Here is a 71,614-nt window from a genome sequence, read left to right on the forward strand (position 1 = left end):
CCATTCTCTCTGCCTTTTTTCGGCAGTATGAAGGTGTGCACCAAGGTAGTGTTCTGAGTACTACTCTTTTTCTGGTTGCCCTTAATGGTCTTCTTTCCTCCCTTCCTTCTGGCATCTTCTTCACTCTTTATGTTGACGATCTTATTCTTTGCTATCGAGGAGATGATTAACCTCTCCTTCAACGGCGGTATCAACTTGCGATTGATGCCTGTCATCTTTGGCCACCAATCATGGCTTCAAGTTCTCTACTACTAAGGCTTGTGCCATGACTTTTACTTGAAAGCGGGTCGTTCTTCGTCCCTCTGTCACTTTATGGTCATCCCCTTGAATATAAAGATTCTGCAAAGCTTTTGGGGTTATTCTTTGACACTCATTTGTCTTGGGCGCCCATATTTCTTGGGCGCCCATATTTCTTGGGGAGCGGATAGGCGCACGCTCATCTATTTGCATTCCTCCCTCGTCCAGTCTAAACTCGATTATGGTTGCCCTGCATTCTCTTCTGCTTCTCCTCCTCCTCGTCCCACTCTTCGCCGTCTTGTTTCTTTGTACCATACTGAGTTGCGCCTCAGTTCTGGTGCTTTTCGTTCAAATCCTACCCTCAGCTTGTACGCTTACACTGGCTTCCTGTCTCTCCAGGACCGCCGTGATCGCTACAGTCTTCGTTATCTTTCGCGATCCTTACAGCATCCTCATTCTCCCCTCTATCGTGCTTTGGCTTTTTCCCCTCCTGTAGTTCCTGTTCCTCTTCACCACCTCCCTCTTTGTCTGTTTGTCTCGCTTACAAGATTCTCTTTCGGTTCATATTACCAATGTTTCTCCTCGTATTGTTCCATCCCTGCCCCCCGTGGAGGGTCCCCCTTCCCAAATTTTGTACTTCTCTGACCCGCATCACTAAAGCTTTTAACCTACGGTTCTGAAACGCCTCTTCCTTGAGCACTCTTCTTCTCGCTTCCCTTCCGTTCCCATCTTCACCGATGGGTCTAAGTCTGCTGACGGTATGGGCTACTCTGTTGTTTTTCCTGACCACTCTTATATGCGTCGCCTTCCTCCGGAGGCTAGCATCTTCACAGCAGAACTTTATGCTATTCTCTATGCTCTTCGTCTCCTGCTTTCCCAATGTCAATCCTCCTTTGTGGTGGTAGTTGACTCTCGTAATGCCCTCATGGCTTTAAGGTCTTTTAATCCGGTCCACCCGGTGAATATCGAGATTCAACATTGGCTGTTTCTTATCCCCAGTAAATTTAAGTCGGTTGAGTTTTGCTGGGTTCCCAGCCATGTTGGTGTCTCTTTAAATGAGCGTGCAAATGCCACCACTAAGGAAGCTATCAGCACTTGTCCCATCTTCTGTAAATGTATTCCTTATTCCGACGTTTACCCAGTTATTCATGCCTCCATCCTTGCCTGCTGGCAGAGTTGTTGGTCTTCTGTTATTGGTAACAAACTGCGTACTCTTAAGAGTCGTGTGTCCCAGTGGCCTTCCTCCTGCCATTGTAACTGGCGGTGGGAGACGGCTCTGGCTAGGTTACGTATTGGCCATACCCGTTTTACTCAGTCACTTAATGGAGCGTCACCCTGCTCCTTATTGTCCAAATTGCATTGTCCCTCTTACGGTCGTGCATATTGTTATAGTGTCCTCTCCTATTTCTTCCGTTTGCCTGCTTTAAGAGTCATATCAGCTTTCTCTACTGATTCTCTGAGATACAGGGAGTCTGTTGGTATATGTGGCAACCAGAGCGTCGCCAGATAAGGGAGAAATTTACATTATAAGTTTGTAGGTAAGGGAAAAGTGGCGCCTGATACAAATGAAATGGTACCCCCTACCTGCAAATCCGCCATTTTGTAGAGGACGCAAGCCGAGTGCGGATTGGGTGACTTAGGTCACGGGCGACCAATCAGAGCCCACCGTGACGTCACCGAGTTCCCCGGGAAGTGCCAACGTCAGAGCTGGTTTGACTGCGAGAGGGAGAAGACGTTTCTCGGTCATCTCTTGAGGATTTGAGGCTCTGCAAGCCTTACTCAGTGGATTAAACTAGCCTTCGCAGCCCACCATTGTTATTGAAGACCCTGTGCTTCCGGGAAGCAAGAAGAAACCAAGTTCATTGAGCAGAGAAGTGCCAAAACCTGAAGAATCGGTCGGCGACGACGCTGGAGGGGTCTGGAAGGTGTGGCGGGCAGGTCTAGCTGTTACCGGGTCACACGTTCACTGAGGATTTTGGAGGGATGACACCGTTCCTAGGGCAAGGAGCAACGCCTTGTGGAAGGACGAGTGTGTGCATATCGTGCCCACTGGTGAACCAAGATTGGGATATCTGAATCTTTGGGATTGGTTCGGCGACGACACGAAGGCTTCACGACACCTGAGGACTTGAGGAACGTGCCTGGATCGTCGAGGACTGACTCAGGAATCGTGGGAACCTCACATCATCGAAAAACATGCGTCGTGAGCCAGGAATGTAAAAGTAGATCAATTTCCCTCCCATTACCCCTTGTTTGAGTAGGCTAGATATGTCATGATATTTACCTATGTATGTTGCAGCAACATTGATACATTAGTAGTAGGATAGGCTGCAGGCCAGCTTGTGTCCAGGACTGTTGAAGAGGACAGCGAGTGTGTACGACGGGGCAGTTTAAGAGGAGGAAGCCGACGTTGATGAAGAGTCCCCCTCTGTGAGGGAGTGTGTGGCCCTCTTTTAATCTGCCCAGTTGGAGGAGTTGTTGGAGGTCGTAAAAGAAGAGTTGCTGACGATCTCCAGATTATTATTCTCATTTTCCCAGTCCTGTATTGCTTGTAAATGTATGTGTGATCATGTAGTTTGTCAGTAAATTCACACATTTTAGCATTGTGTTTAAGTGTGCCTCCATAATAATCTCTGAACATACACGAGGGTTATTATAGTACCACCTAGCGAACGTTACATTTTCTACAGAAGGTCTTATTGCCTGGAGAGTGGTAAAGCAGCATAGACTTCTATATAAGTGTGCCCTGGGCCATCCGACCAGTATCACAGCCGAGATGGTGGCAATACTATGGCAACAAGCAATGTCGTTGCTGGACAGAGGTAAACCCACACAGACTTTTATGGAAGTATATCTTGGGCTGACAAACCAGTGTCAACTCTATTGAACTAGCAACACTCTGGCAACAAGCAGTATAGAATACACCCACTGAACTGCATTGCTGGGGTGCAGATATACCAACCCAGCTGGTGACCTTGTTAAAAGAAGGTAGGGAAGGCAGGCGGGAAAGGAATTCCTGCAACTTTTTTGTCTAGCAGGCAAGACTCAGGGAAAGTTATTGTTAAAAGGTAAGCCTGGGTCTTCCTTCACTTCTCCACGTGTCTAGGACGAAATTGCTAACAGCAGTTTCCCCGTGGTTAACTGAAGGGCTCCCAGGGTGAATCAGTGGCACCCCATAGTGGTGGGAGCATAGACCTGCGGTGGTGGGCATTACTGGTCATCTCCTGTGACCTGATTCACCGGAGCCAGGAGACTCTGGTGAATCCCGAGAGTTGGAGGGACTGAGTATTCTGCCTTCTGAGCCCCTAGCAGCAGATTGCTAGCGGAGCCCCAGCCCGGAGCCCCAGAAGATTGTCAAAGTGACAAGAGTTCTCTTTGTGAGAAGTTGTTATATTGTTATTGCTGTATTTCCATCATTGTTGATTGCCACTGCAAGGGTTGAGTGCAAGTATTCACTATTATTCAGTTAGTTTACTTTGTTCCTTTTGCCTATGTAAGAGGGCTGGAGACTAGGTCTCGTGATTACCAGTCAGAGTGGTGGGACCCGTGTCCTGATGTACCTGGTACTGTTTAGCTGTTGGAGTGACACTCTGGAAGTAAAGTAACGTAACATTGTTATTGCCGTGTATTACTAAGTTTTGTTGAATAAATTGTTGTTACAAAAGTATCTTTTCGTCAACAACCTTTGAGTACTGCTCCATTATTTTGCTTTGCTAGAGCAACTTCCATTTTTTTTAATTTAACAGGATTAAGCTCTTTGATCAAGCCCAGAGTTTCAAACATTAAATACTAAGTTTGGTGTTCGAACCCATTTGTTACCCCTCTAGATTGATTATTCAATTGAGGAGCTAACGACCTAGGGACTGGAGAACGAAGTTGTTGGACCTCGGCGTTTGCTCTCGCCTCCTAAATTAACATTATCACATCTGGCACCCAATCTGGGGTAAAGACTTGTGTAGGGAAAATTAAGTAGTATCATATGGAGGCAACTTCACTTGGACGACAGTTACAGGGAATTGGAGAAAGAGAGAGAGAGAGAAAGAGAAAGAGAGAGAGAAAGAGAAAGAGAAAGAGAGAGAGAGAGAGAGAGAGAGAGAGAGAGAGAGAGAGAGAGAGAGAGAGAGAGAGAGAGAGAGAGAGAGAGAGAGAGAGGGGAAGTGAATTATCAGGAGAAAGCGCCAAGCCATTACAACTATATAGCACTGGGAAGGGATCAGGATAAGGATTTGAGATGGGACGGGGGAAGGAATGGTGCCCAACCAGAGTGAGAGAATGTCACTGAGGGATGTCCCACCCTTACTGTAGTCTCCGTGTCTGTAGATTGTCATATTCTTTAGCATATTTCTAAGCAACTAAACCGACAAAAAACATACTAAACAACAGGAGGCCTGAAAGTAATAGGAAAAGCAGCCATGGTGGTACGAGGAGCGAGAGACAGAATGCTAATACTTGGGGATTTCAATCACAGAGAAATAGATTGGATAAGTAAGAATCCCCATGGTGGTGAAGAGACATGGAGAGCAAAACTGGTAGATGCAGCAGATAAACACTTCCTGAAACCACATATTACAGAACCAACAGGAGTAAGGGGGAGATAACCCACCATCAACACAAGACCTGGTGTTTACCCAAAATGAGGCACATATGGAGAAGATAGAGTATGAGATGCCTGGGGAGCAAGTGACCACTGTATTATTTTGCTGCAGTACATATTGAAGCTAAAGTATCTGAATAAACCAAGAAATATGCTAAGGAATATGAGAATCTACAGACGTGCAGACTACGCTAAGGTATGGGACTTGCTGAGTGATGTCCAGTTGGGGAGGGAACTGGACGGTAAGACAACAAATGAATATATGGAAGTTATTGCTCAGAAATGTACATATAAAACGGAGCTGTACATCCCACTCTAAAAGGAGGTTGATGAAATAGGCAAAATAAACCCCAGGTTTAATAGGCAGTGCAGAGAAGCAAAAGAGAGGAACAGAAAAGCATGGAAAAGTACCGAGAGGTGGGATCAGAGGAAAATAGAGACTCGCTAAAGAGAGCCAAAAATGATAATAGAAGAGTCTGGAAGGAAGCTGAGAGTCAATTTTAAAATTACATAGCAGCAAAAGCTAATGGCCAACCAAGGCTCTTTTATAGCCATATAAGGAGAAACACAAATCAGAGACCACGTGCTAAGGCTAAAGGGGCGGGGGGGGGGGGGGGGGGGGGGGGGGGGGAAGGTAAGTCTTATGGAAAACGAAAAGGAGGTGTGTGAGGACTTAAACAAAAGATTCCAGGAAGTACACGCAGAAATCACAATAGCGTGATGCATCCTCATCACAGCCCTTGTGGATTTGTTAATTCCAGGTGATCTTTTTAATGGAACCAAGGTGGAGACCAGAGTTTTGTGATGAAAAGCCAGAGGAAACACTGGATGACATAATACTCACAGTGGAATAGATTAAAAAAAAAAAACTGAAAAAAAAACAGAAGTAACAAAATCAATTGGGCCAGATTTAATATCACCATGGCTACTGAAAGAGGCTGCAGATTTATTATGTCGCCCACTAACGAGGTTTTTATTAAAACACTCGAAACAGGAAATCATCCAGAATTATAGAAAAGGGCAAATTTTGTCCCAGTATTCAAGAAGGGGACAGACAGGAGGCACTAAATTACAGACCAGTGTCACTAACAAGTATTCCTTATAAAGTGCTAGAGAGAGTCATCAGGTTGAGAATAGTGTACCATCTAGAAGGAATAAATTGTGTAAGAGAACGGCAACATGGATTTTGAAAGGGAAAGTCATGCCTGACAAACTTGATCGAGTTCTATGACAAAATTACGCGTAGTTCACCTCTTCGAGTCTGTGGCCGAGGAGGTGAACTAGTACCTATGACTTCCTGTACCACATCCCAGGGAATGGCTCCGAACTATGAATTTCTGTACCACATTCATTTGTAAGGTGCCGACCTGTGACTGTCTGAACTACATCCCAGGGTAAGACGCCGAATATAATTAAGTATCCATGTTGATGGTAGTGGGTGTTGTCTATCAGTCTGGATAACACTGCTTAGTGTACTCTGTTGACGCTAGACAATTCTCTGTTTGATGCTCGTTTGTCTAACTTCAAAAACCTTCACTCGGCCACTTTAGCTATTGATGCTGATGCTGTTTAAGATGAGGAAACCTACACATATACACACTTGTATTCTCTATAAAGCATGTTAATGTTTACATTACCTTCCATAGTGCACATGTAAAGATTCATTAATTGTTAGGTCCGGTTTTGGTGAGATCGCTGCACGTTCCCTCGTTCTCACACGTAATGACCAGTGACCCGCACACTATAGATACCCAGCCCGTCCTCCAAACAAAGATTCAAAAGTGATTCCATGCACCCGCCAAACCCCCTGTTTATGAATGAAAAGCGGTTTACACACGACTCACAACTTCTGACGTTCGAACATATCCGGAACAAGTGCTTCACTGACGAATTTTGTTCGAACCACAACGCTATAAATGCTTCACCCACGTACTACAAATACAAATAATCGCCAACAGAACCTAAACACCTAACCTAACCTAACCTATGCCTATATATACACAATATGCTAATATATTATAATATTAATTTATACCTGAGAAAATTCCCGTTTTGAATAAACAGCATGTTAAAATTTATGAATGCGTCTGTGGGGTCGACCGCTGAATGTAATGGACTTGAGTCGAGGACGGGTTGAGATACCAGCCACTAAAATGCATCCTCCAATTACAGGTCATTGTCCTCTAGAGTTAAGGTTCTTCCTTAACATAACTTTTGTGCCTCATTTTTCTCTATGTCTACTTACAGCTGTTTTTTATTATCTTTAAAAAATAGACTAAGGTTAATTAGTACACTGACTTGGAATCACTAGATGGATGCGAGCACTTCATTAGCCGAGTTGGTAACACTGAGGTGTTGACTTGGATGGAGCCTCAGCCAATGGCAAGTTATATGTGTTGCTTGTGTTGGTGTGAGCAGTTGTGTTGCTGTTCCTCCACTCTCCTTCAGTGTTACCTTCAGTGTCAGAAGGTGAGCTGTAGTGTGTAGACGTATTTTAAGTTATTATTCCTCAGGGTAGACTATAGTTAGTGTGAAAATAATTTAGGGACCGTGTAACTGTTTTAATAACTTCGTATAGGTACAGTCCATTTGCCAAATGCAGTAGTTCTGTTGGAGTGAGCAGGGTTTATTTGCACTGTATTTATGAAAGAAGCTGTGATTGGTGTAACTGTGCAATATGAGTAGAGAAATGCACAAATGTCTATAGTTATTACCGACGCTGTGAGGAGGGAATATGTTGGAGGGACTGTAAGAGACAAGCAGCTCATACTGCACATCGCGAACTATCGTTCTTGCAAGCTGTAAATACTACCTTCCTTGCCATGTTATATTCCGCTCTTCGTAGGGCAACTTGGTGTTTAGTGTCTGGCAGAAATAGCATAACAGTACAGCGGATGGCACATTTAACCCGGAGATAATATAATTTTGATCCACCTTTATTATGGGTTAAGTTGTCCTGTGAGGACTTGCAATAATGGTGCGTTGAATTAGCATATTTTTCAGACATTGCTGGTAACGCTCCCCGCCAATGGCAGGGAGTTTGTACTACAGTATTTAAAAAAATCATTGAGGATATCTGGATTTATCGCAGCCATTAGGCCACTCCTTGACAACATGACGTGTTTAAAATATATACCACCTCGTTCTTGGTCCGTCGGCTTGTGATTGAAGGTGGACTTAGTGTTGTGAAGGTAATATAGCAACTGTGTAGTTGCAAGTAGGGGAAGTTTTTACCATCGGGTTTTGGCAGTCTTTATCAAGTTACATTTACACCTAATGTATCATGCATGTAGAGTACTGTAATATCTTGATTACATAATTACTCTTTAGAACATTAACATTTATTAAAAAGTGCTGATATTGTTTAAAGAGATCAGGTACTCGTGAAATATTTCGAATTAAAGTGTAAACTTGCACGGCATTGTTTCACATTACTGTGCTCTTATTGACTATTACACAGGCAGGTGTTGCATGGTTCAGTATGTGGTGTAATAGATCTGGTGACTTTAGTGTTCTTTCTTTCTGCCCAAACATCCCCACCCCACGAGTGGTGATTGGTGGCGCTGGTTACGCTCTATTCCCTAGCTAAAAAATAGCTTTGAAATGACTAATTTAGATTTTTGGTAGAGTAGTTCTATTAATATAATTTGAATGGGAAAGTGCAGTTACCGGTGAAGCTGACACCTTTTCCTCCCTCCTCCACGACCCACATAATCTTCCTTAATATTCCCCACCTAATACCCTTGCCAAGTAATATTGTTCATACCCCCCCCCCCCCCGCTTCCCGGGGTCACGTATAACACTCAGGTCATCGACCGACACGGCCGTGACTACCAGTCATGTCGTCTATGCTAAACCCTGTATCATCCTCGCCGTCGGTTTGTAAACATGTTTATTAAAGTATTGACATTTTACCTCACTGTTGTAATGCCTGACATAGACGAGGAATTGTCAAGAGGTGACTGCCATAACGACCCGTGTAGTTGTACCTAGGAAGATGACTACGAAGCTGGCTAGTGGTCACAAGGTGGAGGCCATGAGCGAGGAGTGGCTGGCCAGGATGGAGGAGGAACAGACGCTATACAACCATGGTATGGTCCGCCTCAGGCCCGGAGGCTGGCTCTACCCGACGCTCTTCACCAAATATGCCGACACCATCTACAACTTCAAGGTGTGTTGTCTTTGTTACTCTGATGACACTTGAATATGGGTAATGTACGTGGTCGTGGGGACGGTGCTTGGATTCCTCGCCCCTGGTATATATGTGGGTGTCAAATGTATACACTTGTGTGTTCTCTAATGTATACTACAATAAGGTTTCTCTCCAGTTCACTGAAGGTGACGTACTTGTGATGGGAATGCCCAGGTCTGGGACGACCTGGATGTTGGAGTTGGTGTGGACGATGCTTCACAACCCCGACCTCAACAACCAGAGGGCCGACCTGCCCATCTTCATCAGAGCACCGCATATAGAGTATGACATTCTTATTAGTTTATCAGTGTGATTGTCTTCGTAACGCCTGGGATCAGTGGTATAATTACTATTGTAGTCTGATTGCTCCTAATAAATAGGCAAGATATTTTTTTTATTACTGCTTAGCTGATTAAAGTTCTTGGCCCCGATTTAGATCGCTTTTCTATGGAAAAAGACTATCGTAATGATAGTTCAGAAAGTGGCAGTAAATTCGCAAATTTGTGAATGTATCTTTGAATAATCTGGTAATTTTGAAGACCAGATAATATTGGGGAAGATTTTACAAATGTTCCTAAATATTTCATAAATTTTAACTATCTTGTATCTCGGCAAAAAGTAAAGGACTAAATTGGCAGACTTTTTGTATATTTTTGGATGAAATTTCATAAAACGGTTACACTGCTGCTTATCATTGCACCGGATGTGGATAAAATGGTGAGTGTTGGCCGCTTAAGATATTTTAATCAGACTGGGTGCAACCGGTTCTCGCACTTTCGTACAGTAAATTTTGAATAAGAAAGTGCGAGAACGGGTTGCTGGGTGACGGTATTCCTTTTAGCATTTCCTGTGTTTGTACTTTACGTTCTTAAACTAGACCTAAGATGGTTTGTTCAATAGTTGTTCAGATTAGTGCGTCAACATTTTCTCCTTTTTTAGGGGGGGGGGATGGATTATCTGCATAGTTATTACTATATATAACTTGGGAGGGGTCAAGACACATTTTGCGAGCGTTTGTACTAGTCTGTAATTAATACGGCCTCACCCCAGCTTGACTGTAAAATAAGGTAATGCATTAGGCTCTAATACAGTTTACCTACAACTTTCTTGTTTCACTGCATAATTTCTTCCGCCTCTAGAGTTGTGTGAACATTGCAACTAACTTTCATTAGTTGGGAAATTGTAAATTCATTAAGATTAATATTGATTAAGGCGGTGCTGGGCGACGAGATACGTAACTGTTTTATAAAATGTTAGGTGGACTCGGAGGGCCTGGCTGACTAAATACTTGTGGTTGCAGGAAATAAATTATTTACCCTATAAATGTTATAAATTTCTTTACGTTACTGCTGGTTGGGATGCTTACCCTGGCTACACTGTTAAATGCACTTCTAAAGTCGCTAAAGCCTATTATCTTAAGCTATAGTGACTATCAAAAATTGTGCAAAATTTAGATATATATATATATATATATATATATATATATATATATATATATATATATATATATATATATATATATATATATATATATATATATATATATATATATATATATATATATATATATATATATATATATATATATATATATATATAACCAAATTAGTATTTGGACCAGTTATCTTAATGATTGGTCCAAATACTTTGGCTCTATACTGTAATTGCATAAATTCAGGTCTAGCGTGTGAAGTAATCGCTTCGGATATCTTGTGTAAATATTTCTCTCCTAACACTTGGGTCTTGTGTGTGGTGTAAAATTAGTGACTCGGGTGATTGGTTTTCTTAATCATGGTGGGATAGTTTAGTTTACCATTGATGCCAAACTGTCCTAAATTTTCTTTTCACTCGCACACTACATTGTTGTTTTTACGAAATAGTACTTTTGGCTAACCCCTGTATCACTCCCATCACTCCCTGTATTGGGAGTACTTACAGGAAGGGTGAGAACAATAGCACATGCAGACATACTAGATTAGAAAAGTAGGAATCGATACTATTGAATTTGGAAACAAATTTTCTACTTCAGTTGCTAACACGACTAGTCTTTTCCTAGGTCTATTACACGCAATCAATGTTAATAGTATATGTGCTATACTTGGCATTGGAATATTTTTAATTATATTCGGACTAAATGGTGAAAAATTCTACCAAATTGCTTAGAACGTCGATCTTTGTAATATGGTGCACATGGTTTTTGTAAGTATCTTAATAGGAGAATGGGTTGGACACAATAAGTAGTAAAAGGTCTGATATTCTGTAGCAGAATAAAGGGCGTGGGTATAGGTCATATTAGTTGTAAAGTGAAGCCTAATATTGTTTTAAGATGGTGATAGTTTTGTGACAATTAGCATTTGGTATAAATGTCTAGGTTACTTAGTTTGCGCACGTGATGTTAATGAGTACTTGAATGTAAAGTTGTTGCACTCAACAGTCAAGTTTAAACAAATCATGCGATTAGTTAAGAACGATTCGGGTATCAGTTGCAATGTATGAAGGATCCTATATTTGTGCTGCTGGATGGGTTTATATAAAGAAATGTATTACCAGAACTTATCGCATAACTGATGAATGGTTTAAGAAAAAACTGAAATTCATAGATTCTGAAGCAATGAAAGAAAGCATTTCAGCTCTGGGGAAGTTTAGTACTTGTAGTAATAACAAAACATTCCAGCTTTGACATGATGCTTGACAGCAAGACCATCAGAAGCACTGTTGAGAATCCTCGGCAGATGACAGAAATGTTTCGTCAAATGTGTCCAGGGAAGAAGGTAGAAGACGGAGTGTTTCTGCAGATTAGCGAGGCTTTACCTGCTCCTAGAGTGATGAAGACCCACCTGCCCTGCACCCTCCTGCCGCTTACCCTTCTTCACACCACAAAGGTCAGAGTTGGCTACTGTAATCTAATGGTTTTATGATAATAAAATGGTTTGATTTGCCATCACTACTTCATGGAGAATACAGCGAAATCTTGGATTGTTTGTAATCAAACGATTAAATTGTTAGTTAAAATAGACAGAAGATAAAATGTTCAGTAAAATGCTGGGTCATCTAATCCAGCAGTTCCTAATGCTTCACTTGAAATTTATTACGAATGTCTTAATCAAAATACTGGCAAGACTGTTTCCTTAATTGGATGAAATTTTAAACGTGGGTGATGTGTGTAGTGGACATGTATTGACCCCTTCCTCTCCCTCTTTGATCCCTAACCACCTTTGGGTTTACCCGTTCAGTTTTTTTCTCTCTCCTCAATAACACCCCCCCCCCCCCTCCCTCACTCCCTTTCTGGCCCATTGCTGCCATGAGGTGGGCGGCTGCTGGAGTGATGCTCCATGGGACAGTCCTGTCCTTTTGTGGCCTTGTGTTCCTACTGCTGTCCTCAAGAATTCTGCCGGGCGACTTTTCCTCTTTATGTATCGTTTTTTCTCGCTCTTCTCCTTTCCAGTTGTCATTTCCCACAGACCTTTTACCTGTTTCGACTATTCTTTTTGGCCTTCCTTTTGTTGCCTGGGTGTTTGAGAAGGCATACTCGTGCACCCGTTGAATTGTGGTATTCAACGTCGCGAGCGAGGGTACGCTTTCATTGTCAATACTTCTTTCGTCGCTGAACCGGATCTCGACGGACTGACGGTTCGTAAGGTGGCGTTTGTGGGGCGTATACTCGTGACGCACCCCTAGGGGGCATCGGCAACACGTCTCTTGTTGAGTGTCCTCCCTCTAATTGTGGCTCCGTGGTGGTTGTGGGGGCACCTTCGTGAATGAAGGTCTTTACTCTCGCTTTGTCACGTTGTTTCTCTTGTACCTTCTCAGGCTCGTGGGGTGGGCGACCAAGCCCCCGACTAAGACTGTAGGAAGACCGGGCTCTGTATCCCCCAGCTGCATTGGGCCCCGACCTTGCTCCTCCTTTGACCCTTTGACTCTCCTCCCTTTGTAGTTGGGTCGGGCCACAAGCCCACAATGGTGACCGCCCCATCCCTGGCACATCTTGCTCTCATTGACTACTGCACCTTTTAACCCCCTCCCCTTTCTCTCTCTCCTCTCTGGGGGTTCTCAACGCAATCCACGACATGGCCCCACTCACTCGATCCCTTCCTGTATTAGTGCCTACCAAGCCTTGTTTGGTCCTGCTTCGTGGGCCAAATGCTTTGATCTCCTCCCTCTGGATGCTACACCTGACGATTTCTCCCCCCATAGGCACCTTGTTGATTGAGTAGATGCCTCTGTTACTTTCAACCCCACCCATCTCGGTACACGTGTGGTTGCTGCTGCTTCTCGGGATGCAGCCACCCACTTGGCCGCTTTATCCCGCATTGGCTAGAACCCTGTTAGGGGTCTCGAAGAACACTCGGTTGAATGCCACTGTTGTCCCACCCAATGTTGCAACCGACGTTAGGAATCTTAAGGACTGCCACGCAGATATTTGGCATATCCTCGAAGCCCAGGGCATTCTGTCCGCCAGGTAGACACGTTTACTTGTCCCCTTCGTGGTCGTCGTCATCGCCGGCAGTCTCTTCGGGTTGTCAAGATTACCTCTGATGATAGGGCCCTTCAACCGTCATTCTTGCTGGTGCCAGGTGCTCCAAGAGTACATTCCTTCTCCTTGGCTCTGTAATAAGTGCTGGAGGTTTTGGCATGGTGCCCTCGGATGCTCCAGTACCGTCTCTCTTGTGTGGGGACGAAGGGCACTAAGTCGGAGTGCACTTCTCCCCAGGCTCACTGCCTCAATTACGGAGAGACCCACCCCACCATACCTTGTCCCGCGCGTGTACATTAGACTTAAGGCAGCCGTCCTCACCTTGAAGCATCGGGGACGTTTGTCTTTTCCTGAGGTGAGGGCGCAAAGTTTGCCGTCTCCCTCCTTTCGCTGGTGTCTCTTATGCTTGTGTTGCGCACTTCCTCTCCTCGTCCTTCCCACCTTCCTCAGTCTCTCAACCGTTTCCAGCCCTTAGACCCAGACACGTCTACCGCTGCCTCCTTTGTTCTGTCCCGCAGGGTCCACCTCATGGTTCTCTGTCCGGGGGTTCCCCTTCTTCCTACCCCAGTCAGTCTTGTCTCCTGTGTCTTCTTCCTCGTCTCCCTCCGAATCTTCCTTCCTATCCTTCGCCTCTGTCTCTTGGCTCATCATGCCGCCTGTCTGTGCAGGCTGATGTCCATCACATCAGTGGTAGGGGTCCCCCCCCCCTCCCTCTACCACTGACTCTGTCGCTCCATCCCCTCCCATTTCGGTGGTTGCGCCTCCCCCCCCCCCCCCCGTTCCTGCTATGGAGGCATTTTGGCCCCTGCTTCCCTCTAGGTTGCTGCCCTTATTGAGGAGCACTCCCTGGTTTCTGCTCCTTCTACTGCTGTCCATGACTCTAGATTGTCTTCTGGCCCCCCCCCCCCTCCTCTTCCTCCGGACCCTGCTCGTACGCCTCTGGTCAGTCCTTCCACTCCCTTTCCCTCCCTCCATCCTAACTTGGTTTACCCATGCCCCCTAACCCTGACTACTCCTGACTCTGATGGTGCACTTCTTTAACGTGCTGTTCCATTTTCCCCTTTGTTTCTTCATTGTCCTCTCTAGTTGTCCTTTCTCCTTGTCGATGTCTATTCTTCAATGGAATATTAGAGGATATTACGCCAGTTTCCATGAAATGCAACTTCTGATTTCAGTTTTCGCCCCTTTGTGTCTGGCTCCAGGAGCCGATGCTTGGTGCTCGTCCTGGTCACTTGCGTGGCTATTCCTTTCTCCCCCCCTCCCTATGACTTTTGCTGGGGCCCGTTCCTCTTCTGCTCTCTTGATTCGTTCTGATGTTCCCTTCGTCCCCTTACTTTTTTCTGTCGCGTCTCCAATGATCTGTTGCGCATCTCTTTTTGCGTAAATGGTACACGGTTTGTTCCATTTACGATCTTGAACACCTGGACTACATGACGGAGCCTGTGCTCCTGCTGGGCTGTTTAAATTGTCTACATACTCTGGGGGGGTTGTGTTCTGACAAATACCCGGGGTCGCCTTCTCGAACCGTTCATCCTCTCTTCTTCCCTGGCTGCAAGCATGCTGGCTGGAAGAGACTGCCACCGGCAGACAGCTGATTTTGTTTCGGAAGGCGAATAGCTAAAGGGCATACGTATAGCTAATTGTGAGTGTTGGAAGTCTTATGTTTCCACAATGACGTCAGAAACGCCTCTGCCGCAGACCTGGAAGCCTGTCTGCAAGATAGTGGGTTAGTTCATTCCCGATGTCTCGCCGGTCCTTCACCTTTGTGGTACTCTTGTGGCGGACCCGTTGCAGGGTGTGACTGAACTGGGTTCCCACTTTTCTTGTTAGCTCTGGTTCTCGTCTTCCTCAATCTTTTCTATGTAAGTCTGTCCTTAAATCTCATCCTTTAGATTTATGCACTCATATCAGAATTCCTTATCACGATCCCCTCTCTCTCTTAACTTCGGTCTGTTCTGGCCCTCGGCCCCTCTGCGGTTCTACGGCGGCGGGCTCCAATGGCATGGAGATGCTTAGACATCTCCCTCCATGAACGTCTCGGTATTTACCGAGTCTGTACAATAGAGTCTGGGAGTCGTCGTCAGTCCCCGAGGACGGGCTCGATGCTGTTGTCCTCCGTTTGGAAACCAGGGTCTTTGGACATTCCGTAAGGACTTCGCCCTACTGCTCTCACGAGTTGTCTGGAAACTGTTTGAATGCATGGTTAACGTTCGTCTGATGTGGTTCTTAGAACACTATAATCACCTTCACCCCTTCTCAATTGGGTTTTTGCAAGTTCCACAGCACAACAGATGTCCTGGTGAACTTGGTTTATATTTGTACTGGTTTTGCTGGAAAGACCTCCGTTGTTGCCGTCCTTTATGATCTGGAAAAGGCTTTTGACACCACTTCACGATATCATATTCTATCCACACTTCATTCTTTTGTTTATGGTAATCTTCCTCTAGTCGTTCCTTTTGAGTGAGGCTTGGTACCTCAATCTGCCAATTTTCAGCAATAAAAGTATGTGCCCCAAGTGAGTGTTCTGAACACTTTTTGAAGTTGCCCTCAATTGTCTTCTTTCCTCTCCTCCTCCTGGCGTCCTCTCCGCCCTCAATATCGACGATGGCTTCAACTTGCGATTGATGCTGTGTCATGTTTGGCCACCGATCATGGCCCAAAGTTCCTTTCCACTAAGACTTGTGCAATGACTTGCTCGGATGCGTGTCATTCTTCGTCCCGCTTTGTACCTTGGTCACCCTCTTGTGTAAAAGGATTCCGTTAGGCTTTAAAGGTTAATCTTTGACACTAGTTTGACTTGGTCGCACCATATCTCTTAATTCAGAGTTGAATATTCTAAGGGCCTTACCCTCCTTCAGGTATTGTTCCATACTTCTTGGAGTAGATAGGCGTGCATTCTACCCTTTACATTCCTCTCTCGAACTGTGAAAACTCAATTATGGTTGCCCTGCTTACTCGTCTGCTTCTCCTGCTCTTTGCCGTCTTTATGCTTTGCACAATACTGAGTTGTGCCTCGGATCGGGTGCCTTTCGTTCGACTACCGTCCTTGGCTTGTGTGTTGACACTGCCTTCCTATCTCTCCAGGACCGCCATGATCCTTACGGTTTTCACTATCTTGCGCAGTCCTTGCAACATCCTTACTCTCGCCTCTGTCGTGCTTTTAAGTTTTACCAATCCTTTAGTTACCATTCATCTTCCCCACCTCCTTCTCTTTGTCTGGTTGTCTCTTAAAAGATTCTTTCCATTCGTTTTTCTAATATATCTCCTCGTGTTCCTTCCTTGCCCCCCATGGAGAGTCCCCCCCCCCCTTCCGAAATTTTGTACTGCCTTGACATCACAGAAGATTTTGCCCCCTTCCTTCGGTTCTGAAACTACTTTCCCTTGAATACTTTTCTTCACACTCCCACTCCGTTTCCATCTTCATCGATGGGTCTAAGTCTGCGGATGGTGTAGGCTAATGTGGCTTTTCCTGCCAGCACTTGGGTGTCGCCTATCTCGGGAGACTAGCATCTTCAGAAATTCAGCATTGGCCGTTTTTTATTAACAGTAAATTTAAGTCGGTTGAGTTTTGCTGGATTCCTATTCATATTAGTGTCTCCCTAAATGAACATGCGGGTGCTGCCACTAGGGAAGCTGTCTGCTCTTGTCCCATCTCCCATAAAGGTATTTCTTTTTCAGACTTTTACCCAGTTATTCATTCCTCCATCCTTACCCGTTGGTATGATTGGTCTTCTGTTACTGGTAACAAACTGCGTAATCTTTAGTTGTCCTCGTGGCTGTCTTACCACCACCGTAACCGGCGATGGGAAACGGCTCTGGCGAGGTTGCATATTGGTCATAAAGGCTAAACTCTTGCTCACTTAATGGAGCACTGCCCTACTCCTTATTGTCCAAATTGCATTCTCTTGTGGATGTCCTTGTTGAATGTCCTGATTTCCACGACAACCATGTCTTGCTTTCCGACCATCCCTCGCGGTTGCTTGTCCCTCGCTAGAATTCTTTGTGAATCGGGTGCATTTGATGTCTTTTGCCTAATGCGCTTCTATTCTCATATGGGCATTCTTGGTGATGTTTAGCGCCTTCTGATTATTTCGCACATTTGATGGTGCTACATAGCCTTCCCGGTTTAGTGCCTTTTTTTGATAATTACTTTTCCAATAACCCTACTCGACTGAAAGACTTTATTATTTTTATTACCATGAGGGTGGCTTCAGTGTGGTTATTAAAAGATTTTAGGACCCTTAAAGCTCTTCAGAGGCTTCACATTCCAGGAGATAGTGAAGTAATAACTTTTCTGTGATTGTTTGGCAGAAGATGGACTGTTTTGGGGTTCACCAATCTCCCAGTTGCATCTGTAATCTACAGGTAGTCTATATAACCGAACTGCTATTTCCCCTGTAGATTCCTTTTGGGATATTTAACACTTCTAAACTTTGTGGCCTTAAGATACCATATTACAGACGGCGAACCTTCTGCTACTCTGGTGTAGATAAGATTTGTAGTTTTTTTTTCTTTGATGTTTATGTACTCTAGGCTGTGTTGGATTGTTTTAACACTGGATAGAGAGTTACCAATTTTTAGTGCACCAGAGCAGGTTATCTTTGACCTCTTTGTTGATGAGGCAGCAGATAATAGCTAGGGCGCTATCCAGTTCAAAGGCTTTCTCGAGGTCTAGAAATATCAGCATTCCTGGTCTGTCATTCAAGTGGGCTAAGAGTTGTAATATATTAAACTGGCAACCCATTCTTCTACAGGCATATAAACCAAGTTGGCGTTTTCCACTGAAGTCTGGTGAGTGCCATTCTGTCGGCTTTCTTGGCTGCACAGCTTTGGAGAGATGGGCCTTGGATTAGCCAACTCGTTCTTGCACTTGCTTATAGTAAATATCTTGCTTAGGAATAAGTGCATATGTGACATACTAATTTATTGTGAATATTTTAGTTTGCCTTAAAGCTTAATAGAAAACCACAACCTAACCTTAGTATGTTAAGATATTGCAATTAGTACTGAACCAATACCTATATTGATATTAGTTTCATACAAATAATAAAACAATAAAATTTAAATGAAGTAACTCGGGATATTGTAAAAATTTGCATAAAATCTCTTGTTTAATAAAACTGAGAGTTAGTGCCTTGAAAGAAAATATGGTTTAGAATGTCGTTTATGTTTATAAGCGAAATAGTGACGATAAGAAATGAGTCATATGTGCTGTCTTCTGTGAGAGCAGGTTGGATTAGCTGGATCTTTGGGTTTTGGAATCTTCACTGTTTGCTCTATTCAAAGCTGTAGGTCTAGTTTGAAAAGTCCAGGATAAAATTGACATAAGGTATGCAGCGCCTCCCTCTGAGGTGAGGTTTCTAATCATTTTATAGGTTCGTAATTACAGGTGATGCATTCTTGGATTTTTTTTTTAACCTGATTGAGCTCATCCAGTGTGAAGGGGGTATTAGTGTCAAACTTCTGCACATGCTTTAAGTATTTTGTGCTACCTTTCTTCATATAATTGTTTACGCTGCTAATTCATCTGGTGGAAGCAGATTATTTGATGTTTTTTCTGCAAACCTGGTAACCAGTTCTTAGGGTGTGGGGCTTTAGTCATTTTATTTCCTATGGGCCCCTATGGATTTGCTGCCAGCTGTGTTCATTCAGACGTGAATACCATTCTAGCCAATTCTTTCACTAGCCTGGTCTCTTGATGCACATGTTCCTTGACCTCTCAAAGTATGGTCCTGTTGTGCTCGCTTAACTTTTTTTTTTATAGCTTCCTTGTGCTGTAGTCAGTTCTGACCCGTTCGCAAAAGTACCAGTGGTCTTTATGGTGTCTGAAGGTTTTGTTTTTCAGTGGATTTGAGTTTGGCTGCACTTTGAATAGCTTAGACAAAATCTTGTTCTGCCTGTTTGTCTCTGGGAACATCATATTTTCTATGCCACTCTGAAATCACACACAGATCACACTAACGGGATGCATCAAATGAACAAATCCACAAGGGCCGTGACGCGGATTCGAACCTGCTTCCGGGAGCATCCCAAACACTGCCTTAATCGACTGGGCTACGACATGGTTAAATCTTCGTTAAATTAAATCAGGGCAGGTTCGAATCTTCGTCACGGCCCTTGTGGATTTGTCCACTCTGAATTTTTTTTTGTAAATCGGTACCATTTTGCTGAAGGTACGTTCCAGTCTTCAGATGGATGTGGGGTGGGTAGATCTAGCTTATGATCAATTTGGACCCCATAGTGGTAGTGTGGGCTCGACTAACCATGTTGCTGCATCTCTTAAGGAGGCTGAAACAAAGGTAAGGTCTAATCTACCTCCTTGGATGTGGGTGGGTTCATTCTTGTTTAGGATTTGGTTTTCTGGAAGTTGGGCTAGTAGATGTGCTATGAGTGTGTCGGCTTAATTTGTTGCGTTTTGAGCCCAGTGCGAATCGATGAACATTAAAATCGCCCCAAATGTTTGATGTAGTTGCATGTCCAAATAAGATCCATTTCGGCACGTGGAGAAGTGTCAATATTAAACACTTAGTTTGTCGTCTTGGCTCAATGGATACTCCTATTACCTCTGTCCCTACGCCACAATCGGGTGGGCTGGTTATGGGCTTGGAGATCGGGTCACATTTCGCACAGATTGCACATCCCCTGGATTGCCCGTTGACCCATGGAAGGAAGACGCCTTGATAGTTTGATATTTTAGGTTCTAATCCGGCTCGAAGGAAGCTTTCCTGTAGTATCAAGATGTCTTTGATTTTGGATGTTGCTATGCATTGCAATTTTGTGTGCAGCCTTTGCGCATTCCATTGCAGAACCTTCAGTTTTCTAGGTTGTTGGAACTTGTTGATATTACTGTGATATCCATTGGGGCTGAACATGCCATGGAAACTGAAACTGGAGTTCAGGATCCAGGTGTACTTGAAATTGACTCTTGAAGTTCGCTTTCAGACGTACTTGACTCTATTCATTTTCTGTTTACAGTGTCTGCTGCTCTGCTTTCTTGAAGGCGAGGATTTAGTTTTTTTAGAATTTCTTGAGCTTGTGCTAAATTATCTTTCGGGTCCGTGGTTTGTTACCGTGTATTGACGGCCAACTTTCGACGAATTCCGCAACCAAGGTTATAAGCATTGGCCAGAGGTTAAGCTGTGAGGGGCACTACTTACTGCTGTTCAGGTTTTGGGTCTGTTTACTCTTTGGTTCTTACCAGTGGAAACTGACGTCTTGCCATCATTGTCCCCAGTGTGATTATTGGGTGCAATGGTCGGGCGATTACGTTGAACTATTTTCTTGTGGTCCCCAGCCATCACTTTTTCCAGGACGGAGGCCTTCACACCCATGGCAGATGGCGGAGGGCCATTTGCCTCCTCTACCTGGGGTCTTGGTAAACTGCACGCTGTTCTTGTGGGCAGGGGAGCTGGTATGTTTTGGTTAGGGCCTCGGCTCTACTGTAGGCGTTGGGGGGGGGGGGGGGGGAGGGGTCGTTTGAATTCTTTTTAAGCCTTTCGGGGCATCTTAAGTTCCAGGCGTGGTATTCCTTGGAGCAATTTGGGCACTTGGTTTCATGGGGCTGGTTTGCCTTGTGTTATCAAGGCATCTGGCACTCTGCCTGACTGTAATGTGTGTAATATTGTAGACTGGCACGCAAATGTCCTTTTTCATTCCTTAAACCTGGCAAACACTAAATCTGTCCCTATGGGTTTGTTTGGCAAGAGTTTCGTTATTTGTTTAATAACATCCTCCCTGGTAGCTGCTAAACTAGTCGACCTGTCCTCTTCCCCACCCAGATAAGCTTGTTCTGCTGAAGACCTAATTTTCAGTTCCTATATATTAAATGAAGATGAAATATTAAAATACTCGTCTTTGTCATCAGTTATCCGACCTGTCGGTTTTTAATGAACCTATTCTTTCCCTAACCCTTTTTCGATATAACTGATATAACACTATAGGATTTCTTTGGCTGCTGTGCGAACTATTTATATTTATATATTTATTTTATATTTATATTTTTTTCCTTTTTATTTTATATTTTTATCTTTTTTTTATTTTTATTGTGAATAAGTGTAAATATGTCTGTCTGTTGTTGGAATTCGTATTCTGAACTGACTTCCCAATTGTTAATCCTTATGTACCAAGATCTTTCTACTTATAAGGTTCTTCAGATACATTTCTACTCATTTAGGGTCATTATTTTTCGATCTATTCAATTTGTATCGTATACTACATTCCTGTGTTGTGCTCAAAATATTTTCAAATAAGTTATATTTTGAATACACGTCAAAATCTCTCTACATTGCCAATTGCTGGGTTAGTCTGTCCTAGACTGGCCCACTTTCCATGGGTCAGTCCGTCCCAATCTATTTCGCCCAAAAAATCTTACCGATTAAAATCGGTGTCGAAAATCTTGCACTTTAACATAATGTTCTCCAAATTTATTTCATCTATGCTAAATCTAATTTCTTTGATCACTGTTCTCTAGCTCACTTGCTATTTCAATGTCATGAATTTGCGTTTCCTTGTTAGTAAAGTCTAAAATATTATTTCCATGCGTTGGTTCATAAATGTGTTGCTTAAGAAAGCAATCGTCAGTTAATTCAAGAAATCCTCATTTTTTCCTGTTCTGTTAAGCCAGTTAATTTCACAAATTAGTCACCCATGACACACATATTGTGACCTAGATGCTCTAGATATCTTGTCCCATAGATGCTTTGCTTCCATTCTAAGTTTGGTGGCCTGTGTATTACTTTTAAGATAACCTTTTTAGTTTAGTTCTAGCCAAACAATGTGTGGGGGCTGAGTTTTGATTCCCTTTGATACAAAATTTTAAATTTTCTTAACGTATGTGGCTACTCCCCCTCCTTGTCTACTATGAGAAATGGTAGAAATCCGTTTGATATTTGGGTAAGAGTTCTGTTTTCTACGTTCATCCTTGTTTCGTTAAGTGCAATAATATCTAGTTTGTGCAGATAAGAGCACTTAATTGGCATATTTTGTTTTAGACTCGGTTTATTATACGAACAGTTAAATTGTTTTATTTTGAAGCTCTTCTCCTTCCATATACGTTCTGCCAATTACCTCCCACCAGCACAAACGTTTGCTGCCCCCTTCATGTCAATTCCAATACCACTAACTATTAAGTTTAACCCCCAGAGAAACCCCTCGAACCACATATTTCCAAAGAGTTGGCAACCGCAACAACCCCAGTTCTAGATAAATGCACCCAATCCCGAGCATACATGACATTTTTCCTAAGTGTTCAGTTACCAATAAATGATATTGCATTTGATTTAAAATGTCAGGTCGGCAATTGAGTCCTCGACAACCATTAATTTCGAACTCCCTTACTTGGAAGAATGCCATACATGATTGAGTCATCCCTTGCTCCTAACTAATTATATGGCGGTCTTTAACCTCTGTATCAGTTCCTCACTCCTAATTCGTCCTACAGCATTTCCACCTGCACTCATAAGTTTCCATCTCCAGCCATATAATCATACTTGTTTACTATATCCCCAATCCCTGCTCCCGGATAGTAAACCCGTAATTAACCTGTTCCTCCTCCTGACAAGTCTCCATCCAAATACCTTGCCTGGGAATCTCCCACAACCAAAATTCACTTGGATGCTACTTTTACTTGGTGAGCAGCTTGAGGGACCGGCGCTCCTTTTGTTGTCTTGCCTTTCAGGCAAACTGCTGGCTTCCTACAGTACTTTTAGCTCTTTTGCTGTGCTGGAAGGAAGTTTTAGAACACGGGTAGGAAGCCTTGCCAGTCTCTTCTTAATTAAGACCCCCTGTCCTTTGCGACATTCAGAGGAAAGGTCTTTTTAATACTGGTCTCGTCCTGCGTTTCGTCTTGACGTTGTTTCAGCTGTCATAGCTCCTCCCGCAGGAAATCTGTCTTAAAGATCTGTGTAGATTCATCGGTTCCTTAACTACACCTCTGCCATAGGTGTTGGAAACTTGGACATGTCACTAGAGCATCACAAGAGGCCGTGTCCCTGTGTGGAGACAGAGGCCATTACAAGATCGAATGTTTTTCTCCCCAGCCTCGCTACATGACTTGCGGTGACGCCAACCCTGCCTTCTTGCGCTCATGCATACACTAAGAATTTGAGAGAGCCATTCTCAACATTAAACATTGTGATCAGATTTTTTCCCTGGAGCAAGATGCAAAGGTAAATATCTAAACTCTCTGACATGACTTTTTGAGCTAGTGTTGCATTACACATCTCCACCACCACTCGCCCCTTTCTAGATTCCACAACTGTTGCCAGGCCTTAAACCAAAATATCTCCAGTAACTGTTTTCCTCTCCTCCCCATTCTGACCGCAGAATCTTGCTCGCGGTTCCCTACCAATATTCTCCTGCCATTCAGTTCATTGTTATTTCTCCATCCTCCCTCTTCTCTCAGCTGCAGCATTCCCTTTCCAATCCCATGTCTATTCTCGGCCCTCATTTCTTTCGCAGTTTCACGACACGTGACCGATGTCATCCTCCTGCCGGTCATCTCCGTGTCCTATCACGACCTTCCTCTCCTACAGAGACTGTGGAGGCTATCGCACAGTACATGTCTCCTGGTACTTGTACATGTCAGAAGCGTAAACCTGGATTCGGTCTTTCTTCCCAACTGGTCAGAAGCAGTCTGTAGATCCCCCTACTTTCTACCTTTAGCTTTGTCCCAGTTTCTCCTCCCATCTATGGTCGAGTGAACTCTTTCCCACTGGAGATTCCCACACAATAATTCTCCATCTGACGCTTTCTTTGATCAAATGTATCCCACCATTTGTCTTCGTTATCTTGGCCGTCCATGGAGGCTCCTGCCATGCCAGACTGTCGGTCTGGCCTTGACCGACCCTCCTCCTGCTCCCTCAACTCGATCGTCTGTTTTATTTAACTATACCAACACCGTGATTTTGCAGAGCCTTGATCCTCCCTAGCACCCTGTGCTCATCATTAACGTGGTTTTTCCTGTTTGGTTGTTACTGTATTAGAATATTCTAGCCTTTTATGTTAACTTCCATAAACTTTAATTTCTGATCAGTTTTCACCGCTTTCTCTCCCGGAGCCGATGATTGCCACTCGTCCTGCTCGCTTCCGTGGTTAATTTTCCTCCTCGTTTAGCTGGGGCCTTAACTCTACTGTTCTCTCTCCTTCATATTCCCTTTGTTCCCCTACTGTTTCAGTCGCGCATTCAGTCCTGATGCTCGTATGTTTGGCAAATAGTACACATGTTCCATTTCTCCTGGACCCCCCCCCCCCCGGCAAAAAAGGTTCTTTTCGGAATCTTAGACCTGTTAGACTCCTTACCGGAGCCTGTGATCCTTTTGGGTGGTTATAACCGCCAACATACCTTTTGTGGCGATATTCTAACAAACATCAGGATTTGCCTCCAACTATTTGTCCTCTTTCGATTTCTGGTGAACCCATTAACGTTGACTCGCGCATTTTCACCCTTTCCTGTCTTGATCTTTCTCTGCTCTTCTCTTTATTTGGCTTCCATGTGGCGGGTTCTTGACCTCCATAACCTTTTCCCATCCTTGTTAAATTTTTAACCCTTCCTAGGTGAGTTTGTTACCTCTGATCTGCATCTTTAATTTTTTCTTCGTCTCGGGACACGCGGAAGTGTTCCCTGGTGGGACTCGGACTGCTCGGGGTGTGTGCTGTAAGCGTGCAGCCTGGAAGAAACGCCAGCGCCAATAACGCAGACTCTCGTATTTGATTTGGTAAAGAGTGCAGTGGCCTATGGGGCCATCAGTGCGGCTAAGCAGAAGTTTGAAATCTTCACTCATTATGATTGACACTGCTATCCCCCAGATCTGAAAAACTGCCTAATATAACGAGTAAGTTCTAGATTTCTCCAGTATTTTATCTCCAAGGTTCTGTTGTGGCAGATCAGATGTCGGTCGCGTCCGAACTGGATTCACACTTTTCGGCTGTTGACTCTGGTTCATTTATTCCTCCCTCTGTCCTTTTCCGGAATCCCCTTCTCGAATCTTGTCCCTTTGCCCCTTTGGCATACATATCCAGCTATCCTAAGTTTTTCTCTTCTGGAACTAGTCTCTGATCGTCTGCTATTCTATGGCAGCGGGCTCTGATGACATTCAGACGCTATGGCATCTCCCTCCATGCACACTTTATTTACCGAATAGTTATAACCGTATCTGGGGGGGGGGGGGGAAGGGAATGGTCGGGTCGAGAAGGGTCGTCAGTTCCAGGAGAGTGGCTTGAAGCAGATGTTCTTCCTTGTCGGAAATCAGGATCACTTGGGACAAGAGAACCTGGATATGACACCACTTGGAGATGACACTGTCCCAACCAAGTTATTTAAGTCTTCGTGGCAATCTCCCTCTTCCTGCAAGGCTCCCTCTTCTCAGTCGTTCCCTTAGAGCGAGGCTTGGTACCACTCTCGCTACCTATTTTCGACAGTATGAAAGGGTACCCCCAAAGCAGTGTTCTCAGCACTTTTATTTTTCCTGGTTGCCTTCAATGGTCTTCTTTCCAGCCTTTCTTCTAGGCATTTCTTCACTTTCTATGTTGATCTTACCCTCTGCCATCGAGATGACTTAATTTCCTCCAACGGTGGCTTCAACATGGAATTGAAGCAGTGTCATCCTGGGGCCCATCAATTATGGCTCAAGTTTTCTACTACAGATGTGTAAAGGTTACGACTTTTACTAGGAAAAGTTGCTATTTCTTCGGTTTTGCGTTATTGCAGTCATCTTTATACAAAAGTTTAAAAACGTTTGCGGTTAATATTTGACAAGATTGTCTTCGTGGCCTCCTGTCTCTTGCCTCACAGTTGAATGTTTTGAGACCTTTAACTTAGTCTTGTCCAATACTACTTGGAGAGATGTGCTACTCTATTTACATTCCTCTCGCATGCTGTCGAAACTCGGTTATGACTCTGGTTTACTCGTCTGAATCTCCTTCAACTCGTCGTCTTGATGACCTTCACCATACTAGGTTATACCTCGGCTCTGGTGTTCGGCCCGGTATGGGGTCGTTAGACTCCTGACCCTGTGAGTTTTAACTGGCATCCTGGCTCTAATAGATCGTCGTGATCCCTCCTGTCTCTGCTACCTTGTGCGGTCCCTACAACACCGTCACACTCGCTTGTGTTGTGCTTTGATAGTTGCCTCTTCCGTAGGCCCCTGTTCCTCTTGACCTTTTAACCGTTTTCTCTCGCTTGCAAGATATTGTTAGTTGCCAATATTTGTGTCGGTCCATCCTAGCCCCCCATTGAGAGGTCACTATTACAAATCTTTGCAAAACCTGTACTCGCATTGCAAAGGTTTCTATTCCCTCCTACAATTGTGAATTTTTTTTTTTCTCTTCACACTTTTCACACAACTGCTATGTTGCAATCTTCACAGATGGGTCAGTCATCCGACGGTACAAGCTACTCCATTGTATTTCCTGATCACAACTGTTGCCTTTCACTGGAGACCAGCATCTTCCCGACAGAACTTTGCCATTTTGCATGCTCTTCAACTGCTTTCTCACTGTCGACAAAGCTTTGTCATTGTAGAGAGTCTCGCAGTGCCCTCATGGCTCTTGACATTTTAAGTCAATCCTGTGGTAGAAATTCAACAGCGTGTGTATCTCCTGCAGATTTAAAATGGTTTAGTTTAGTTTTGCATTGGTACCAGCCATATTATTTTTCTTAATGATCCTGCAAATTCTGCTGCCGAGGAGGCTATCTGCTCTTGTTCAATAACCCCCCACAGGTTTTCCTTGATTTTTACGAAGTCATTAATTCCTCAGTGTCCGTTGACAGGGTCGTCGGTCATGTTATTGGTAACAAACTGAATGTACTTAAGGGTAGTCTGTATTTTGCACCACCGTAACTGCGATGAGAAACGGCTCTGGCCAGGTTACGTATTAGCCATACAAGTTTTTCCTGGGAACTCGATGCAGTGCCGCCCTGCTCCTTATTGCCCCGAACTGCATTGTCCCTTTTATGGTTGTGCATATCCTTGCTGAACGTCCTGACTTCTAGGATGCGTGCTATTTCTTGCCTGCCACTCATAGTAATTTGTCCCACGATATAATCCTTACCCTGCAAACGCACAACATAATGGTCTCTACTGTTTCGGTCTCTATTGATCAAATGTTATTTGATCAACGGTCTCTATTGATGAAATGTTATAAACTGGAAAAATCTGCATGGAAACTCTTCAGTGCAGTGAGGTGTCGTTGGGTCATTTTGTAGTCTACCGTTCTAGATCTGAATGTCCTCCCAAAGCTATCTGCATCAACCATGGTGATGCCCACTGTACATTGTTCATGTTAACACTTGTATAGTGCATACATGGTCCAGAAGCTATCATTGTCTAAGGTAAGTTGCAGGGGGTGATAGTACTTACAATCGTGTATTGCATATATGGATATCTATAGAGCTATTGTGTATATATGTAAAAATATATTTATTACACTTGAACACAAATCTAGGGATACATGTTTTGATAGGATTAGATTTGAGACATAAGTGGGAATTCTTATGTTACTTTAATTTCTTAAAGCAAAATAGTTGGATTGCTTCATAGTTTAAAGCTTTCTATATGTAACTTGACCCATGAGACCTTTTACTTGTAAAAACCTAAAGAACTTGCACATGTATCTTGTATTCTTATGTTATATTCCTTAGTCACCGCCTAAGACTTCCGTTAAGGTCTAGTTATGACTGTTCTTTCGCTGGCCATCATAAGAGGCGACTCCAGCTGAACTTCCAGTCGCCCTACATTGGACACAAGAGCTGCGACCAGATTTTACTTATGGGCTCGGAAGGGAGCCTGTGTTCAATAGTAGTTACCTTTAATAACTCCTATTAAACCATGGCTGTAGTTAAGTCTTGGTTGGATATATCTTTTAAATTATTTATTGAAAAATAAATTTACATCTTAAACCCTAAATTTCAATCTTGGTGCTTAATGGTTATTTGATGGTTTTTCAGGTGGTGTATATTGCTAGAGATCCCAAGGACGTGGTTGTATCGCTATTCTATCACTTCTGTAACGTAAAGTTCCACAACTATACTGGCACCTTCGACAACTTCGTCAAGCATTTCATGAACAATGATTGTAAGTAAATCAGTTGTGGTGTTTGTGAAGCCTCGACAAGGTGGCACAAATTAAATGTTCGGATAAAGCCAACATGATCAGAACGTAATATTTAAGGTGGAAAAAAATACTATTCATGCGACTTGTTACAGCATTGCCAACACATTGGTTAATCTGTACTAAAGTGTAGCACCACATAAGGGCAATTTGTATGCTACACGGGGCCCCCCCCCCTCCCACAGTCATTTAGTATCCACGACTCGACATCTTGTGTATTTGGCAGCTGCCAGTTAACTATAGGGGCAAGTTATTTGTTTCCATCCAGGGCATAACTTCGTAAATTGTTACGTTGTTAGTGCTTGTATTTGGTGGTTTTAAATATTAATGGTTTCCATTCGCTGAATGGTAACTTTAGTGTTGAAGAGGCTTCTATACTGGGTTATAGGTCTGGTGGGTTACTAAACACACTTGGTAGTCTGTTTGGACAAGTTGGCAGATGTATTAGCTGACCTTGTAGTAGTCTATTGCCTGGTACCACCAATATATATGCTGGTTTACAACTTTGGTGTCGTAGTACGATGGCAGTTTAATTGCTGCTCCTACTTGATTTACTGGTGTACTTGGGCTTGTGGATAAGCAGGCATAACATCGGCACATGGAATCTGGTGACATCTTCGTTATTGACCTGACCTGATACCTTAATCAGACTTGTGTTCTGCATAAAGTCATATACTCCTATGGTGGGCCCCATGGTGGGGCTTACCAGCTATGCAGCAAAACTTCGGAGTTGGAAATTTAAGGTTTTAATTTTGCATAATTTCTGAGCAGCATTACATTTTCTGCAGCAACTTTGATTAGACCACATCCAGATAGTTACCTAATGGGCCCCACGGCTTCACGATAACTTCCCTCCATTACGATTTCTGATATTTAGAGACAATAGTTGGTTGTTATGTTGTCTTTTACTGCAATTAGTGTTTTGGTTCACCTATTGCAAAACAGGAAGTAATTGTTTTTTAGTTGTATGTAGCAGTAAATTGTTGACTAACATATTCGTCGGCTTCAGTTGGTACACCAACTGAATGTTATATTGGCCCCCCCCCCCCGGACAGTTTAGCATGGCCGTTGACGATGTGCCATCTTGCTTCAGCGCTTAACGTTACTGTCCTGCCTCCGTCGCCAAACATGGCGGGCTGGATGCTAGTGTGGCTACTAGTGTCACAAGACACTGCGCACAGTGGATTTGTCAGTCGATCTGAATTGTCAGCTAAATATAATATTTATATGGGATAAATCTCCACACTGACAGGTTTACATACTCAGCCAGTCGACACAATTTGTATTTCATATACATCTACATGTGATTGTGTATACCATACACATTCACGTCACAATAGTCAGTCTGTGCCCACCCAGTCGGTCAGTTACTTGGACGTCAATACAGATGCCTCACAGCTTGCTTCCCTCGCCTGGCAGGCGCTATGGAACAACACAGCTGATACCCGATTTATCAGCCCTGAGACACTGTAGCTACGTCTATATAAATAAAAATGTAAATGTTCGGATTTAAAATCGCTAATCTCCGAAAGTTCTTCACCGATTGTTTTGAAATTTTCACAATGTTTCATTTGCATCAGAACGGGTTTTTATAAACATCCTATATTGATGTCAGGTCTGCGACAGAAAAACGTGCTTTAATTTTTTTTTTTTTTTTTTTAACAACTTTTTCATGGCACATTTTCCAATCTTTACGGATTGCTTTGAAGTTTGACACGACGTTGCATTTTCAAAAGGCACATGGTTTTTATATACCTACTTTATACATGGCTCACCTGTGACAGGATATTTTTTTTAACTGCCCCCCTTTTGTTAAACGTAAGAACACACACTGTAATCTCACAAAGTTCTTCACTGATTGCTTGGAAATTGACACAACGTTCCATTCGAATGTGGTTTTTATATGCCTACTATATACATGACACACCTGAGAGGAACAAACTCTTTTTTTTCAAAAGGCACCATTTGTTGCATGTAATTGCAACACACCCGCTATACTAAATGTTATGAATTCCATTTCATTATTAGATTCCCTTGATAAATCAAAACCTATGAAAATTAAATTTATTTTGATTTAATTATTTTGTAGCATTGCGTTGGAATTCGTCTTTTTACCATACCATTCATTTTGCGAGTAGTTTTTTCTCATTGTTTATTTTTTCTTTCAGAGATGGGAACATGACATCATTTGAGGTTCTCAATTTCCTGATGGGAAATCGGATAATTTGGGAATGTATTTGACGAGGGATTGGGGAATGGTGGGAAGTAGGGGATGGTGGGGACAGGGGAATAGAGAATGGTGGGTTGGACAAGAGAGTAAGGAATAGTGCAGAGGACGAGATAACAGGGGAGGGGGTATGGTAGGGATGGGCGAGTGAGGAATGGTTGAGAGGATGAGGGAAGGGGGATAGTGGGAAGGACTGTAAGATGGCAAGGTTGCTGTGGCTCGGCAACCCATCTGCGTTGCCGAGCCACAGAAACGTGTGGCCAGGTAAAGCTAGTTACATAATGAGTACTGAAGTTACCAGTTTCCACATTCATCCACATACTTCTACTTCTAGGCTGCAGCAGCTAATCACCCAACATGCTCCCATGTGCATCGACTAGGTGTGGCCCCAGGGTGTGGCCAGAGTGGTGAGAGGCAGTCTCGGCGCCGCGCACAAGGTTGAGGCGGCATGTGTTGCCAGCAGGCATACACAACGGAACCTGGGAATGCACATGCACACTCCCTCTTCCCCCCTTTCCCACCACCACCACCGTACACTCCACAAACCACAAGTATATGGACTCATACACAGGGCATGCTGGTGTGGGCGTAATGGCAACATTGGGCGAGGAAGAATTCAATGTCCCAACACTGACATGTAATTTCCCAAAAATCACAAACCGGAGCCTCTTCTATCACTTGAGAAACCCCCTTCCGAATCCTACTTTCTGCCAAGCATCTTGGTCAATATCACCGATGACATCAGATGTTAGCCACATGTGATACACAACGAAGCTGCCTCGTGCCTCATCCGAACACGTGTTCCTTAAACAGTCTTTTCTCGCTCAAATTTCTTGCTAATCGGCCTACGATCACGAAAATTGGATCCAGGCACTATCCACGATAGCAGGGTTACTATGGTGATGAGGAAATAGTGATAACACCGCGATAACAGGGGTGGTGGCGACCGAGACCGGGCCGCTACCACCAAACAAGTCTTGCTCTCACAACGCCGTCATTTGTTCGACTATTCCTGCAGCTTGTCCAGGTCTCTTTGAAGCCTCGAGCTGTCCTCTGCCCTAATCCTTCTCATAATTTTGGCGTCGTCAGCAAACATTGAGAGGAAAGAGTCTATCCCCTCTGGGAGATCATTTACGTATATCAGAAACGGGATAGGTCCGAGTGCAGAGCCTTGTGGGACTCCACTGGTGTCTTCACGCCATTCTGAGGTCTCACCCCTCACTGTAACTCTGCTTCCTCTTGCTTAGGTACTCCCTTATCCACTGGAGCGCCCTACCAGTTAAACCTGTTTGTTTCTCCAGCTTGTGCATCTACCTTTTATGGGGTACTGTGTCGAAGGCTTTCAGACAGTTAAAAAAAAAAAAAAAAAAAAAATAATTGCAGTCTGCACATCCTTCTCTTTCTTGCTTAATCTTTGTCACCTGATCGTAGAATTCTACGATCAAGCCTGTAAGGCAAGATTTACCCTCCCTAAACCCATGTTGATGGGTTGTCACGAAGTTTCTTCTCTCCAGATGTGTTACTAGGTTTTTCTCACAATCTTCTCCATCACCTTGCATGGTATACAAGTTAAGGACACTGGCCTGTAGTTCAGGGCCTCTTGTCTGTCACCCTTTTTGTATATTGGTACTACATTAGCAGTCTTCTATTTCTCGTAGGTCTCCCATTTCCAGTGACCTACTATACACTATGGAGAGTGGCAAGCAAAGTGCTCATGCACACTTTCAATACCCATGGTGAGATTCCGTCTGGCCCAACAGCTTTTCTCGCATCTAGCTCCAATAGGTGCTTCTTGACCTCATCGCTTATAATTTCGAACCTTTCCAAGGTCACCTGGTTTGCTGCCACCTCTCCTAGCGCCGAGACTTCTCCCTGTTCTATTGTAAAGACCTCCTGTGATCTTTTGTAGAGTTCTTCACACACCTCTGACATTCTCTGTGTACCTGTCCTCGCCCACCCTAAGTTTCATCACCTGTTCCTTCACTGTTGTCTTCCTCCTGATGTGACTGTAGTAGCTTTGGTTTGTGTGTGCGCGCGTGCACGCACGTGTGCACGCACGCGTGCACGCACGCGCGTACGTACGTACGTACACTCGACTAGTTGTGCTTGTGGGGGTTGAGCTTTGGCTCTTTCGCCCCCTCCCCGCTCAGCTCGTTGTCGCCGTGTGGGGGCTTGGTGGGCGGCTGCCGGAGTGTGATGCTCCTTGGGACAGTCCTGTCCTTTTCTAGCCTTGTGCTCCTGCTGCCGTCCTCTCCAATTCTGCTGGGCATCTTTTCCTTTTCCTTCTGTTTCGTTTTTCTCCCCCCTCTTCTCCTATCTGCTTGCCGTTTCCTGCCGACCTTTTGCTCGTTCTGGTTCTTCCCTTGGACTTCTTCTATTTTGACGCCCGGGTGCTTGAGGAGGCATACTCTTGCACCCGTAGAACTGCAGTACCCGACGTCGAGAGCGAGGGGAACCTTTTATTGTCAATCCCCACTTCGTCACTGAACCCGATCTCGACGGACTGTCGGTTTCTTAAGGTGGCGTTTGTGGGGCGTATACTCACGACGCACCCCTAGGAGGCCCCGACAAGATCGGCGATAGCTTCTTGTTGGGTGTCCTGCCTCTAATTGTGGCTCCATGGTGGGTGTGGGGGCACATTCGTGAGTGAATTCTTCTTTCGTCAAGATGATTACCCCTGCTTCGGCTTCTTCTGGTTTACCTTCTCAGGCTCGTGGGGTGGGCGACCAAGCCCCCGAGTCGGTCCGTATTGGAAGACCGGGCTCTGTAGCCTCCGCTGCATTGGGCCCCGACCTTGCTCCTCCTTTGGCCTCTCTGACTCCTTCCCCTGGCTCCCCTCCCTCCTCTGTGGTTGGGTCGAGCCCCAAGCCCCCAGTGGTGACTACCTCGTCCCCTGGCGCGGCTCCTTCTCTCGTTGTTACTACTGCGCCTTTTAACCCCTCTCTCTCTGGGGGTTCTCACCGCCGTTCTCGTCACGGCCGCCCTCGCTCGATTCCTTCCAGTTCTGCTACCTATCAAGCCTTGTTTGGTCCCGCTTCGTGGGCCAAATATTTTGATCTCCTCCCTCTTGATTCTGCGCCTCCTGACGATTTCTCCCTTCATCGACATCTCATTGATTCCGTGGATGCCTCCATTACTTTTAACCCCACTCGTCTCGGTACGCGTGTCGTTGCTGCTCCTTCTCAGGATGCTGCTTCCCGCTTGGCTGCCTTATCCTGCCTTGGCGAGACCCCCGTTCGGGTCTCGAAGAACGTCCAGTTGAATGCCAGTGTTGGCACTATTTTGCTCCCGCCCCATGTTGCGACCGGTGTTCGGGACCTACGCGACTGCCACGACGATATTCGACATATCCTCGCTGCCCAGGGCCATTCTATTCTCCAGGTGGACACGTTTACTCGTCCCCCTCGTGGTAGTCGCCGTCAACCCCTCCGGGTTGTGAAGATTACCTTTGATGGTAGGACCCTTCCACCCTCTGTCATTCTTGCTGGTGCCAGGTGCTCTGTCCAGGAGTACATTCCTTCTCCTCGGCTCTGCAACAAGTGCTGGAGGTTTGGGCATGGTGCCCTCCGCTGCTCCGGGACTGTCTCTCTCTGTCCTTTGTGTGGTGGCGAAGGTCACTCTAAGTCGGAGTGCGCTTCTCCCCAGGCTCGTTGCCTCAACTGCGGTGAGGCCCATCCTACCTTCTCCCGTGCGTGTGTCCATTACAAGCTTGAGGCAGCCGTCCTCAACTTGAAGCACCGGGAGCGTTTATCTTTTCCTGAGGCGAGGCGCCAGGTTCGCCGGCTCCCGCCTTATGCTAATATCTCTTATGCTCGCGTGTTGCGCTCTTCCTCTCCTCGTCCTTCCCGCCTTCCTCAGACTCACAACCGTTTCCAGGCCTTGGACCCTGATGCGCCCACTGCCCCCTCCTCTGTCCCTTTGGGTTCTCTCCCGAAGGATCCTCCTCCTGGTCCTCTGTCTGGGGTTCCCCTTCCTTCTACCCGGTCTGTCGTGTCTTCTGTGTCTCCTTCCTCGTCCCCCTCCGATCCTCCTTCCCATCCTCTTCCTCCATCTATCGGCTCTCCCCGTCGCCTGTCGGTGCGGGCGGATGTCCATCGCTCTCCTAACGGCCGTCGTGTGTGCTCTCGTTCGGCTTCTCCTGTTGAGACACTGGAATCCGTTGCCCGGTACGTAGTTGCTGGGACACCGGTCTCTTTAAGTCAGAAGCGTAAGCCTGGCTCCTCTCCTTCCTCTTCCCCGGCGGGTAAGAAGGCTTCGCTTTCTTCCTCAGCTCCTCCTTCTGGCTCTGTTGCTCCTTCCACTCCCGTTTCAGTGCTTGCGCCCCCTGTTCCTGCTATGGAGGTTTCTTTGGCCCCTGCTTCCCTTTCGGTTGCTGCTCTTGCTGGGGTGCTCTCCTCTCTTTCTACTCCCCCTCTTCCTGCTGCTGTCCTTGACTGCTCCTCTCCGTTGTCTCCTCCTCCTCCTCCTCCTCCTCCGGACCCTGCCCGCCCACCTCTGATCTGTTCTCCCGTTTCCTTCCCTCCGTCTTTGCTCAGTTTACCCATGCCCCCTAACCCTGACTTTGCTGACCCTGATCCCGACCCTGATATTCTTTAACGTGCTCTGTTGGTCTTTCGCCTTTGTTTCTTCCTTGTTCTCTGTTTTTGTCCTTTCTCTTCTCGTCGTTGTCCATTCTTCAATGGAACGTTCGAGGTTATTACGCCAATTTCCTCGAACTCCAACTTCTGGTTTCGCGGTTTTCGCCCCTTTGTGTCTGTCTCCAGGAGCCGATGCTTGGTGCTCGTCCTGGTCGTTTTCGTGGCTATTCCTTTCTCTCCCCCCCCCCAGCCATTGCTGGGGCTTCTAATTCTTCTGCTCTCTTGATTCGGGCTGATGTTCCCTTTGTTCCTTTACTTTTTCCTTCGCCTCTCCATTGTTCTGCTGCTCGTATCTTTGTGGGGAAATGGTACACAGTTTGTTCCATTTATCTCCCCCCGAGTGTCCCGCTCTCTCTTCCTGATTTGAAACACCTCCTAGACTCCTTGCCGGAGCCTGTGCTCCTGCTGGGTGACTTCAATTGTCGTCATTCTCTTTGGGGTGACGTTCTGACGAATACCCGGGGTCGCCTCCTTGAGCCGTTTCTCCTCTCTTCTTCCCTGTCTCTTCTGAATTCTGGTGAGCCCACTCATTTGGACTCTCGAACTCGCACCCTTTCTTGTCTTGATCTTTCTCTCTGCTCTTCTTCTCTTTACTTAGATTTCACATGGCAGGTTCTTGATGACCTCCATGGAAGTGATCATTTCCCCATCCTTGTTTCCTTTTTCTCTTTTCGCCCTTCCCTCTCTTTCCCTAGATGGCAGTTTGCTAAGGCGGACTGGACCCTGTTTTCCCTCAGTGCTACTCTCTCTGACCTCTCCCTTCTGCCCCTCTCTCGCGCTCTCCTCCTTTTTCATGACACTGTCTTCGACGCTGCCCTCCGCTCTATTCCTCGCTCTTCCTCTCGGGGTCCACGGAAGTGCGTTCCCTGGTGGAATGCGGACTGTGCTCGGGCTGTCCGCTGTAAGCGTGCAGCCTGGAAGAAGCACCGCCGTAGGCAGACGACCGATTCTTTTCTTTTCTTTCGGAAAGCGAGTGCGGTGGCCCGTAGGGCCATCCGTACGGCTAAACGTGAATGTTGGGCTTCTTATGTCTCGACAATTACGTCCGAAACCCCTCTGGCCCAGATCTGGAAGCGTATCCGCAAGATAGCGGGTAAGTTCGTTCCCGATGTTTCACCGGTCCTTCACCTCCATGATACTCTTGTGGCGGACCCGTTGCAGGTCGCTTCCGAACTGGGTTCCCACTTTTCTTCTGTTAGCTCTGGTCTTCATCTTCCCCAATCTTTCCTTCTTCGTAAACCTGTCCTTGAGTCTCGTCCTTTAGATTTCTGCACTCATCTTCAGCTTCCCTATAATGATCCCTTCTCTCTCTCTGAACTTCGTTCTGCCCTGGCCCTCTGCGGTTCTACGGCGGCGGGCTCCGATGGTATTCATTATGAGATGCTTCGCCATCTCCCTCCGAGCACGTCTCAGTATTTACTGAGTCTGTATAATCGGATCTGGGAGTCGTCGTCTGTCCCTGAGGACTGGCTCGATGCCGTTGTCCTCCCTGTTCGCAAACCAGGGTCTCTGGGTACTTCCCCTAAGGACTTTCGCCCTATTGCTCTCACAAGTTGTGTCTGCAAACTCTTTGAACGTATGGTTAACGTTCGTCTGATGTGGTTCCTGGAACACCATCACCTCCTCTCCCCTTCTCAATTTGGTTTCCGCAAGTGCCGCAGCACGACAGATGTCCTGGTGAACTTGGAGGTCTATATACGTACTGCTTTTGCTGCGAAGACCTCCGTTGTTGCCGTCCTTTTTGACCTAGAAAAGGCTTACGACACCACTTGGCGTTATCATATCCTATCTCAACTTCATTCTTTTGGCCTTCGTGGTCATCTCCCTCTCTTTCTCCGCAGCTTCCTCTCTCGTCGTTCCTTTCGGGTGCGCCTTGGTACCGCTCTCTCTCCCCCTTTTCGGCAATACGAAGGTGTGCCCCAGGGTAGTGTTCTGAGCACTACTCTTTTTCTGGTTGCCCTCAATGGTCTTCTTTCCTCTCTTCCTTCTGGTGTCTTCTCCGCTCTCTATGTCGATGATCTTACCCTTTGTTGTCAGGGTGATGATTCGCCTCTCCTTCAACGCCGGCTTCAACTTGCGATTGATGCCGTGTCGTCTTGGGCCACAGGTCATGGCTTCAAGTTCTCTACTTCTAAGACTTGTGCCATGACTTTTACGCGGAAACGGGTTGTTCTTCGTCCCTCTTTGTCACTTTATGGTCATCCCCTTGAATACAAAGATTCCGCGAAGCTTTTGGGGTTATTCCTTGACACTCGTTTGTCTTGGTCTCCCCATATCTCTTACCTCCGTGTTGAGTGCTCTAAGTCCCTTACCCTCCTTCGGGTCTTGTCCCATACTTCTTGGGGGGGCAGATAGGCGCACTCTCCTTGCTTTACATTCCTCTCTCGTCCTGTCTAAGCTCGATTATGGTTGCCCTGCTTACTCGTCTGCTTCTCCTTCTACTCTTCGCCGTCTTGATGCTTTGCACCATACTGGGTTGCGCCTCAGTTCTGGTGCCTTTCGTTCGACTCCCGTCCTTAGCTTGTATGTTGACACTGGCTTCCTGTCTCTCCAGGACCGCCGTGATCGCTACTGTCTTCGGTATCTTGCGCGGTCCTTGCAACATCCTTCCTCTCGTCTCTGTCGTGCTTTAACTTTTACCCCTCCTGCGGTTCCTGTTCCTCTTCACCACCTCCCTCTTTCTGTCCGGTTATCTCGCCTGCAGGATTCTCTTTCCGTTCGTATTTCTGATGTTTCTCCTCGTGTTGTTCCTTCTTTGCCCCCGTGGAGGGTCCCTCTTCCGCGGTTTTGTACATCCTTGACTCGCATCACTAAAGCTTTTACCCCTCCTACAGTTCTCAAACGCCTTTTCCTCGAGCACTTTTCTTCTCACTCCCGCTCCGTTTCTGTCTTCACCGATGGGTCTAAGTCAGCGGACGGTGTTGGCTACTCTGTTGTTTTTCCTGATCGCACTTATATGTGTCGCTTGCCTCCGGAGACTAGCATCTTTACAGCGGAACTTTATGCTATTCTCTATGCTCTTCGTCTCCTGCTTTCTCGTTGTCAGTCTTCCTTTGTGGTTGTTGTTGACTCTCGTAGTGCCCTCATGGCTCTCGGGTGCTTTAATCCAGTTCATCCGGTAGTTGTCGAGATCCAGCATTGGCTGTTTCTCGTTCACAGTAAATTTAAGTCGGTTGAGTTTTGTTGGGTTCCCAGCCATATTGGCGTGTCTTTAAATGAGCGTGCGGATGCTGCCGCTAAGGACGCTGTCCGCTCTTGTCCCATCTCTCGTAAAGGCATTCCGTATTCCGACTTTTACCCGGTTATCCATTCCTCAGTCCTTACCCGTTGGCAGGCTTCTTGGTTGTCTGTTACTGGTAACAAGCTACGTACTCTTAAATGTTGTGTTTCCTCGTGGCCGTCCTCCTTCCACCGTAACCGGCGGTGGGAAACAGCTCTAGCGAGGTTGCGTATTGGCCATACTCGCTTAACCCATGGTCACTTGATGGAGCGCCGCCCTGCTCCTTATTGTCCTAGTTGCATTGTCCCTCTTACGGTCGTGCATGTCCTTCTTGAATGTCCTGACTTCCAGGACGAGCGTGTGTCTTGCTTTCCGACCGCCCCTCGCGGTCACCTGTCCCTCGATAGAATTCTTGGTGACTCGGATACTTTTGATATCGTTCGCCTTATGCGTTTTTGTTCTCGTATTGGCATCCTTGGTGATATTTAGCGCCCTCTGATTATTTTGCGTATTTGATGGTGCTACATAGCCTTCCCGGTTTGGTGCCTTCTTTTGATAATTACTTACTTACTTTGGCTCTTTCGTCCCGTCAATCTACTCTTGAATAGATTTCTGAGCTTCTGAAGCGCCCTCATATCTACATTTGAGGTTGTATATGGAGTCGGCCTCCCCCACATTCTAGTGCAATCCCATTACTAACTACTGACACTGAAAGTTCTTTCTCAGGCTGTGGCTTATTTGGGTACTCGGCTTCCACCTGTTCCCCTTGTGAGTGTACCACCAGTTTTTTTTAAATATATCCTTGTCTACCCTGTAAATTCCCTCTAGAATTTTGTATGTAGTGATCACGTGTCCCCGAGGTCTTTAGTCTTCCATCTACGTCAAGTTCGCTCGCCCTTTCCTAGTAACTTGTGCCTCTTGGTTCTGGGACTGACCTAGTGGCGTACCTCAACTTTTTCAATCTTGGTCTTGTGCTTGACAAGGTACGGGCTTCATGCTGGGGCCGCATACTGTGTTCAGGTTTGAGTGTTGTGCAGTGTTGTAGGTGGGTACCTTCTGTGTTTGGACAAATGGGATCAGGCTGCTCTAGCCAGTTAGTGTAGGTGGTTAGTATTGACCACAAGTGCAAGTATTAGGTTTTCTTGACAGTTTGTTGCAGTTCTCCTCGGTAGTAGTGTAATAGAGTGCGATATTGAGGTCTGCAATAACTCCTATTGTCTTCTTGAAATTTTAACTTCTAAAAAATTATCAAATATTAATGTGTTCTTAAGATAATTTCTTCAGTATCGGAAATAACTGCATTTCATATAGCTTATTATACAATTATATTTTGGAGATACCTATATATTGCAAAATTTAAAGGCTTAACCTTTTGTTTACACATGTAAAACATTGAGTTAAACGTAATTCCTATCTACAGTGTTGTACTGTCCCTACTGGCCCAACCTGATGATGGCCTGGGGGCAAAAGGATGAGCCCTATATGCACTTTGTCTTTTATGAAGACTTTAAAGCTGACATAAAGAAGGAACTTGGAAAACTGAATGAGCTGTTGGGCACCAACCTCTCCCAACAGCAGCTTGATAATGTAAGTGTCATGACTACTCCTCCTATTAATGATTTCACATTTCGAAGTTAACTCACGGTTCTAGGGGGTAGCTCACGGTATAAGGGATGCTGGCTTAAGTTGGCTCTCAGAACTAGTCTGGTATAAATATTTTATCCCATTTACTGAGTTGAGGGAGGTGTTGCCCCAGGGCTGTTCTGGGACCTATTTAGCAATATTACATTTATTATGGCCACGTTAATACAGCATTATTTGCTAATGTTCAAACTACTCAAATTGGGCAGAACATGAATTGTGAACACAAAGGACAAAAGACTACCTAAGGGTTTAAAAATTTACGGAAGATTGGCAGAGGGAGTTTATTCATTGAAGAAAACACAAATGGAGCGTTGTAGAGTGATAAATACCAATTGCTCATTGGTACTTTGAAAGTGTATTGACGATTAAATTGACTCTTTAGTTACAGATTAACGTGATGTGAAGGAAGTATGTGAATGGTGGAATGGGAGTATAGTAATAAACCTCGTATGAATAAAATGTACAATATACTGCACATTACTCATTGGCTTAGCTTAGAATCGAGAGACCTGGGTAAGACGCGATGCGGACTGTGCCTTTTTTTTTTTTTTAATTGACGGTCGGTTGCAGCTGTTTAATTCCCGGGTACTATTTACTGCTAGGTAAAGAGGGCATCAGGGTGAAAAACTCTGCTCATTTGTTTCTGCCATCGCCAGGGATCAATCCCAGTTCCCTAAGATAGTCCCGAGCGCTGTCCACTCGGGTGTCTGGCCCCAGGTGCATGGGGACGGTTGTCATGGTGTATGTATTCATCTAGTTCTATTCACCTAGTAGTGCTTGCGGGGGGGTTGAGCCCTGCTCTTTTGGCCCGCCTCTAAACTGTCAACTGTTACTAACTATCGTTTGTTTTTTACATACCACACACAAAGGAAGCAGCCCGTAGCACCTGTCCAACTCCCAGGTACCTATTTACTGCTAGATAACATGTGCATCGGGGTGAAGGAAACTGTCTATAATTTCTCGCCGGCGCTGGGAATCGAACCCAGTACCACTGGATCATGCATCCAGTGTGCTTTCCAGTCAGCTACTGACCCCGCACATCATTGTGTGCGTGTGTGTGGGGGGGGGGATGTCTAGGTATGTGTGTGTGTGGGGGGGGGGGGGGGGTTGGGGTGGAGGGGGGCTTTGGCAGATGTCTAGGTATTCACCTAGTTGCACTTGTGGGGGTTAAGCTCTTCTCTTTCGGCCTGCCTCTCAACTGTCAGTAAACCGTTTCTGCTGCTGCTAATTTTTTTTCTACAACACACACACACACACACACACACACACACACACACACACACACACACGCACGCGACTATTATGTAGTGAGGAAAAAGAGAAGGGAGAGGTGGTGGTGTAGCTTTGGTGATAAGAAAAGGTTAGAGTTTTGAAGAGATAGTAAATCAGAACTGTGAAGGTTTCAGTGACTACATATCAGGCACCATAGTAACTGGATGACAGAAAATTATAGTAGTAGCCATCTATAACACCCCACCGAGCGACAGAAGACCCAGACAGGAATATGATAGAAACAATATGGCCACCATCAATATAATAGAGCAGCTTCTGTGGCTAGCAGGAACGGATCCAGACTACTAATCATGGGATACTTCAACCATGGGAAGATAGATTGGGGGAACAAAGACCCACATGGAGGACCAGACACATGGAGAGCTAAGCTGCTGGACGTGGCAACAAACTTTGTCAGTCAACACGTCAAGGGACCGACAAGAATGAGGCGAGGACGAACCAGCCTTGCTTGATCTAATATTTACTCTAAATGAGTAGGATATAAGGGAAGTTAAGTTGGAAGCCCCTCTGGGAATGAGTGATCATAGTGTATTGAGCTCTGAGTACCTGGTTGAGCTAGGAATTCTCCCCCAAAAAAGAACAAGGAAACAAAGGGCTGGCATACCGTAAGGGGAACTATGAGGAGATGAAGGAATTCCTAAGGGATATACAATGGGACACAGAACTCGGAACCAAGTCCGTACAAGACATGGACTGTCACCCAAAAGTGTCAGGAGGCTGAAAGCAGGTTTGTCCCGGGCCGACAGGAAAAAAAAGATTAGCAAAGGAAGAATCCATGGTTTGCTAGGGAATGTATTAAAGCAAAAGAGCTGAACAAAAGGGCATGGAGGAACTTCCGTAATAACAGAACACCTGAGAGTAGAGATATACCAGAGAACCAGGAACGAGTATGGTAGTGAGAAGAGCAGCTGTGAAAAGGTATGAAAATGATAGCTAACAAAGAAAAGACCGAACCAAAATTACTAGTCACATCAGGAGGAAGACAACAGTGAAGGAACAGGTGATGAAACTTAGGGTGGGGGAGGACAGGTACACAGAGAATGAGAAGTGTGAGGAACTCGACAAAAGGTTCCAGGAGGTCTTTACAATAGAAAGAATCACGGCGCAAGGAGAGGTGGCAGCAAATCAGGCGACCTTGGAAAGGTTCGAAATTAAGTGATGAGGTAAAGAAGCACCTATTGGAGCTGGACGTGAGGAAAGCTGTTGGGCCGGACGGAATCTCACCATGGGTATTGAGTGTGCAGGAGCACTTTGTTTGCTATTCTCCATGGTGTGTAGTAGGTCACTGGAAACGGGAGACCTACCAGAAATATGGAAGACGGCTAATGTAGTCCCAATACACAGTGTGACAGAGAAGAGGCACTGAACTACAGTCAGTCTCCTTAACTTTTATACCATTAAGGTGATGAAGATTGTGAGAAACCTAGTAACACATCTGTAGACGACACTGCGACAACCCCTCAACATGGGTTCAGGGACGGTAAATCTTGCCATACAGGCTTAGTAGAATTCTACGATCAGGTGACAGATTAAGCATGAAAGAGAAGGGTGGGCGGTGCATTTTTTTGGACTGTCGGAAAGCCTTTGACACAGTACCCCATAAAAGGTTGATGCATAAGCTGGAGAAACAGGCAGGAGTAACTGGTAGGGCGCACCAGTGGATAAGGGAGTACCTAAGCAATAGGAAGCAGTTAGTGAAGGGTGAGACCTCGGATTGGCGTGAAGTGGAGTGAATGCCCAGTGGAGTCCCACAGGGCTCTGTACTCGGACCTATCCTGTTTCTGATATACTTAAATGATCTCCCAGAGGGTATAGACTCGTTCTTCTCAATGTTTGCTGACACAAAAATTATGAGAAGGATTAAGACAGAGGAGGGCAGCTTGTCCAGGTCAAGAAGACCTGGACAAGCTGCAGGAATGGAAGAACAAATGGTTGGTAGAGCTTAACCCAAGCAAATGTAATGTAATGAAGGTAGGGGTAGGAAGCAGGAGACATGATAAAAGGCATCAATTGGGAGACTAAATACTTCCAGAGTCAGAGAAAGACCTGGGGGTTGATATCATGCCAGACCTGTCCCCTGAAGCTCATATCAAGAGGATAACATCAGCGGCATATGCCAAGTTGGTTAACATAAGAACGGCATTTAGAAACTTGTGTAAGGAATCTTTCAGAACATTATATACCACATATGTCAGACCAATCCTGGCGTATGCGGCTCCAGCATGGAGTCCATATCTAGTAAAGCATAAGATTAAACTGGAAAAGGTTCAAAGGTTTCCCTCCAGACTAGTACCCGAGCCGAGAGGTATGAGCTACGAGGAGTGACTACGGGAATTAAACCTCACTTCATTGGAAGACAGAAGAGTTAGGGGGAACATGATCACCACATTAAAGATTCTCAAGGGAATCGACAGGTAGATAGACAGGTTATTTAACACAAGGGGCACACGCACTAGGGACATAGGTGGAAACAGTTCCCAAATGAGCCAGAGAGATATTAGAAAGAACTTTTTTTAGTGTCAGAGTGGTTGACAAATGGAATGCATTAGGAAGTGATGTGGTGGAGGATGACTCCATGCAGTTTTAAATGTAGATGATAAAGCCCAATAGGCTTAGGAACCTGCACACCTGTTGATTGACGGCTGAGAGGCGGGACCAGAGAACCAGAGCTCAACCCCCGCAAGCACAACTAGGCGAGTACGTTCACTCGCTTGCTTGCTCGGAAGCTGCCCATGACGGCTACCTAACTCCCAGGTACCTATTTACTATTAGGTAACGGACATAGGGTGGAAAAACTCTGCCCATCGTTTCTCACACAGGTGTGTGTGGGGGGGAGGGAATGTCTAGGTGTGTGTATGTATGTATGAATGTATGTTTGGGGGGGGGGGGCAAGAGTTTGAACCTGTTGTGGTAATAATATTGGTTCCTTTCGCCAGGTTGCCGAACACTGTTCTTTCTCCTCGATGAAAGCTCGAAGTGAAAAAGATGCTGCAAATTATCACCAAGGTGCCCAGAAGAGCGAAGGAGACTTCTTCAGGAAAGGTGTGTGGAAATGGTCGATTCTAATTGAAAAGTCAACTGTAATACTTTAGCATTGTTGCTGGAGCTTTAGAATTCTGTGAACGTTTTGGCTTGTCCGGGTCAAGTGCAGTTCTCTTCCTTAAAGAACCATATTAAGACATAATCCAAGTGACTGGATGTTTTAGTTGTTTCGCACTTTAATCAGTGAGATAACCGACAGCCATCAGGATATTTCTAATGCTTCATGTGATCATACCATGACTAATTCCACCAGAGTGAGTGACATTTCTTTCTGGAGGAAAGCAAATTACCTTAAAATGTTTTAGGCTCTGATCTGTACCCTGGTGGACCTCAACCTTTAACTACTAGTTAAGTGAGAGCAGCGGGTAATGTTGTAGAGGTTTTTGTTATTGGCAACTGTGAGAGTTTCAGCGGTGCTGTGGTTAGGATGACTTGCGTGAGGAATATTTGCTAGTTATAATTTCATTGCATAACACTAAGCTATGTTAGTCAAAGCTTGTTAATACTTGGACTGATCTAGGCTAGATTTCGGGGTACTGTTAGTTTGAAAGTATCACGTGCATATGTCTTATAGTTAAAATATTAGGCATAGTTTTTTCTTCCCTTCGTTTTTTTGAAGTGCCTCCTTGCCGTGGTGAGGGGCTCGCGTACACCTCCCTGGGGCCGGTGTGGGTTGCCTTTGCCCCCCCCCCCCCTCTTCTTTGGTGTACGTGCTGATGGACACCACGTAGGGGCCTTGTGAGCTATCGGACAACCCGCTGGAGGGGTCGCAAGTGAGTGGCCTCCCTGAGTGGATGATTGGGTGTCCAGGCTGGGGGCGATAGGGGCAATGGGGTCTTAGCACCAGTGTGTGATAATAGACGATGTAGTAGGACTCCCCTGTTGAAAAGGGGAGCTCAGCTGGGGACGACGCACCCTTCCTGCACTGGCCTGCGCTCGGCCTCCCTGACTCCCTTGGTAGGTGGTATCCCTTGGCTCCAGGTCCCAAACCTCTAAATTGATTGATGCATGGATGACAAGACTTCTCTTACCTAGGCTCGTGGGGTAGGCGACGAGGCCCCCCCCCCCCCCCCCCGAGTCGAACTGTCCTGGAAGACGGCTCTGTACCCGCTGCTACAGGGCTCGGTTTAGGCCCAGACCGGACTACTCCTCCCTCCTCGGTTGTTTGGTAGAGCCCCAAGCCTGCTGTGGTGACAGCCTCGTCCCCTTGCACGGCTCCATCTCTTACCGACTACTGTGCTTTATGACTCTTCTCTCTAGAGGATCTCGCCGCCGTCCCCGCCACTGCCGCTCTCGTATGCTCCCTTCCCATACTGATTCTCACCATGCCTTGTTTGGTACTGCTACGTGGACTAAGTACTTTGACCTCCATCCTTTGGATTCAACTCCTCATAACAATTTTTCCCATCATAGGCATCATGTTGATTCAGCAGATGCATGTTACCTTCAACCCCACCCGTCTCGGTGCACGTGTCTTTGCTGCTGCTCCTCAGGATACAGCCACCCGCTTGGCCACCTTATCCCGCATTAGTGAGATCCCTGTTCAGATTCCCCAAGAACGCTCGTTTAAATGCCAGTGTAGGCATGGTCCTCCTCCTGCATTATGTTGCAACCTGTGTTCGAAATCTGAAGGACTACCACGAAGATATAAAGCGTATCCTCGAGGCCCAGGGCCATTCTGTCCTTCCGGTGGCTACGTTTACTTCTCCCCCTCATGTTCACCATCCGCCCCTTCGGGTTGTGAACATTACCTCTGATGGTAGGACCCTTCCGCCCTCTGTCATTCTTGCTGGTGCCAGGTGCTCTGTCCAGGAGTACATTCGTTCTCCTCTGCTCTATAATAAGTGCTGGAGGATTGGGCATGGTGCCCTCCGCTGCTCTGGGACTGTCTCTGTCCTTTGGGTGGGGTTGGAGTGCACTTCTCCACAGGCTCGCTGTCTTAACTGCGGTGAGGCCCATCCTACCTTCTCCCGTGCGTGTATCCATTACAAGCTTGAGGCGGCCGTCCTAAACTTGAAGCACCGGGAGCGTTTGTTTTTTCCTGAGGCGAGGCGCCAGGTTCGCCGGCTCCTGCCATATGTTAACGTCTCTTGTGCTCGCGTGTTGCGCTCTTCCTCTCCTCGTCCTTCCTACCCTCCTCAGACTCACGACCGTTTCCGGGCCTTGGACCCAGATGCGCCCACTGACCCCTCTGTTCCTTTGAGTTCTGTCCCGAAGGGTTCCCCTCCTGGTCCTCTGTCTGGGGCTCCCCTTCTTTCTGCCCGGTCTGCTATGTCTCCTGTGTCTTCCTCGTCTCCCGATCCTCCTTACCATCCTTCTCCATTGACTATCCCCGCCGCCTGTCAGTGCGGGCTGATGTCCATCGCTCTCCAAATGGCCGGCGTGTGCTCTTGTTCAGCTTCTCCTGTCGAGATGCTGGAATCCGTTGTCCAGTACGTAGTTGCTGGGACACCTGTCTCTTTAAGTCAGAAGCGTAAGCCTGGCTCCTCTCCTTCCTCCTCCCCGGAGGGTTAGAAGGCTTTGCTTTCTTCCTCAGCCCCTACTTCTTACTCTATCGCTCTTTCCCCTCCCATTTACCTGGTTGATGGGGTTCTGGGAGTTCTTCTACTCCCCAAGGCCGGCCCGAGGCCAGGCTCGACTTGAGAGTTTGGTCCACCAGGCTGTTGCTTGGAGCGGCCTGCAGGCCCACATACCCACCACAGCCCGGTTGGTCCGGCACTCCTTGGAGGAATAAATCTAGTTTCCTCTTGAAAATGTCCACGGTTGTTCCGGCAATATTTCTTATGCTTGCTGGGAGGACGTTGAACAACCGCGGACTTCTGATGTTTATACAGTGTTCTCTGATTGTGCCTATGGCACCTCTGCTCTTCATTGGTTCTATTCTACATTTTCTTCCATGTCGTTCACTCCAGTACGTTGTTATTTTACCGTGTAGATTTGGTACTTGGCCCTCCAGTATCTTCCAGGTGTATATTATTTGATATCTCTCTCGTCTTCTTTCTAGTGAGTACATTTGGAGGGCTTTGAGACGATCCCAATAATTTAGGTGCTTTATTGCGTCTATGCGTGCCGTATATGTTCTCTGTATTCCCTCTATTTCAGCAATCTCTCCTGCTTTGAAGGGGGAAGTGAGTACTGAGCAGTACTAAAGACGGGACAACACAAGTGCCTTGAAGAGTACAACCATTGTGATGGGATCCCTGGATTTGAAAGTTCTCGTAATCCATCCTATCATTTTTCTGGCTGTCGCAATATTTGCTTGGTTATGCTCCTTAAACGTTAGGTCGTCAGACATTATTATTCCCAAATCCTTTACATGCTGTTTTCCTACTATGGGTACATTTGATTGTGTTTTGTACTCTGTATTATGTTTAAGGTCCTCATTTTTACCGTACCTGAGTACCTGGAATTTATCACTGTTAAACATCATGTTATTTTCTGATGCCCAGTCGAAAACTTTATTAATATCAGCTTGAAGTTTTTCAATGTCCTCAGCCGAGGTAATTTTCATACTGATTTTTGTCATCTGCAAAGGATGATACGAAGCTGTGACTTGTATTTTTGTCTATATCTGATATGAGAATAAGGAAAAGCAGTGGTGCAAGGACTGTACCCTGAGGTACAGAGCTTTTCACTGCACTTGGACTAGATTTTATATGGTTGACAGTTACTCGCTGAGTCCTGTTTGACAGAAAACTGAGTATCCAGCGTCCTACTTTACCGGTTATTCCCATTGACTTCATTTTGTGTGCTATCACGCCATGGTCACATTTATCGAAGGCCTTTGCGAAGTCCGTGTATATCACATCAGCATTCTGTTTCTCTTCTAATGCCTCAGTGACTTTGTCGTAGTGCTCAAGTAGCTGTGAGAGGCACGATCTTCCCGCTCGAAATCCATGTTGGCCTGGGTTATGAAGGTCATTGGTCTCCATGAAATTGGTGACCTGACTCCTAATCACTCTCTCAAATACTGTTATGATGAGCGATGTTAGTGCAACTGGTCTATAATTTTTTGCCAATGCTTTGCTCCATCCCTTGTGTAGAGGGGCTATGTCTGCTACTTTAAGCGCATCTGGTATCTCCCCCGTGTCCAAGCTCTTCCTCCACACTATACCGAGTGCCTGTGCTACCGGCACTTTGCATTTCTTTATAAATATTGAATTCCATGAGTCTGGACCTGGGGCCGAGTGCATGGGCATGTTTTTAATTTCTTTTTCAAAATTTAGTGCGCTCGTGTTTATATCGGTTATATTTACCGGGGTTTGAATATCCCTCATAAAGAAATTGTCTGGATCTTCCACCTTCATGTTGTTTATTAGAGTGCTAAACATGTCCTCATACTGCTTTTTTAGGATTTCACTAATTTCTTTGTCATCCTCCGTGTATGAACCTTCACTTGTACGAATAGGTCCAATACTGGCAGTGGTTTTTGCTTTTGATTTCGCATATGAGAAGAAATATTTTGGATTTTTCTTTATTACCTGAATTGCTTTCTGTTCTAACTGCCTTTCTTCAGTTTCATATGAGTGTTTCAATTTCCGCTCGATTTCTTCAATCTCCCTATTTAAATTATTCCTTCTTTGACGGGAAATTCGTGTCTGCATAAGCAGTTCCGTTATTTTTTTCCTGCGTTTATAGTGTCGTCTGCGTTCTCTTTCTACGTTAGATCTCTTTCTGGCTTTCCTCAAAGGAACATGTTTCAGACAGACTTGATACGCTTCTGAAGTCAGTTTTTCTATTCCTTCTGTAGGACTTGTATTATTTAGAACAGTTCCCCATGGAATGTTTGTAAGTTCCCTGTTTATTATCTCGGTGGTTACGCCCCCTACGTGGTTACGCCATTTCGGTGGTTACGCCCCCTGTTCCTGCTAGGGAGGTTTCTTTGGCCCCTGCTTCCCTCTCGTTTGCTGCCCTTGCTGAGGTGCGCTCCCCTCTTTCTACTCCCCCTCTTCCTGCTGCTGTCCTTGACCGCTCCTGTCGGTTACCTCCTCCTCCCTCCTCCTCTTTGATCCCGCCCGTCCACCTCTGGTCTGTTCTCCCGCTTCCTTTCCTCCGTCTTTGCTCTGTTTACCCATTGCCCCCCTAACCTAGACTTTGCTGACCCTGATCTTCTTTAACCTGCTATGTTGCTCTTTCATATTTGTTTCTTCCTTGTTCTGTCCATTCTCCTCTCGTCGATGTCTATTCTTCAATAGAACGTTCGGGGTTATTACGCCAATTTCCTTTAACTTCAACTTCTGATTTCGCGGTTTTTGCCCCTTTGTTTGTCTTCAGGAGTCGATGCTTGGTGCTCGTCCTGGTCGCTTTCGTGGCTATTTCTTTATCTTCCCCCCCCCCATCCCCCCCCCCTCCAGTTGCTGGGCTCCTAACTCTTCTGCTCTCTTGATTCGCTCTGATGTTCCCTTTGTCCCCTTACTTTTTCCTTCGCCTCTCCATTGATCTGCTGCTCGTATCTTTGTGGGGAAATGGTACACAGTTTGTTCCATTAATCTCCCCCTTCCCCCCCCCCCCCTCAGTGTCCCGCTTTCTCTTTCTGATCTGACACGCCTACTGGACTCCTTGCCGGAGTCTGTGCTTCTGCTGGGTGATTTCAATTGTCGTCATTCTCTTGGGGGTGATGTTCTGACGAACACCCGAGGTCGCCTTCTTGAGCCGTTTATCCGCTCTTCTTCCCTGTCTCTTCTGAATTCTGGTGAGCCCACGCATTTTGACTCTGGGACTCGCACCCTTTCCTGTCTTGATCTTTTTCTTTGCTCGTCTTCCCTTTACTTAGATTTCACGTGGCAGGTTATTGATGACCTCCATGGCAGTGACCATTTCCCCATCCTTGTTACCTTTTTCTCTTTTCACCCTCCCTTCTCCTTCCCTAGGTGGCAGTTTGTTAAAGCGGAGTGGAACCTATTTACCCTCGGTGCTACTCTCTGACCTCTCCCTTCTGCCTCTCCCTCGCTCTCGACCCCTTTTTCATGACAGCTGTCTTTGACGCTGCACTCTGCTCTATTCCTCGCCTTTCCTTTCGGGGTCAACGGAAGTACGTTCCATGGTGGAATGCAGACTCTGCTCGAGCTGTAAGCGTGCAGCCTGGAAGAGACCCCCGCCGTCGGCAAACGGCCGATTCTTTTCTTTGCTTTCGGAAGGCGAGTGCGGTGGCCCGTAGGGCCATCCGTACAGCTAAACGTGAATGTTGGGCATCTTGTCTCCATTACGTCCGAAACTTCTGTCACATATCTGGAAGCATATCAGCAAGATAGCTGGTAAGTTCGTTCCCGATGTTTCACCGGTCCTTCACCTCCATAGTACTCTTGTACCATTGCAGGCAGGTACCGAACATGGATTCCCACTTTCCTCATGTTAGCTCTGGTCTTCATCTTCCCTAATTTTTCCTTCTTCGTAAACCTGTCCTTGAATCTCGTCCTTTAGATTTCTGCACTCGTCTTCGACTTCCCTATAACGATTCTCTCTTTTTCTTTTACTCTTCCCCCCCCCCCCTCTTTTCCTCTCCCCCCCCCCCCCCCCTCCACACACGTTGTTCTGCCTTGGCGCTCTGTGGTACTCCGATACGATGTCATTCATGAGACGCTTCTCCATCTCCCTCCGTACACGTTTCGGTATTTACCAAGTCTGTATAATCGGATCTGGGAGTCGTCGTCAGTCAGAGGACTGGCTCGATGCCGTTGTCCTCCCTGTTTGCCAACCAACGTCTTTGGGAACATTCCCTAAGGACTTGAGCACTATTGCCGTCACAAGTTGTCTGCAAACTTTGAACGTATGGTTAACGTTCGTCTGATGTGGTTCCTGGAACACAATAGCCTCCTCCCCTTCTCAATTTGCTTTCCGCAAGTGCCGCAGCACAACAGATATCCTGGTGAACTTGGAGGTCTATATTCGTACAGATTTTGCTGCGAAGACCTCCGTTGTTGGCGTCCTTTTTTTACCTGGAAAAGGCTTACGACACCTATTGGCTGTATCATATTCTGCCCCAGCTTCCATCTTTTGGCCTTCGTAGTGGAATCCCTCTTTCTCTGCAGCTTCCTCTCTAGTAGTTTCTTTCGGGTGACGCTTGGTATCGCCCTGTCTCTTTTCAGCAATACGAAGGTGTAGTGTACTGAGCACTACTTTTTCTGGTTGCCCTCAATGGTCTTCTTTCCTCTTCCTTCAGGCGTCTTCTCCGCTCTGTCGATGATCTTACCCTCTGGTGTCAGGGTGGTGATTCGCCTCTCCTTCAACGCCGACTTCAACTTGAGATTGATGCAGTGTCGTCTTGGGCCACCGATCATGGCTTAGTTCTCTACTAAGACTTATGCCATGACTTACTCAGAAACGGGTCGTTCGTCGTCCCTGTGTCACTTTAAGGTCATCCCCTCGAGTATAAAGATTCCGCGAAGCTTTTGGGGTTATTCTTTGACACTTGTTTGCCTTGGTCTCCTCATATCTCTTACCTTCGTGTTGAGTTCTCCAAGGCCCTTACCCTCCTTCGGGTATTGTCCCATACTTCTTGGGGAGCAAATAGGCGCGCACTCCTTGCTTCACATTCCTCTCTCGTTATGTCTAAGCTCGATTATGGTTGTCCTGCTTACTCGTCTGCTTCTCCTTCTACTCATCGCCGTCCTGATGCTTTGCACCATACTGGGTTGTCTCGGTTCTGGTCGCTTTCGTTCGACTCCTATCATCGGCTTGCATGTTGACACTGGCTTCCTGTCTCTCCAGGACCGTCGTGATCGCAACTGTCTTCGCTATCTTGCACGGTCCTTGCAACTTCCTTCCTCTCGCCTCTGTCGTGCTTTAACTTTTACCCCTCCTGCGGTTCCTGTTCCTCTTCACCACCTCCATCTTTCTGAGGTTATCTCGCTTACAGGATTCTTTTCCGTTCAGTTTTCTAATATTTCTCCTTGTGTTCCTTCTTTTCCCCCGTGGAGAGTCCCCCTTCCACAGTTTTGTACATCCTTGACCCGCATCACTAAAGCTTTTACCCATCCTACGGTTCTAAAACGCCTTTTCCTTGAGCACTTTTCTTCTCCCACTCCGTTTCCGGCTTCACCGGTGGGTCTAAGTCTGCGGACGGTGTTGGCTACTCTGTTGTTTTTCCTGATCACACTTGTGTGTCACTTACCTCCGGAGACTAGCATCTTCACAGCGGAGCTTTATGCTATTCCCTGTGCTCTTCGTCTGCTGCTCTCGTTGTCAGTCTTCCTTTGTAGTTGTTGTTGACTCTCGTAGTGCCCTCATGGGTCTCGGGTCCTTTAATCCGGTTCATCCAGTGTTTGTCGATCAAGCATTGGCTGTTTCTTGTTCACAGTAAAATTAAGCAGGTTGAGTTTTGTTGGGTTCCCAGCCTTTCTTATCCTTCTTATTATCTTAGCACCATCAGCAAACATGTTCATATAATTCTGTATACCAACTGGTAGATCATTTGGTATACAGAATTATATGAATATGTTAGCTGATGATGCTAAGATAATAGGAAGGATAAGAATTTAGGAGATTGTCATGCCCTTCAAGATGACCTGGACAAAATAAGTATGTGTAAAGTAAGCCATATTGGCGTATCTTTCAATGAGTGTGTGGATGCTGCCGCCAGGCTAGCTGTCCGCTCATGTCCCATCTCTCGTCAAGGTGTTTCTTATTCCGAATTTTACCTTGTTAGGCATTCCTCGATCCTTACCCGTTGGCAGGCTTGTTGGTCGTATGTTACTGGTAACAAACTACTTTCTCTTAAAGTCCAATCCTCGTGGCCGTCCTCCTACCACCGTAACCGGCAATGGGAAACAGCTCTGGCGAGGTTGCTTATTGGCCATAATTGCTTAACTCATGGTCACTTGGAGTGCCGCCCTGCTCCTTATTGTCCTAATTGCATTGTCCCTCTTACGGTCATGCATATCCTTGTTGAATGTCCTGACTTCTGGGACAGCGTGTCTTGTTTTCCGACCGTACCCCGCGGTCGCTTCTCTCGATGGTGTTCTTGGTGACTCGGATACTTTTGATACCGTTTGCCTTGCGTGTTTCTGTTCTCGTGTTTGCATCCTTTGTGATATTTAGTGCCCTCTGATTATCCCGCACAATTGATGGTGCTACATAGCCTTCGCAGTTTGGTGCCTTCTTTTTGATTATTGCTTGCCTACTTCGTTGTAGCTGTGATACCATATATTCCCAACCCTACCTGCTAGTTATTTATTGATTTTTTCCTCGGCCCTGTCTCTCGAAGAGTGTATCAAACTTGCCTGGCGTTAGTCTTACAACTGATCATAGTGACTGTTCGGAAAGTTTGCTCGGCCACCTTACTGGGTACAATGAGGCAGCTTTCAGTGTAGCATTTGTATACAAAGGTAGTTGTGTGGCATTCTGATGCCTCTGCCGAGATGTTATTCAATATTTCAGATGTGTGGCTGTGTAAATAGTTCAATTGGTGTCGAGCACTTTAACTTCTGTCGGGTGGTTCGGTTCAGGTTGCCGAATGCGTGTCCTATAAATGTTCACAAGCTTTGAATTAATGTTGGCTTTGTTAAATGTTGATAATATTTGGGCTTAGGATCTTAAGACCAAGTGTTTGCTCTTTGATGTTTTAGAAGTTTTCAGTCTTATCTGACACCTTTTAAATCGGGAACTCCTCCATTTAGCCCTGGGGTTTACAGCATCTTGTCTCGCAGGTCTCGATCACAAACCCCCTTTCCCTTTCCAAAGTTTCATTTAGCCAAAAGACTGGTTCATATCGTGAGTGCTGTTGTGAGTATACAGTGGAACTAGTGCCCACTCAGACTTTGAAAATATAAACATCGTTTTTCATGGTTGCCTTGGAAGCTTCCCTCATCCGGAGTTATGAGTGTTAAATATGGTGTCACTGGGGGCGGCCTGTGAGAAGGTGCGCTTTTCCAACAGCATGTGGTTTGTTGACTGGAACCAAACGGCTGCTTTTGTTAGTCTTTTCTCGATATTAAAGGTACTTAGCTTTGCTTCACAAATGTGTTTTTATCGCCTTGGATTTGGAATGCTTTCAAAGCTTTAGCACACAAAGGGACAAGTAGTTTGGTAGGTGTGGTCAGACCCCATGCATAGGAACAACTTGGTCAATCGAGGAATGGTTAGTAAAATGCTTGATAAGTTGGAAAAAGAAAATTGTGCATAATTCACTAACTTTTCTCTGAATTGTTTTCCCAGGTGAAATTGGAGACTGGAAGAACCACTTTTCGCCAGAGCTCGAGCAAGAGATGAATAGGTGGATCGAAAAGAATTGTGGAAACGCAATTTTCAAATGATACTCTAGTCCCTGAACACGGCACCGAAAAACTTGTTAAACGATTTAGTTTTAATGGCTGATAATTTGTTTATAGGTAAAAGTTTTTAAATTTCTAATGCCTTCAATAACTTTAATATACTCATGGATGTAATGAGTTTTTTACAGTAAAAATAATTTATTGAAATTAAGCAACTGAACTTTGCTCTTAAAATTCGGTTCAGTAATACTTTCATCATAATTCCATTGCTCTAACATGCAGTTGAATATTTGAATTGTATTCAATAGAGCAAGCATACTTACTTCTAAAGTAGTTTCCAAATAAGTGTTAGGAATTAAACTACTTTAATAGCAAAGTTTTAAATACCGAGTCGGATTACTTTTAAGTTTAACAAAATCCGGTTTGCTGTGTTTTCTGCCTTGGCTGAGGCAGAAAACCTTGACTGCCTCAATCAAGGCAAGGCTGCCTTGACTCCTGCCCACACCCAGGAGGTTACACATTAAGCCAATACAAACGACCATGTATTATGTAGTTACTAGTCTTTCGTTATTCGGGTACGGATTGTGCAAAATTCCCCCTGGTGGGTAAATAGTTATGAAACGAATAATTTCATTATCCATTTGGATCATTAAATTTTAGTAGAAATTAAAAAATATCAAATTTATTCCTGTGATTTTCTTACCTCTACTAGATTTATTATTGCTTAAGGTTTTTACCAATTTTTTTTTTATAAGACTGCAAAAATGTGGTGTAATGAATATTAAGAGGTGGTACCTTCTGTGGGTGTTGCTCAGAATTGTAAAGTTTTCTGATCATTTCTAAAAATAACTTTCATGTCGAGCTGGGATTCTTGGGGAAAAGTTTTGACTTTGTCAACCTGTGCAGATATTCAGATCACTTTGCCAAAGAATTTGCCAGAGGCGTTTTAGAGAGCCTCTCCAAAGTGTCGCCTTGTCGTGGTGAGGGGGACTCCTGTAAGACTCTTTGGGCCTGGTGAGGGTTGCCTTGGCCTCTTCTGCCCGTCGTTGGGTGTTGTACGTGTTCAGGAGCACGCATGTCGGGTTCTAGAGTCGACTGACCACCCGTTGGAGGGACTGCCCGTCAGGGGGCTGACCTTGGTGGATGGTTGTGTGTCCAGGCTGGGGTGAAAGAAAAGAGGTTTTGAGCCAGTGTGGGAGATTGCACGAGGCAGGACTCGTAAAAAAGGGGGAAGCAACGCTGGTGACGCACCCATTGCTGCACTGGCTAGTGCCTCTGCTTCCTGGTAGGTGGTATCCCTTGGCTCAGGCTTGCTCAGACTTTTAGAATTGATGCTGTATGGAAACGGAGCAGACTTCTCTTACCAAGGCTCATGGGGTGGGGGACCAGACAAGTGTCTGACTGTGATGGAAGGCCGGGCTCTAACACCTGCTACACAGACCAGACCAAGCTGCTGCTGACCCTCCTCACTACCCCTCTCTGATCCACCTCCCCCCCCTCCCTAATAACTGTGGCTGAGATGACCTCGTCACCAGGAGCGGCTCCTTCCATCATTGGGACCACTGTACCTTTTTCCCCGCCCCCCCCCCCTCTTACTAGGGGTGCTCGGTGCCCAACCCGTTCTTGCACTTTCGAACAGTCAATATTGACTTATTTAAAAAGTGCATAGGTGACATACTAATTGTGAATATTTTAGTTTACCTTGAAAAGCTTCATTAAAAACACCAACCTTGCCTAACCTTCTCAGTATGTTAAGATATGCATCTTATTACTTCTTAATTACAATTATTATTTAACCTATTATAGGTATAGGTTATGTAATAATTGTAATTACGATGCAATAAGATGCTTATCTTAACATACTAAGAAGGTTAGGTAAGGTCGGTGTTTTCTATGAAGCTTTTCAAGGAAAACTAAAATATTCACAATAAATTAGTTTGTCACATGTGCACTTCTTTCATACAGTCGATATTGACTGTACGAAAGTGCGAGAACAGGTTGCGGTGCCGTTCCCTACGCACTCGCACTACTCCTTTGTTCTAATCTGTTCCAAGCTTTGTTTGGTCCTGCTACATGGAATAAGTATTTTGATCTCAACCATGTTGATTCTACGTCCTGATTTCTTCTTCCTATAAGCACTTGGTTGATTCGGTGGATACCTTTGTCAACTTTAACCACACCTGTACTGGTACACATGTAGATCCTTCTTGGGAAGCAGCTGTCGACTTGGTCTCATTGTTGTGCATTGGGAAGATCCCTATTTGGATATCCAAATGGGCCGAGTTAAATATCAGCATTGGCAGTTACTCTCCCGCACCATTGTTGGGATTGGTTTTGGGACTTGGAAAGACTGCCACGAGGCAGTCTTTAAAGTCTTTCTCTGGTGGTTCTCGACGCCGTCCCCGCCACGGCCGCACTCGCACCAACCCTTCCCGTACTAATACTTACACTGCCTTGTTTGGTCCCGCTACGTGGGCTAAATGCTTTAATCTCCACCATCTGGATTCTACACCTGACGATTTCTCCCTCCATAAACACCTTGTTAATTCGGTAGATGCCTCTGTTACTTTTAACTCCACCAGTTACGGTACACGTGTCGTTGCTGCTGCTCCTTGGGATGCAGCTACTTCCTTAGCCGCTTTGTCCTGCTTGGAGAGACCCCTGTTCGGGTCTCCAAAAAACGCTGTTAGGTGCCAATGTTAGCACTATTCTCCTACAACACGATGTTGCAACTGGTGTTCGGGACCACAAAGATTGCTATGAGGATATTAAACATATCCTCGAAGCCCAAGGATATTCTGTCCTCCAGGTGGACACGTTTACTCGACCTTCTCGTAGTCATCGCCGTCAGCCCCTTCGAGTTGTTAAAATCACCTTTGATAGTAGGACTCTCCCGCCCCCTATTTTTCTTGCTGGTGCCAGATGCTCTGTTCAGGAGTACATTCCCTCTCCTAGACATTGCAATAAGTGTTGGAAGTTCGGGCACGGTGTCCTCAAATGCACAAGTACTGTGTATCTGTGCCCCATGTGTGAGGACGATAGTCATTCTAAGTCCGAGTGCACTTCTCCCCAGGTTCGCTGCCTCAATTGCGGTGAGGCCCACCCTACTTTCTTACGCTCGTGTATACACTACAAACTCGAGGAAGCCGTCCTAAACTTGAAGTACTGTGATAGTCTGTCTTTTTTCCTGAAGCGAGACGCCAAGTTCGTCGTCTCGCCCCTTTTACGGGCGTATCCTACGCTCGCGTGTTGCGTTCTACCTCTCCTCGTCCTTCCCACCTTCCTCGGTCTCACGACCGTTTCCAAGCCTTAAACCCAATCACACCCACCACCTCCTTCCCTATTCTTTTGCTTCCTGTCCCGACAGGTCTCCCTCCTTGTTCTCCGTCTGGGGTTTCCCCCCCCCCCTTCCTACCCAGTCCACCATCTCCCCTATATCTTCCCCATATCCCCCCACTTTTTTTTCCCCTCCCCTCCCCCAAGTCTCTTGACCCTCCACACCACCTGTCTGTCCAGGCTGATATCCATCATCCTCCCAGCAATCTTTGTTGTTCGCTCCCGTTCCTCTTCTGCTGAGATCATTGAGTCTGTCGCCCGGTACGTTGTTACTGGCACGCCTGCCTCTTAGTCAGAAACGTAAGCCTGGCTCCTCTCCAGCGGGGAAGAAGGCTTCGCTTTCTTCCTCGCCCCCCCTCCCATTTCAGTGGTCGGGACCCCCTGTCCCAGATATGGAGGTTTCTTTTGCCCCCGATTCCCTCTTGGTTGCTGCCTTTGCTGAGGTGCACTCCCTGATTTCTGCCCCCCCCCCCAACCCCTCCTCCAGCTGTCTTTGCCTGCCCCTCTCAGTTGTCTCCTCTGGACCTCGTCAGTCCGCCTCTGCTCTGTCCTGCTTCCTTCCCTCCATCCTTACTCAGTTTACCCATGCCTCCTAACCCTGATTTTGCTGACCCTGCTCCTGATTCTGACCCTGATCCTGAGATTCTTTACTAAACTGTGTTCTTCTTTACCTTTGTTTGTTGTTCTGTTACTGTCCTTTCTTTGTCTATTCTTCAGTGGAATATTCGTGGATTTTATGCCAACTTCCATGAACTCCAACTTCTAATTACAGTTTTCCCCACTTTGTGTTTATCTCCCGGAACCAATGCTTGGTGCTCGTCCTGGTCACTTTCGTGGTTATTTATTTCTTTCCCCCCTTCCCCCCCCCCCTCCAATTATTGCTGGGGCCCATAACTCTACTGCTCTTAATTAGTTCTGATATTCCCTTCGTTCCCTTATTTCTTCCATCGCCTACCCATTGTTCTGCTGCTGTCGTTTTTGTGGGTAAATGGTATACAGTCTGTTCCATTTCTCCCGCCCCCCAAATGTCCTGCTTTCCCTTCCTGATCTTAAGCACCACCTGGACTCCTAGCCAAAGTAAGTAAGTAATTATCAAAAGAAGGCACCAAACCGGGAAGGCTATGTAGCACCATCAAATACGCAAAATAATCAGAGGGCGCTAAACATCACCAAGGATGCCAATACGAGAACTAAAACGCATAAGGCGAACGATATCAAAAGTATCCGAGTCACCAAGAATTCTATCGAGGGACAGGTGACCGCGAGGGGCGGTCGGAAAGCAAGACACACGCTCGTCCTAGAAGTCAGGACATTAAAGAAGGACATGCACGACCGTAAGAGGGACAATGCAACTAGGACAATAAGGAGCAGGGCGGCGCTCCATCAAGTGACCATGGGTTAAGCGAGGATGGCCAATGCGCAACCTTGCCAGAGCTGTTTCCCACCGCCGGTTACGGAGAAAAAGGAGGAGACCGGTCACGAGGAAACACAACATTTAAGAGTACGTAGCTTGTTACCAGTAACAGACAACCAAGAAGCCTGCCAACGGGTAAGGACTGAGGAATGGATAACCGGGTAAAAGTCGGAATACGGAATGCCTTTACGAGAGATGGGACAAGAGCGGACAGCGTCCTTGGCGGCAGCATCCGCACGCTCATTTAAAGACACAACAATATGGCTGGGAACCCAACAGAACTCAACCGACTTAAATTTACTGTGAACGAGAAAGAGCCAATGCTGGATCTCGACAACTACTGGATGAACCGGAATAAAGGACCCGAGAGCCATGAGGGCACTACGAGAGTCAACAACAACTACAAAGGAAGACTGACAACGAGAAAGCAGGAGACGAAGAGCATAGAGAATAGCATAAAGTTCCGCTGTAAAGATGCTAGTCTCCGGAGGCAAGCGACACATATAAGTGCGATCAGGAAAAACCACAGAGTAGCCAACACCGTCCACTGACTTAGACCCATCGGTGATGACAGAAACGGAGCGGGAGTGAGAAGAAAAGTGCTCGAAGAAAAGGCGTTTTAGAACCGTAGGAGGGGTAAAAGCTTTAGTGATACGGGTCAAGGATGTACAAAACCGCGGAAGAGGGACCCTCCACGGGGGCAAAGAAGGAACAACACGAGGAGAAACATCAGAAATATGAATGGAAAGAGAATCCTGTAGGCGAGATAACCGGACAGAAAGAGGGAGGTGGCGAAGAGGAACAGGAACCGCAGGAGGGGTAAAAGTTAAAGCACGACAGAGGCGAGAGGAAGGATGTTGCAAGGACCGCGCAAGATAGCGAAGACAGTAGCGATCACGGCGGTCCTGGAGAGACAGGAAGCCAGTGTCAACATACAAGCTAAGGATGGGAGTCGAACGAAAGGCACCAGAACTGAGCCGCAACCCAGTATGGTGCAAAGCATCAAGACAGCGAAGAGTAGAAGGAGAAGCAGACGAGTAAGCAGGGCAACCATAATCGAGCTTAGACAGGACGAGAGAGGAATGTAAAGCAAGGAGAGTGCGCCTATCTGCCCCCCAAGAAGTATGGGACAAGACCCGAAGGAGGGTAAGGGCCTTAGAGCACTCAACACGGAGGTAACAGATATGGGGAGACCAAGACAAACGAGTGTCAAGGAATAACCCCAAAAAATTCGCGGAATCTTTGTATTCAAGGGGATGACCATAAAGAGACAAAGAGGGACGAAGAACAACCCGTTTCCGTGTAAAAGTCATGGCACAAGTCTTAGAAGTAGAGAACTTGAAGCCATGATCTGTGGCCCAAGACGACACGGCATCAATAGCAAGTTGAAGCCGGCGTTGAAGGAGAGGCAAATCATCACCCTGACAACAAAGGGTAAGATCATCGACATAGAGAGCGGAGAAGACACCAGATGAAAGAGAGGAAAGAAGACCATTGAGGGCAACCAGAAAAAGAGTAGTGCTCAGAACACTACCCTGGGGCACACCTTCGTATTGCTGAAAAGAGGGAGAGAGAGCGGTACCAAGGCGCACCCGAAAGGAACGACGAGAGAGGAAGCTGCGGAGAAAGAGAGGGAGATGACCACGATTCCAAAAGAATGAAGTTGAGATAGGATATGATAACGCCAAGTGGTGTCGTAAGCCTTTTCCAGATCAAAAAGGACGGCAACAACGGAGGTCTTCGCAGCAAAATCAGTACGAATATAGACCTCCAAGTTCACCAGGACATCTGTCGTGCTGCGGCACTTGTGGAAACCAAATTGAGAAGGGGAGAGGAGGTGATGGTGTTCCAGGAACCACATCAGACGAACGTTAACCATACGTTCAAAGAGTTTGCAGACACAACTTGTGAGAGCAATAGGGCGAAAGTCCTTAGGGGAAGTACCCATAGACCCCGGTTTGCGAACAGGGAGGACAACGGCATCGAGCCAGTCCTCAGGGACTGACAACGACTCAGATCCGATTATACAGACTCAGTAAATACTGAGACGTGCTCGGAGGGAGATGGCGAAGCATCTCATAATGAATACCATTGGAGCCCGCCGCCGTAGAACCGCAGAGGGCCAGGGCAGAACGAAGTTCAGAGAGAGAGAAGGGATCATTATAGGGAAGCTGAAGATGAGTGCAGAAATCTAAAGGACAAGACTCAAGGACAGGTTTACGAAGAAGGAAAGATTGGGGAAGATGAAGACCAGAGCTAACAGAAGAAAAGTGGGAACCCAGTTCGGAAGCGACCTGCAACGGGTCCGCCACAAGAGTATCATGGAGGTGAAGGACCGGTGAAACATCCGGAACAAACTTACCCGCTATCTTGCGGATACGCTTCCAGATTTGGGCCAGAGGGGTTTCGGACGTAATTGTTGAGACATAATTTGCCCAACATTCACGTTTAGCTGTACGGATGGCCCTACGGGCCACCGCACTCGCTTTCCGAAAGAAAAGAAAGGAATCGGTCGTCTGCCTACGGCGGTGCCTCTTCCAGGCTGCACGCTTACAGCGGACAGCCCGTGCACAGTCCGCATTCCATCAGGGAACGCACTTCCGCGGACCCCGGGAGGAAGAGCGAGGGATAGAGCGGAGGGCAGCGTTGAAGACAGTGTCATGAAAAAGGAGGAGAGCGCGAGAGAGAGGCAGAAGGGAGAGGTCAGAGAGAGTAGCACTGAGGGAAAATAGGGTCCAGTCCGCCTTAGCAAACTGCCACCTAGGGAAAGAGAGGGAAGGGCGAAAAGAGAAAAAGGAAACAAGGATGGGGAAATGATCACTTCCATGGAGGTCATCAAGAACCTGCCATGTGAAATCTAAGTAAAGAGAAGAAGAGCAGAGAGAAAGATCAAGACAAGAAAGGGTGCGAGTCCGAGAGTCCAAACGAGTGGGCTCACCAGAATTCAGAAGAGACAGGGAAGAAGAGAGGAGAAACGGCTCAAGAAGGCGACCCCGGGTATTCGTCAGAACGTCACCCCAAAGAGAATGAGGACAATTGAAGCCACCCAGCAGGAGCACAGGCTCCGGCAAGGAGTCTAGGAGGTGTTTCAAATCAGGAAGAGAAAGCGGGACACTCGGGGGGAGATAAATGGAACAAACAGTGTACCATTTCCCCACAAAGACACGAGCAGCAGAACAATGGAGAGGTGAAGGAAAAAGTAAAGGAACAAAGGGAACATCAGCACGAATCAAAAGAGCAGAAGAATTAGAAGCCCCAGCAACAGCTGGGGGGGGGGAGGAGAGAAAGGAATAGCCACGAAAACGACCAGGACGAGCACCGAGCATCGGCTCCTGGAGACAGACACAAAGGGGCGAAAACCGCGAAATCAGAAGTTAGAGTTCGAGGAAATTAGCGTAATAACCTCGAACGTTCCATTGAAGAATGGACAACGACGAGAAGAGAAAGGACAAAAACAGAGAACAAGGAAGAAACAAAGGCGAAAGAGCAACAGAGCACGTTAAAGAATATCAGGGTCGGGATCAGGGTCAGCAAAGTCAGGGTTAGGGGGCATGGGTAAACTGAGCAAAGACGGAGGGAAGGAAACGGGAGAACAGATCAGAGGTGGGCGGGCGGGGTCCGGAGGAGGAGGAGGAGGAAGAGGAGGAGACAACGGAGAGGAGCAGGCAAGGACAGCAGCAGGAAGAGGAGGGGTAGAAAGAGGGGAGCGTACCTCAGCAAGGGCAGCAACTGAGAGGGAAGCGGGGGCTAAAGAAACCTCCATAGCAGGAACAGGGGGCGCAACCACCGAAATGGGAGGGGAAGGAGCGAGAGAGGCAGAAGTAGGGGCCGAGGAAGAAAGCGAAACCTTCTTACCCGCCGGGGAGGAGGAAGGAGAGGAGCCAGGTTTACGCTTCTGACGTAAAGAGACAGGTGTTCCAGCAACCACGTACTGGGCAACGGATTCTAGCGTCTCAACAGGAGAAGCTAAACGAGAGCACACATGACGGCCGTTTGGAGAGCGATGGACATCAGCCCGCACCGACAGGCGGCGGGGAGAGTCAAGAGACGGAGGGGAAGGAGGAACAGAGGGAGACGAGGAAGAAGACACAGGAGACACGACAGACCGGGTAGAAGGAAGGGGAACCCCAGACAGAGGACCAGGAGGTGGATCCTTCGGGAGAGAACCCAAAGGAACAGAGGAGGGGGCAGTGGGCGCATCAGGGTCCAAGGCCCGGAAACGGTTGTGAGTCTGAGGAAGGCGGGAAGGACGAGGAGAGGAAGAGCGCAACACGCGAGCATAAGAGATATTAGCATAAGGCGGGAGCCGGCGAACCTGGCGTCTCGCCTCAGGAAAAGATAAACGCTCCCGGTGCTTCAAGTTGAGGACGGCTGCCTCAAGCTTGTAATGGACACACGCACGGCAGAAGGCAGGATGGGCCTCACCGCAGTTGAGGCAACAGCCTGGGGAGAAGTGCACTCCGACTTTGAGTGACCTTCGCCACCACACAAAGGACAGAGAGAGACAGTCCCGGAACAGCGGAGGGCACCATGCCCAAACCTCCAGCACTTGTTGCAGAGCCGAGGAGAAGAAATGTACTCCTGGACAGAGCACCTGGCACCAGCAAGAATGACAGAGGGTGGAAGGGTCCTACCATCAAAGGTAATCTTCACAACCCGGAGGGGTTGACGGCGACTACCACGAGGGGGACGAGTAAACGTGTCCACCTGGAGAATAGAATGGCCCTGGGCAGCAAGGATATGTCGAATATCGTCGTGGCAGTCGCGCAGGTCCCGAACACCGGTCGCAACATGGGGCGGGAGCAAAATAGTGCCAACACTGGCATTCAACTGAGCGTTCTTCGAGACCCGAACAGGGGTCTCGCCAAGGCAGGATAAGGCAGCCAAGCGGGAAGCAGCATCCTGAGAAGGAGCAGCAACGAAACGTGTACCGAGACGAGTGGGGTTGAAAGTAATGGAGGCATCCACGGAATCAACGAGATGTCGATGGTGGGAGAAATCGTCAGGAGGCGCAGAATCAAGAGGGAGGAGATCAAAATATTTGGCCCACGAAGCGGGACCAAACAAGGCTTGATAGGTAGCAGAACCGGAAGGAATCGAGCGAGGGCGGCCGTGACGAGGACGGCGGTGAGAACCCCCAGAGAGAGAGGGGTTAAAAGGCGCAGTAGTTACAACTAGAGAAGGAGCCGCGCCAGTGGACGAGGTAGTCACCACTGGGGGCGTGGGGCTCGACCCAACCACAGAGGAGGGAGGGGAGCCTGGAGAAGGAGTCAGAGAGGCCAAAGGAGTTGCAAGGTCGGGGCCCAATGCAGCGGAGGCTACAGAGCCTGGTCTTCCAATACGGACCGACTCGGGGGCTTGGTCGCCCACCCCACGAGCCTGAGAAGGTAAACCAGAAGCAGCCGAAACAGGGGTTATCATCATTACGAAAAGAAGAATTCATTCACGAATGTGCCCCCACACCTACCATGGAGCCACAATTAGAGGCAGGACACCCAACAAGAAGCTATCGCCGATCTTGCCGGGGCCTCCTAGGGGTGCGTCGTGAGTATACGCCCCACAAACGCCATCTTAAGAAACCGACAGTCCGTCGAGATCGGGTTCAGTGACGAAAGGGGGATTGACAATAAAAGGTTCCCCTCGCTCTCGGCGTCGGGTACTACAGTTTTACGGGTGCAAGAGTATGCCTCCTCAAGCACCCGGGCGTCAAAATAGAAGAAGTCCAAGGGAAGAACCAGAATGAGCAAAAGGTCGGCAGGAAACGGCAAGCAGATAGGAGAAGACGGGGGAGAAAAACGAAACAGAAGGAAAAGGAAAAGATGCCCAGCAGAATTGAAGAGGACGGCAGCAGGAGCACAAGGCTAGAAAAGGACAGAGGACTGTCCCAAGGAGCATCACACTCCGACAGCCGCCCACTAAGCCCCCACACGGCGACAACGAGCTGAGCGGGGAGGGGGTCCTAGACAAAGCCGGTGCTCCTTTTGGGTGATTTAAACTGTCGACATACCCTCTGGGGTGAGGTTATGACAAACGGCCGAGGCCGTCTCCTCGAACCAAACATCCTCGCTTCTCTCCTCTGAATTCTGGTGAGCACTCATATGACTCTTGAACTCGCACCTTTTCCTGTGTTGATTTTTCTCTGCTCGCCGTCCCTTTACTTAGGTTTCACGTGGCAGGTTCTTGATGACCTCCATAAGTGATCATTTCCCCGTTCTCGTTTCCATTTTCTCCTTCCACCCTCCCCTCTCCTTCACTAGGTGGCAGTTTGCTAAAGCTGACTGGAGACAATTCACCCTCCGTGCTACTCTCTCTGACCTCTCCTCTCTTCCTCGTGCCCTCCTTTTTTTGACAGTCTTCGAAGCTGCCCTCTGCTCTATTCCTCCCGAGGCACACGGAAGTGCATTCCCTGGTGGAATGCGGACTGTGCTTGGGCTGTCCGCTGTAAGCGTGGAAGAAACATTGCCGCTGGCAGACGGCTGATTGTTTCGGTATTCAAGTGCAGTGGGCCTTAGGACCATCAGTACAGCTATACGTGAGAGTTGGAAATCTTATGTTTCCACCATTATGTCCGATACTCTTCCGCAGATCAGCAAGAAGGTCCGCATGATTGCAGGCAAGTTCGTTCCAGATATCTCGCCGGTTCTCCACCTCCGTGGTACTCTTGTGGTGGACCCAGTGACGGTCGCGACCGAACTGGGTTCCCACTTTTCTTATGTTAGCTCTGGTTCTCATCATCTCAATCCTTCCTTCATCGTAAGCCTGTTCTTGAATCTTATCCTTTAGATTTCCACACTCATCTCCACCTTCCCCATAACGATCGTTTCTCTTTCTGAACTTGTCTGCCCTGGCCCTCTGCAGATCTACGGCAGCCGGCTCGGATGACGTTCATTACGAGATGCTTCGCCATCTCCCTCCGTGCACGTCTCAGTATTTACTCGGTCTGTATAACCAGGTCTGGGAGTCGTCGTCCGTCCCTGAGGACTGGCTCGATGCCGTTGTAATCCCTATTCGGAAACCAGGGTGTCTCGGTACGTTCCCTAAGGACTTCTGCCCTATTGCTCTCACGAGTTGTCTACAAGCTCTTTGAGCGTATGGTAAATATCTGCCTGATGTGGTTCTTGGAACAGCATCACCACCTCTCTCCTTCTCAATTTGGTTTAAGCAAGCGTAGCAGCATGACTGATTTTCTGGTGAACTTGGAGGTCATATTCGTACTGCTTTTGCTGCGAAGACCTCCGTTGTTGCTGTCCTGTTTGACCTGGTAAAGGCTTATGACACGACTTGGAGATACCATATTCTGTCCCAACTTCGCTCTTTTGGCCTTCGTGGTAGTCTCCCTCTCTTCCTTCAAAACTTTCTCTCTCGTCGTACCTTTCGCGTCAGGCTTGGTACCATTCTCTGATTTTTTTCGGCAGTATGGTGTACCCCAAGGTAGTGTTCTGAGTTCTACTCTTTTTCTAGTTGCCCTCAATGGTCTCCTTTCCTCCCTTCCTTCTGGCATCTTCTTCACTCTTTATGTTGACGATCCTATTCTTTGCTATCGAGGTGATGATTAACCTCTCCTTCAACGGCGGCTTCAACTTGCGATTGATGCCCTGTCATCTTTGGCCACCAATCATGGCTTCAAGTTCTCTACTACTAAGGCTTGTGCCATGACTTTTACTTGGTAGCGGGTCGTTCTTCGTCCCTCTTTGTCACTTTATGGTCATCCCCTTGAATATAAAGATTCCTTAAAGCTTTTGGGGTTATTCTTTGACACTCGTTTGTCTTGGGCGCCTATATTTCTTGGGGAGCGGATAGGCGCACGCTCATCTATTTGCATTCCTCCCTCGTCCTGTCTAAACTCGATTATGGTTGCCCTGCGTATTCTTCTGCTTCTCCTCCTCGTCCTACTCTTCGCCGTCTTGTTCCTTTGTACCATACTGGGTTGTGCCTCGGCTCTGGTGCTTTTCGTTCAAATCCTACCCTCAGCTTGTACGCTGACACTGGCTTCCTGTCTCTCCAGGACCGCCGTGATCGCTACAGTCTTCGTTATCTTTCGCGATCCTTACAGCATCCTCATTCTCCCCTCTATCGTGCTTTGACTTTTTTCCCTCCTATAGTTCCTGTTCCTCTTCACCACCTCCCTCTTTCTGTCCGTTTGTCTCGCTTACAAGATTCTCTTTCGGTTCATATTACCAATGTTTTTCCTAGTATTGTTCCATCCCTGCCCCCCTGTGGAGGGTCCCCCTTCCCAAATTTTGTACTTCTCTGACCCGCATCACTAAAGCTTTTAACCTACGGTTCTGAAACGCCTCTTCCTTGATCACTTTTCATCTCGCTCCCCCTCCGTTCCCATCTTCACCGATGGGTCTAAGTCTGCTGACGGTATGGGATACTCTGTTGTTTTTCCTGACCACTCTTATATGCGTCGCCTTCCTCCGGAGGCTAGCATCTTTACAGCAGAACTTTATGCTATTCTCTATGCTCTTCGTCTCCTGCTTTCCCAATGTCACTCCTCCTTTGTGGTGGTAGTTGGCTCTCGTAATGCCCGCATGGCTTTAAGGTCCTTTAATCCGGTCCACCCGGTGGTCATCGAGATTCAACATTGGCTGTTTCTTATCCCCAGTAAATTTAAGTCGGTTGAGTTTTGCTGGGTTCCCAGCCATGTTGGTGTCTCTTTAAATGAGCGTGCGAATGCCACCACTAAGGAAGCTATCAGCACTTGTCCCATCTCCTGTAAAGGTATTCCGTATTTCGACGTTTACCCAGTTATTCATGCCTCCATCCTTGCCTGCTGGCAGAGTTGTTGGTCTTCTGTTATTGGTAACAAACTGCGTACTCCTAAGAGTCGTGTGTCCCAGTGGCCTTCCTCCTACCACCGTAACCAGAGATGGGGAACGGCTCTGGCTCGGTTACGTATTGGCCATACCCGTTTGACTCGGTCACCTAATGGAGCGTCACCCTGCTCCTTATTGTCCAAATTACATTGTCCCTCTTATGGTCGTGCATATTGTTATGGTGTCCTTTCCTATTTCTTCCGTTTGCCTGCTTTAAGAGTCATATCGGCTTTCCCTACTGATTCTCTGAGATACAGGGAGTCTGTTGGTATATGTGGCAACCAGATCGTCGCCAGATAAGGGAGAAATTTACATAAGTTTGTAGGTACGGGAAAAGTGGCGCCCTGATACAAATGAAATGGTACCCCCTACCTGCAAATCCGCCATTTTGTAGAGGACGCTAGCCGAGTGCGGATTGGGTGACTTAGATCACAGGCGACCAATCAGAGCCCGCCGTGACGTCACCGAGTTCCCCGGGAAGTGCCAACGTCAGAGCTGGTCTAACTGAGAGAGGGAGAGGACGTTTCTCGGTCATCTCTCGAGGATTTGAGGCTCTGCAAGCCTTACTCAGTGGATAAAAATAGCCATCGCAGCCCACCATTGTTATTGAAGACCCTGTGCTTCCGGGAAGCAAGAAGAAACCAAGTTCATTGATCAGAGAAGTGCCAAAACTTGAAGAATCGGTCGGCGACGAAGCTGGAGGGGTGCCGCCTGACGCTGAAGGGGTCTGGAAGGTGTGGCGGGCAGGTCTAGCTGTTACCGGGTCACGTTCACTGAGGATTTTGGAGGGATGACACCGTTCCTAGGGCAAGGAGCAACGCCTTGCGAAAGGGACGAGTGTGTGCATACAGTGCAAACTGGTGAACCAGGATTGGGATATCTGTATCTCTGCAAGAGGTTCGGCGACGACGCGAATGCGTCACGACACCTGAGGACGTGTGGAACGTTCCTGGATCGTCGAGGACCGACTCGGGAAGCGTGGGAAGCTCACACCATCGAGGGACAGGCGTCGTGAGCCAGGAATGTAAAGGTAGATAAATTTCCCTCCCATTACTCCTTGTTTGAGTAGGCTAGATAGGCTACGATATTTACCTTTGTACATTGCAGTATAACATTGATACATTAGTAGTAGGATAGGCTGCAGGGCAGCTTGTGTCCAGGACTGTTGAAGAGGACAGTGAGTGTGAACGACGGGGCAGTTGAAGAGGAGGAAGCCGACGTTGACGAAGAGGCCCCAATATGTACCTCTCTCAACCAGTTTAAGATAAAAACGAAGCTATACCTAATAAATTCCCTGTAACCTACCTTACCCCACTATTGTCAACCTATGTCTGTTTTTTTTTTTAAACGACACTGTTTGTCTACCTAATTGTATTTGTGCTGCTTTTTCAGCCATGTTCCCCCTTTTTTATCTCTTTTTTTTTTTATTTGTTCTCAACTCATTTTATTCTTTATGCTCAATTAGTATTAAGCTTTAGTCATTTAAGTTTTTCATGCCCGAAACGCTTTGCGTAATAGTGGCTTTAGGCATTATATGTACTAGCCCTATCTATAAATCCATCATTCTTTGTAAAATCTCTTGTATTTTACCTAAATTATTTATTTAAGTAAAACAAAATATTACTTGTTTATTTAGGTAAGTACCTTACCTAAATAAACATTTTTTTATTTTTTATTTATTATTATTATTTATATGAGGGAGTGTGTGGCCCTCTTTTAATCTGCCCAGTCGAAGGAGTTGTTTGAGGTCGTAAAAGAAGAGTTGCTGACGATCTCCAGATTATTATTCTCATTTTCCCAGTCCTGTATTGCTTGTAAATGTATGTGTGATCATGTAGTTTGTCAGTAAATTCACACATTTTATCATTGTGTTTAAGTGAGCCTCCATAATAATCTCCGAGCATACACGAGGGTTATCATAGTTTCACCTAGAGAACATTACATTTTCTACAGAAGGTCTTATTGCCTGGAGAGTGGTAAAGCAGCATAGACTTGTATAAAAGTGTGCCCTGGGCCATCCGACCAGTATCAAAGCCGAGATGGTGGCAACAAGCAATGTAGTGGCTGGACAGAGGTAAAGCCACACAGACTTTTATGTAAGTATACCTTTTGCTGACAGAGCAGTGTCAACTCCATGGGAGTAGCAACACTTTGGCAACAAGCAGTATAGAATACACCCACTGAACTGCATTGCTGGGGTGCAGATATACTAACCCAGCTGGGGCCCTTGTTAAAAGAAGGTAGGGAAGGCAGGCAGGAAAGGAATTCCTGCAACCTTTTTGTCTGGAAGGCAAGACTCGGGGAAAGTTATTGTTAAAAGGTAAGTCTGGGTCTTCCTTCATTTCTCCACGGGTCTAGGCTGGAATTGCTAACAGCAGTTACCCCGTGGTTGACTGAAGGGCTCCCAGGGTGAATCAGTGGCACCCCATAGTGGTGGGAGCAAAGACCTGCGGTGGTGGGCATTGCTGGTCCTCTACTGTGGGACCAGGAGACTCCGGTGAATCCCAAGAGTCAGAGGGATTGAGTATTCTGTCTTCTGGGCCCCTAGCAGCCGATTGCTAATGGAGCCCCAGCCCTCCCCACCCCCCGTGATAAGAACTGGCGACCTTGCCAGGATCCGTTCGTCTAGGTACAGTGTTGCCAGGGTACTAATATAGTGTTGCCAGTGAATTCAGTAATAGTGTTACCCAACCAGCTAAGGGACAGACACGGTGATATTAGCACCTGTGAACTTGTCTGTGCTGTCGTGTATGCTCGATAACATGGAGATGGAGGAGGATAAAGTAAAGAAATTTATTGAGACGAGGGATGAGAAAATTTTGGAGGCATTTACCAAAGCTCAGCTCCTCTCTCAGCTATTGTTGTACAATGTACCTATCTCTCAGCTGTTGTTGTACAGAGGAGTACAACTACTCCTCTCAGCTCAGCTATTGTTGTACAGAGGAGTACAACTACTCCTCTCAGCTCAGCTATTGTTTATCTGTAGACAATAGCATTTAAATAGTTTTTGTTTCTAAGACTCCATTTGATAGGAATGGTGTCCAACCACTTGGACGGTCGAGGATTGAACGCCGACCTGCATGAAGTGAGATCGTCGCTCTACCGTCCGGTCAAAGTGGCTGGCAAATGTTAAGGTAAATTAATTGCTTAATTGAAGATTGTCAGTGACA

General features: G+C 46.5%; 1 protein-coding gene across 3 annotated transcripts; it reads left to right on the forward strand.

The window, feature by feature from the left end:
* The first annotated feature begins 7,158 nt into the window (after nt 1–7,158).
* Nucleotides 7,159–55,560, forward strand: LOC123748083 (sulfotransferase 1A1-like). Of its 3 annotated transcripts, none has more exons than XM_069314214.1 (8): nt 7,159–7,300; nt 8,815–9,002; nt 9,160–9,305; nt 11,698–11,905; nt 28,442–28,568; nt 40,109–40,275; nt 44,562–44,667; nt 54,820–55,560. In XM_069314214.1, exons 2-8 carry the CDS (start codon nt 8,829–8,831, stop codon nt 54,915–54,917), a joined length of 1,026 nt encoding a protein of 341 aa, XP_069170315.1. In that variant the 5' UTR covers nt 7,159–7,300; nt 8,815–8,828; the 3' UTR covers nt 54,918–55,560. The 3 variants fall into 3 exon arrangements, with proteins under 3 accessions (XP_069170315.1, XP_069170312.1, XP_069170306.1); XM_069314211.1 differs by having other exon boundaries at nt 7,162–7,300; nt 8,772–9,002; nt 11,719–11,905; XM_069314205.1 differs by having other exon boundaries at nt 7,163–7,300; nt 8,772–9,002.
* Nucleotides 55,561–71,614: the final 16,054 nt, after the last annotated feature.

This window comes from Procambarus clarkii, chromosome 7 (assembly GCF_040958095.1).
Source record: "Procambarus clarkii isolate CNS0578487 chromosome 7, FALCON_Pclarkii_2.0, whole genome shotgun sequence".
NCBI classification, from domain to species: Eukaryota; Metazoa; Arthropoda; class Malacostraca; order Decapoda; family Cambaridae; genus Procambarus; species Procambarus clarkii.

Coding starts and splice junctions, on each gene's coding strand:
- LOC123748083 (XM_069314205.1), top strand. CDS start 7,196: ATGGAGCCTCAGCCAATGGCAAGTTATATGTGTTGCTTGTGTTGGTGT. Junction 9,003..9,159: donor ACACCATCTACAACTTCAAG/GTGTGTTGTCTT, acceptor GTTTCTCTCCAG/TTCACTGAAGGTGACGTACT. Junction 44,668..54,819: donor AGGAGACTTCTTCAGGAAAG/GTGTGTGGAAAT, acceptor TTGTTTTCCCAG/GTGAAATTGGAGACTGGAAG.